The following is a 72,089-nucleotide window of genomic DNA, read 5'->3' as shown; positions in this document are numbered from 1 at the left end:
GTTTTGGGATTCGAAAACTCGTACTTGGCTGCCGGGTTTTAAGACCTTTGCTGCTGACACCTGGTCCGACAGCGAGGAAGAAATGGCTAAAGAGGAGCTTACTAAAGAAGAGTTCAAGAGGTAGCTGGCTAAGATCAATGAGAAGACCGACTGGCTGAAGACTTTTGATCGGGGGAGCTTAGAGATGCTGTTCTCCCAAGTAGGTTTGGTTGGCAAAGACGGAGAGGCTGAAGTGCTGATGCTTGGGCCTGACTCTCCCGACACTCTCGAAGATCCTACTTCTCTCATTGTGGAAGCAAAGAATAGTATTCATAACTGCATCTTCACTCCATGTCTAACATGCATTGATGACACATCTGAATCTGACACAGAGTCGGTCGAGTCTAAGTCTAGCTTAGAGTCGGAGTTTGTGCCTTTTGGCCCTCCACGTCGTAGCTTTTACTTTGAGTTTGAGTCGGCTGTACTTGGCAACCCTGAAGGGTTTTATGAAATGCATGATCTTGCTTCTAACTACTTTGCTAGCTTTTATATAAACTGTGTCGACCCTAACGATGAAGAAACAGACTTCGACGGGAATATCCCGGCTAAGTTGCGTTCTCTCATCGAAAGGAAAGACGAAAGGCATGCTCAGCCTCTAAAGGAAGAAGTAATTTTTGTAAATTTGAAAGATGAAGATGACCCCCGTATAATACAAATTGGTTCAACCCTGTCCCCGGAGGATCGCATTGCTCTGACTGACCTGCTCAAATAATACTTCGAGGTTTTTGCATGGTCTCACGCGGATATGCCCAGCATCAATCCCGAGATAGTGCAACACTGGATTCCGTTGGCGCTTGGGGCTATACCTTTCAAACAGAAACTTCGCAGAACGAGGCCAGACTGGGTTGAAAAGATCAAAGAGGAAGTCACCAACCAGATTGATGCAGGTTTCTTAATGGTCGCAGGGTATCCTAAATGTGTCACTAATATTGTGCCTGCTCCTAAGAAAGATGGGAGAATCCGAGTCTGCGTCGATTTCGGGGACTTGAACAAGGCAAGCCCCAAAGACAGTTTTCCCTTGCCACACATCATGTGCTTGTGGACAACACAGCGGGGCATGCCTTGCTCTCTTTTGTCGACGGATTCTCTGGATACAACCAGATTTTCGTGGCACCAGAGGACCAGGAGAAAACAACGTTCGTCACTGAATGAGGTACTTACTGCTATGTGATGATGCCGTTTGGACTAAAGAATGCCGACTGCACTTTTCAACGGGCCCAAACGACCTTGTTGCATGATTTCATCCACTAGACAGTTGAGGTCTACGTTGACAACATGATTGTCAAAGCAAAGGAACGTGAGGACTTTATTTCGGCACTTAGACAGTTTCTCGAGAGACTTCGCAAGTTCAAAATGCGTCTCAACCCACAGAAGTGCACATTTGGGGTCGCAGCAGGTAAAATGTTGGGGTTCCTAATCACCGCAAGAGGGACCGAGGTGGATCCGTCTAAGATCAAGGAAATTCTCAAAATGGAGCCACCGCGGTCTAAGAAAGGTGTGCAAAATTTTCTACGGAAGGTCTAGTTTATCAGCCGATTCATTGCTAAGTTGATTCTGACCTGCGAGCCACTGTTTCGTCTACTCAAAAAGGATGTCCCCTTAGAATGGACAGATAAGTGCCAAGCTGCTTTTGAACCTATTCAAAGGTACTTGTGGGACCCACCAGTATTGATGCCGCCTACACCAGGTCGACCGTTGATTCTATACTTGTTAGTCACTCCAACAGCTATGGGATGTTTGCTGGCATAAGTAGGAGATAATGGAGTCAAAAAAGCTATCTACTATCTGAGCAAGAAGATGGTAGGGTGTGAGGAACGTTATACTCCTCTGGAAAAGACGTGTTGGGCACTAGTTTGGGCTACCAAAAAGTTTAGACACTACATGCTAGCCTATTCGGTGAGACTGATTTCTCAGATGGATCCTATCAAGTGTTTGTTTGAGAAGCCTGTGCTCACCCATAAGCTAACACGTTGGTTGCTTCTGCTGGCTGAGTTCGATCTCCAATATGTCACGAGGAAATCTCTGAAGGGCCGTGCTGTGGCGGAATTCTTGGCCGATCACCCGATTGATGGTCCGAAAGATGTGGATTTCACTTTCCCTGATGAGGATGTGCTAACGGTAGTTGAGGAAGTTTGGACGCTCTACTTTGATGGGGTTGCTAACCAGAAAGGATTTGGGATCGGAGTGTTGCTGATCACGCCTGCCAGTGCTCATATTCCGCTTGCCTTCAAGTTAAACTTTGACGTCACTAACAATCAAGCTGAGTATGAGGCCTGTATCGTTGGAATGAAGGCTGCTATTGCCCTGGGAGTCGAGAAGTTGGAGGTAATTGGAGATTCGAACCTAGTAGTCTCTCAAGCCAATGGAGATCGAAAGATTCGTAAGGAAAAGCTGAAGCCTTATCACTATGAATTGGAAGAATTGATTCCTCGCTTTAATAAAGTGACTTTCACCCATATTCCACGCTTGAAGAATCAGTTCGCCGATGCTTTGGCGACTTTGGCTTCAATGATTGAACTTCCAAAAGGAGTTAAGCTACGACCGATTGTAATTGAGCAGAGGGACTTGTCCGATTATGAATACGTCTGTGGGCATGCATGCCCTTTTCCCTTCTCTGGGAAAGGATTCCTTTCCCTTCTTAAAAAGGGATTGCCGGTTCGCGGGAGCGCTTTCAGCTGGACGACAAGCGCTCGCGAAAATACAGAGTCGCCACTAGGGTTTGAAGGTCCGACACCCGAGGAACCGTATTTCGAAGCACTTGCTGCGCTGATTAATTTGAAAAAGTTAAGGAACCAGTCCGTCATAATCGTATCTGGGTTCGGGAGCCAGGTTACGAGAGGGGAAGGGTTTTATGGCACCCCTCTCGCCCAATCCGAAGATTGGTCTCTACTAAGGCTTTTGCGAAAGATGTTTGTTTGCGATTCTGTTTTATTAATCAATTTTTAGCCAATTAAGGCGGGGGAACAGTTTAATGGGAATTAAAGCTATAACACGTTTGCAGGATGTGATAGGTAGCATGTATGAACAGTTAGTATAGGATGAGAACAGACTGCTGTGGGAGTTTAAACAAACTGGAAGCCCCTATTTTGGAATGATGTGCGCAGGAAGAAATCAGCATGCACTGAACAAGTCGCTGCATGTTGTTCACTCTTGTGTGCGCAACTCCAAGACACGCGCACGCCGGTGAGCTCAAACTCACAGCTCTTATTCTCAAACCATCTGGGCTCTAGAAGGACCAGTGCACACCCAGGACAAACCATGCAGTTATAAGCAGCATAATATACAGTTCTAAGCAATTTAAAGGCTGAAAAGCCCTACAAATTAACAAAACACCCCATAAATAGTGTGGGGACAAAATAATGACCTAAAACTAAGTTACCCATGCAAGGCCACTCACTGGTCAGAAGCACTCTGTCGCGCTATGGTTTTAGACTGTTGCGCGATGGTGTCAGTCTGTTGCGCGATGGAGTCAGTCTGTTGCGCGATGGTCAACGGTCAAACTTTGACTGTTGACCACTACCTGGCAGTTTGACCGTCGCACGCGGGAGTCAGTCTGGTGCGCTATGGTCTAACCAGTGTTTGGTTTACACGTTTCTGGGTTCTGGGATAGGTGCAGAATGATCCCAGGATACTCCAAAATAGCAAATATGAATATTGAACTAAAATCAACAATTTATACTAAGGAAAGCAGTAAACTGGTTGTTAGAATGCTTTAACAGTGACCTATATGCAAAGTAAGACATAAAATAGTAGGACACCAATCCCCACGCGGTCCATCGCGCGCAGACTGGGACAGTCGCGCGCTGGAATGGGACCGTCGCGCGTTGGTTCCAACCATGACGGCTTTTGAAACCTTGCCAGCTTTAGGATCAGGACTGGTATTGATTACCAGCCTTGACCCTGCCAGCCCCCCTCAGGGATCAGAACAGAAAACAGTAGGTAGCTATACCTAAATTGAGTTTGAAAGGACTTGAGCTTTGAGATTTGAGGATTGATTGAGTGGTTGGATGTTTGATAATGGAGGAGAAAGAGCAAGAGCAAGCTATGCTCTTGAGATTTGTAACCTTTGAAATTCTTGAACCCTTTGAAAGAGAAACAAATGGGATATATATAGGGAGTGATGGAGGTGAATTTGGTTGGAAACAAAAGAGTTCAGTCAGTCCACGAGGCCTGGCTGAAGTTGCATTGGTGGCCAACTTTCCTTCTCAAGAATGGTTGGTGGTAGGTTGGACCGTCGCGCGATGGAGTCACTCTGTTGCGCGATGGTCAACGGTCAAACTTTGACTGTTGACCAACACCTGGCAGGTTGACCGTCGCTCGAAGGACTGGGAGCAGCGCGCAATAGTAGGGTTTTTGGCCTTTAGAAGTGGCTTGGGATTGGTTCAAAGGTTTTTCAAACACTCAAAGCTCAAGCACTTAACATTCCCGGGGTGTTCTTGACCCATTTCATCATCGGGGAATCAGAAACCGTAAGTAAACTAATCTGAAAGCTCAGATTGGGGTGTTTACAACGTCAAAGGCATCGATGATGTTGATGATGGCCTACCCTAGTACCACGACATTTGGAACTTTGTGGAGCGTGGGGAATTTCCTGCTGAGGCCACGAAGAAGGATCCAATCGCTCTGCAAAGATTGGCTGCCCAGTACATCATTTATGGAGGGAAACTGTATCAAAGGTCTCACTGTGGGATGCACAAGCTGTGTGTTAATGGCGCCGAGGCAACAAGGATAATGGAGGAGATTCACGAAGGAGTCTGCGGTCCTCATATGAGTGGTGTTATGCTTGCTAGGAAGATCCTTAGGCAGGGTTACTACTGGTCTACAATGGAGTCTCAATGCATTAACTACGTGTGGCGCTACTACAAGTTTCAAATTCATGCCAATCTACAGCATGTTCCTCCGTCTAAGCTGTATGGCATGACTTCGCCCTGGCTTTTCTCTGTGTGGGGCATCAATGTCATCGACATGATTCGACCTTCTGCTTCAAATGGTCACAAGTTCATACTGGTGGCAATCAATTATTTTACTAAGTGGGTTGAAGCTAAGTCCTACAAAATCCTGACAATAGTTTAAGTTGCTCAATTCATTCGAAAGAACATCATCTATCGATACGATGTCCCTCAGGCATTTGTGTCAGACAATGGAAGTCATTTTAAGGGTAGGGTTTTGGAACTTTTTGAGGAATTCAAAATTGAGATCCATTATTCCACGACCTATCGTCCACAAACGAATGGAGCAGTCGAGGCTGCAAACAAATGGAGCAGTCGAGGCTGCAAACAAGAATGTTGAGATGATCATCAAGAAAACTATTAAGTCTATAAGGGATTGGCACGAGCAATTACCTCTAGCGCTTTGGGGGTACCGAACGTCGATCCGCACTTCAACTGGTGCGACTCCGTTTTCCCTAGTCTATGGAATGGAGGCAGTACTCCTCATTGAGCTTGAGGTTTCATCTTTGAGGATCATGGCTGAAAGTGGTCTTGAAGAATTTGAGTGGCTGAGTGGGAGGTTTGTCGAACTGATGTTGTTTGATGAGAGAAGGCTTCGTGCTTTGTATCATGTTCAGGGATATTAACGTCGAATCGCTCGCGTGTTTGATAAAAAGGTGAAGTCCAAAGACTTAGTCGTAGGGGACATGGTTACGAAGGAAATTCATGCTCCGGTGTTTGACCCTCGCGGGAAGTTTCGGCCAAAGCGTTCTGGGCCCTACATCATCAAGTCCATTATATTTGGGGGTGCTGCTAAGCTCATCAATCTCGACGGCAACGAATTCAATACCTTGGTCAATTTGGATCAACTTAAGTGTTACTATCCCTGAGAGATGCTCGTTGGATCGAAAACCACAAGGGTAGGCGATTCTAAGCAAAAGTTAGAGTAGCCTGCTAGACCGAAAACCTAAAGAGGCGGGCTAGGAAAAAATAAATAGGAAAATGGTTGAAAGCTCGCTAGGCCTAAAACCTGAAAAGGCGATACTAGGCAAAAGTTAGAGCGCAAAAGGAGAGGTAAAACACACGAGTGAACCTTGGCCTGAACTACGTTTTGACCTGATTCCTTGGAAAAAGATACGTAGGCAATCTCTCCTCGAGATTCGGTCATATTCTATCAATTGGATCCATGGTTGACGTTTTGGTACACATCAATGGTCGAGAACAAGTCGAAGCTACGTTGGAGAATCTGAAGGGGGAAACCATTTGTCTTTCAACTTTATTTTGAATTACTACTTCTAATACACAAGTTGTGCATAAAAGCCTTAAAATAGTTAAAGCATTAAAAACAAAACAAAATGCTTGAGAAGCCTAACGGCTCACAGCTTATTCTAAGTATAGCAAAGTGGTTCAGAGTCAGTCAATATTCTCTATTGCGCTTACTTCTGCTTGTAACCATTGCTTGTAGCAATTCTTTAGACTTGGGGTGAACTCTATATCCTCTGCTTGAATACCTCTTAGGCCCCAGGGCCTTTGATATCCACCGAGTGTCTGTGCGTTGAAGTTGGGAAGATGAAAGTTCCCAGCGCTAACACGATTGTTTCTTTGAGGAATGCCTAGCTGGCAAAAAATGCAGCCGGGAATGTTGAAAGTGAACCTTGTCAATCCTACAATTACCATCCTATCAAACCCATCGAAGTGTGTGGCCTGTAGACACCCCAATCTGGGCTTCCAGATTAGTTTACTTAAGGTATTTGATTCCCCAATGATGAAACAGATCAAGAACACCTCGGGAATGATAAGTATTTGAGCTTTGAGTATTTGAAAAACCCTTGAACCTAATCTAGCCGAAGCCATTTCAAAAGCCAAAAGCCCTACTGGCGTGCGTTGGTTGAGAGCCTGTGCGCACAGATCAACTTGACAGGTGTTGGTCAATGGTCAAAGCTTGACCGTTAACGCGTGAGTAAGTGGTACACGCGCGTGCTGCTCCAAAACCGCGGGGGTCAAGCTGCCACATGTGGTCAACAGTCAAAGCTAGACTGTTGATCGCCAGGGTGCAACATGCGTGCGCCAGAGTGCCGGTCAAAACTTGTCCCCATCCCTTTATGGGTTGGTAAGCTTAACCACCAAGCAACTTCAGCCAGACCTCGTGGACTGGCTGAACTCCTCTCTTTGCAGCTCCATACCTACCTTATCTCTCCCTATAAATACCCCCATGGTTCTTCCATTCAAAGGGTTCCAAAAAAAATACCAAGTATCAAGTTCCAAATGATACAAAGCCCTAACCTTAATTCCAAGCAACACAAGCAACCTTGTTTTCTTGCTTCTATCACTCATACTCCCTCAAGAACATAGCTTGTTCTTCCACCTCAATCAAGCCTCAAACCTCAAAACTCAAACACCTTTCAGACTCAAAAACCAAAGGTATAATATACCTACTATTTTCCTATTCTGATCCCTGAAGGGAGTTGGTAGGGTCAAGGCTAGTAATCAATACCATGCTCTGGCCCTAAAGCTGGTAAGGTTTCAAAACCCGTCGTGGTAGGAACCAATGCGCGCAGGTCTGCGTGGGGATTGGTGTCCTACTGTTTATGCTTTATTTTGTATAGATCACTATTAAGTATGCTAATAACTAGTTTACTGCTTTCCTTTGTTAGAACTGTTAGTTGTATTTCAATATGCATATCTGTTGCTGTGGAGTACCCCTGAGATCATTCTGGATATGTTCCAGAAGCCAGAAACATGTAAATCAAACACTGGTTAAATAGGCTTAGACACACGTGCGCCGGTCTGTCTCTGACCAGTGAGTGGCCTTTCATGGGTAACTTGGCCTTAGGCCGTTGTTTTGTCCCCACACTGTTTATGGGGTATTTTGTTCATTTCTAGGGCTTTTTAGCCTTTAAATTGTATATTATAACTGCTTGATTTGTCCTGAGTGTGCACTGGTCCTTCAAGAGCCCAGAGGGTTTGAAAATAAAAGTTGTGGGCTTAGACTTACTGGCGCGCACAGGTCGTGTAGTAGCGCGCACAAGTGTGATCAACATGTAGTGACTTGATCAGTGCATGCTGGTTTCCACCTGCGCACGTCACTCCAAAACAGCAGCCTTCCAGTCTATTTAAACTCTCACAGAAGTCTGTTTTCATCCTATACTAACTGCTTTCGCATCCATGCTATCAACTACATCTTGCAAATCGTGTTATAGCTTTAATCCCTATTAAACTGTTCCCCACCTCTAATTGGCTAAAGAATTGATTAATCAAACAGAATCGCAAACATTTTTGCAAAAATGCCTAAGTAGAAACTGATCTCTGGATTGGGCGAGAGGGGGGCCTTAAAATCCTTCCCCTCCATAACCTGGCTCCCGAACCCAGATATGGTTATGACAGACTGGTTCCTTCACTTTTTCAAATCAAACAGCGCGGTAGGTGCTTCGAAATACGGTTCCTTGGGTGTCGGACCTTCAAACTCGAGTGGCGACTCTGTATTCTGAGAGCTTGCCATCCGCGCTCGCGCTCCCTCGATTATGGGCCCTGCTTTGGAAAGGAACAGAATCCTTCCTAAGGGCATGCTGCCCACAGTGGCGACTCTGCTGGGGATAATTGAACCAATATTAATCTGTACTTAGAGTTTAATACAGTTATGAACAATCTTTTAAAAGTCTGTCAAAATGGTGAGCTTCGCGCTACCGAAGATTGGATTGGTGATTTAACAGGACCTCGTGTCTGGCCAATCCGATCTAGGGCTTTTTTGATTGATCATTTGTGTAGTTTCCTATAAAGATGGACTAAATAAAGTGAGCCAAATTTGAAAAAGCATTTTGCAAATTTGCGATTCTGTTCCATTAATCAACTTTTTAGCATTCTCATTTGCATCGATGTTGGATAGCCGCGTTGGAGCATTTTGGCAAGCCGACATGGTTTACCGGAGCCCAGGGACCCCGAACGCCCAACAACCTTCGACGATGATAAGTCATTCTACCGTTCAACTGTTGCTCTGCAGTTATGAGAGCAGCGGGAGGTATATCTTGGCTTTAGTCCGATGAACCCCCTCAAACCAAAACCGGCCTTTGCATATACAAAGCATTAGAACTCTTCAAACTAAGACAGATACCCGCAGAGTAAGATCTACTTGCATCTAACCCCATGTGCTGTCTACGTGTTACTGCTTTCTTTATCGCATGCACTGTACATACATACCATTTTGCGTAGGACCATGTTTAGGGTGGCTTCTAGGTTGTCTCTCTTTCGAGTTTGTTTTATGCTTATTAGGGCGCTGCCATAGCCCGATGAAGAGTCATGCATCTTAATGGTGCATGTTATCAATTTTCAAAGTCCTTAGATCAACAAGACTTTAGGAAATCAAGACTTTCTAAGTCATTGTCTAAATACCCAATCAAGGTTTCAAACAGAAAACAAGGAACAACGGAGAGAATGTTGTGATACTTATACCACCTCGGTTATCGTGCGCAACACATACACCGTTTAGGCTATGGCGCTGTGTCGCCTATGCTGCCCCGGTTCCGGTATCACGTCATCTACACCAAGTTGTTCCAAGTTCAAAGTTGAAACTTCGAGAATGAAATAGTCAAAGGCTTAGACTGTTTTACATCTCTTTGTGTTAGTCGATTCAAACAAAGATACACCGTCAAAAGGAATTCTTAGGATTTTGGCAGCGTAGGAACATCATGAGACAGACTTGTCTTTAGTTGTAGAGTCTAGGAGGACACCGACGACGATGACATGTGCATTGCATTCTTCTTGCAATTGACTGCTGCTGCAGAAACGTCACTAAGCCTTCAATTACTTTACTGTCTAATTTGGAGCCATTGCATCGAACAAGAGAGTACTGAAAGGAAGAGCCAAACCTACTTGGGAATGTCTTCAGAATTCGGTTCAAAGACTTGTTAGGCTAGATTCCCTGTCAATCGCAACGGAAGCTTCTCTAGGTTCACTATTGGCCGCCCTATAGTCAGGTTCGCCATCGATTTTTGCAAAAAGCCACGCCGCCAGCTTCCTCATCTTTAGCTTCTTCATCAAGGTCCACTGAAAAACCTGCGATGACAGATTAGCCGCTCAGTCTTGAAACTATGCTCACGAACCTCCAGAACAGTATCACTGCTATGCAATACAGGGCCACTCAGGCTGATGCTTCCATCACCCATTTGAATGATCTCATTAACACCCGTCTTCCACCGGCGCCAATGCTTGAAGAGGACGATGAGGATGTTCATGTAGAACCTGTCTTTGTCGAGGATCCAAATCATGCAGGGCGTCTCATTGTTCAGCCCATTCCTAGAGAGGCTCATGCGCCTGCTCCAAACCTGAACCTTGCTGCTGTTAGGCCTGTTCAAAACCATGACATGACCGCTCTTATGGCCAAGATGGCTAAGCTGGAAGAAGCTGTCTCAAAATTTGAGAAGATCAGCGTAGGAGGAATTGACCTGGATTGTCTTTGCCAATACCCCAATGTAAGGCTCCCTGAGCGGTTCAAAATACCTGACTTTGTCAAATTCGATGGGAGTGGTGATCCGAAGACTCATCTACTGGGCTATCATGCTGCCATGAAGCTCCTAGGGGTGGGAAGTGAGGCCATGTCTCAGCTTCTTCCTCAAACTCTCTCTGGGCCTACCTTCCATTGGTTTTTGTCTCTTGACATCTCTAAAAGAAGAACTTGGGAAGACATAAGGGTTGCCTTTGTCTCGCAATATAGCTATAACTCGTAGCTCAAGATGACTACTCGTGAGTTGGAGTCCACCAAAATGGAGGCTAAGGAGTCCTTTGCAGACTTTGTCAAAAGATGAAGGGCCAAAGCCGCTCTAATGATTGAGCGCCCGAGCGAGAGAGATCAGCTTCGCATCATCTCCTGCAATCTCCAACCCGACTTTTCCAAGTACTTGGTAACTGTGTAAGCTTCTGCCAACTTTGAGACCTTCTTCAAATCTGGCCTGGCTATTGAAGAGGCCCTGCAAAGTGGAGTTCTACCGAGAGGAGAATCATTTTCTTCCTCTACTCAAAAAGCTAAGCCGAGGGCTTACTTTGGAAATAGTAGCGCATTGTTTGGTGGTAGCAATTACACCAATGTGGCTACAAATAGGGATAACGCTGCTGCTTCCCCCAATCATACAGCCGACATCAATCAGGTTCAAAATGCTTAAAGCTACTGGGCCCGAACCCGACCTCGAAATTTCTCTGTCTTCGAGGCACCTCTGTCTGCAGTGATGGAAAAACTCGTCAAATCCGGGCATCTCAAGCCTTTGACCCCAACATCCCCACTAAAAGTCCTACCTTTTGGTTACAAGCCTCACCTCTTTTGTACCTTCCACCAAATGCCTGGCCATCCCACTGATGCGTGCTATCGTCTTCGACATGAGATACAAGATCTCATTGATAATGGCACGATTCAAGTTCCACCAAAGCCCAATGTCATTTCCAACTCCTTGCCTCAACACCACTCCGACCCTCAGGTTGGTCAGATATCTATCACCTCCACTCAAATCAACCTTAGCTCCACCATATTCAACCCTAGCCACTATATTATCCCAGAAAGCCAACCCAAACCAATCGTATCCATCCCATTCGGACCAGAGAATAACATGATGGCTGTAGGTTGGGCAATTGAGGTCTTCACTGCCGACACCTGGATTGATAGTAAAGGGAACTTTCAAAGGAGCGGATTGACGGACTGAGGTCCATTGTTCATGGGAGCACTGAGTACGTTTGGTCGTAGAAGCTGAGGAAGCCGAAATGCTGTTGATTGGGCCTGACACCTACTGGATCCCACCTCTCTCTGAGGAAACTAAGGATATCTTTTAAAATTGCATTTTCAAAGTCGCGTCTATTTTGCATTGACACATCTGAGTCTGACAGAGTGTCTGTCAAGTCTAGCTCTAAGTCGAGGGTTGTGCCTCTTGGCCCTCCATGTCGTAGCTTCTATTCAAGTCTTTTGCTGTACTTGGCAACCCCAAGGGGCTTTCTTTTGAATGGATTATCTTGCTTCTAAGTACTTCGCTGACTTTTGAATAAACTGTGTCGATCCTAATGACGAAGGGATAGATTTCGATGGGAACATCCCCAAGGAAATGTGTTCCTTCGCCAAAAGGAAAGACGAAAGGCATGCTCAGCCTATTAATTGAAATTGTAGTTTTCAATAAACTTGAAAGATAAGGTAGACCTTCAGCCGTACACCAGTTGTAGACATTCGTGCGCCAGTTTGACCCTAATCCAATGCTTGGCTTTGCATCATCTGGGCCCTGGAACACGACCAGAAGGATCCAGAGGCCTTTTTTTGAACAGATAAAGAGTAAGCAATAACTACCACATCTAAACAGTTCTAAGTATATAGAAAGCAGTAAACTGGTTACTTAGCATGCAAGGGTGATTGACAGAAAGATAAAATGACAGAAATGGTGATCCATGATCCCCATGCCAGTAGTGCTCGTTCTGCCATGACTGGCGTACAGCATATTGTTACTGGCGTGCGCCATGTGTCACCTCATACGATTGTTGTATTTTTCCAGTCCAAGGCCAGAACTAGTATTGTTTACTAGCCTGGGCCTTGCTGGTTCCCCTCAGGAGTCGAAAACAGAAAAGAACATAAAAGTGGTATACCTTTTTGTATTGAGGTTTGAATGAGGTATTGAGCTTTAGAGGTTGAAGATGGAGGTTGTATGGTATCTGAACATCAGTGGGTGTATGGAAGTGGGCTACTTTCCTTTCTCTTTCAATGGAAGAAGAGAGAAGAAGAGCAAGAAGAGAGGAGAAAGGAACTTCTTTTCTTCTTAATGTGGCTAACCCCTTGTAAATGAATGCAAGGGGGGGTATTTATAGAGGAGAGAGGGACTGAGATCAGTTTGATCAAGGCCATGTTTGGCTGGTTGGGACAAGGTTGGAGCCTCCCATGCATTAAATGCATGGGACTTGCCTTGATGGGGGGTGTAAGAGAGAGAGGGAACGCCTCTGCCGAGAGTAATCATCAGGGAGACTGTGGCCGACGTCAGGGTGGCACAAAAGTCTCGTCCATGTGGCTGAATAAAGTTGATTTGATTGGATTTGACTGACGTGCGCCATATACGGACCGGCGTGCGCCAGTGATAGCTGAGTCAACGGTCGATGACTGACACGTGGCAACTAACTGGCGTGCGCCTCCAAGACACTGGCGTAAGCCAGTTGGGTTTTGCTGGGGCTGTTTGGCTCTGGTTTGAAGGGTTTGAAATGGGTTTGAGAGAGGTTAGGGACGCTCAAAGCTCAAACACACCATCGTCCTCAGACTGTTCTCGACTAAAATCATCATTGGGGAAATAAAAGATCGACAAATAACGTTATCTGGACAGACCAATTTTGGGGTGTCTACAGAAGCCCCCCTTTGACGGCACTTGAAGCACCATTGACTGGAGACAAGTAACGTCAAAGGTTTTCTAGACACCCTCTTCGAGACTATCCAGGATGAATGAAGTGTTTAGAGAACCTGTTTGATTTGAAGCTGGGACAGATAGACCGCCGCTTTGTTGTCTTTGGCGGGCAGATCATGCAATGTGGATTCTCCTGGGGAATGACCCACCTTGCAAAAGCATCGACTCTGTTGGGGAAAGAAAGACTGTCGGACCGGTGGACCGTTGTTGTTTTGAACTTGGACGGGTGGACCGTCGTTGATTTGAAGTTGGACGGGTGGACCGTCGTTGATTTGATTTTGGACAAGTGGATCGTCGTTGACTTGAAATTGGACGGATAGATCGTCGTTGATTTGAAATTGGACGAATAGATCGTCGTTGAATTGAACTGGTTGACGGGACAAGCCGCCACGTTGTTGATTGAATGGACGGGACATGCCGCCATTTAGGGAATAATTAGCTGCAGACGAATCATCACTGCTTTGGGACCAAACCATTTTCGGCACACAGAGAACTCCAACATTCACGGGTAAGTCACGTCAGGGAGGTTAAATTCCGTATGTTGGGAATCAGAGCCAATCTCCTTATCAAGGACCATTCGAGACAGAGCAATAAGACTGTTGGGAGATATGTTAATGGTTGGATCACTGTAGACCAGGACAGAGTGACTTTGCAAATGGATTGGACAGGACAGGCTGTCGTTTACTTTGGATAAGACTGGCTGTCACTGAATTGGAACTTGGACGGGCAAATCGTAGTTGCTTAGAAATTGGGCGGGCGAACCTTCGTTGCTTGGAAATTGGACGGACGAACCGTCATTGATTTGAAAGTGGATGGGCGAACCATCGTTGATTTGAAATTGGACGGGCGAACCGTCGTTGATTTGAAGTTGGACGGGCAAACCGTTGTTGATTTGAAATTGGACGGGTGAACCGTCGTTGATTTGAAGTTGGACGGGCAAACCGTTGTTGATTTGAAATTAGACGGGCGAACCGTCGTTGAGTTGAAATTGGACGGGCGAACCGTCGTTGATTTGAAATTGGACGGGCAAACCGTCGTTGATTTGATAAGGGACGGGCAAACCGTCGTTGATTTTGAAAATGGACGAGGGAACTGTCGTTGATTTGAAATTGGACGGGCAAACCGTCATTGATTTGAAATCGGACGGGCGAACCGTTGTTGATTTGAAGTTGGACGGTCAAACCGTCGTTGATTTGAAGTTGGACTGGCAAACCATCGCTCGTTTGATTTGAAAGTGGACGGGCGAACCGTCGTTGAGTTGAAATTGGACGGGCGAACCGTCGTTGATTTGAAATTGGACGGGCAAACCGTCGTTGATTTGATAAGGGACGGGCAAACCGTCGTTGATTTTGAAAATGGACGAGGGAACCGTCATTGATATGAAATTGGACAGGCGAACCGTCGTTGATTTGAAATCGGACGGGCGAACCGTTGTTGATTTGAAGTTGGACGGGCAAACCGTCGCTCGTTTGATTTGAAAGTGGACGGGCGAACCGTCGTTAAGGGGATCAAGCTATCCTTGGCACACATAATTTCCAACAAACACGGGTAGGTCATGTCAGGTAGGTTAAATTTCATCTGTTGGGAATCAGAGCCAATCTCCTTATCAAAGACCATCCGAGATAGAGCAATAAGGCTGCTGGAAGATGTGTTTGAAGCTAGACTGAAGTAGAGGTATTCGTTCGGGGTAGGTCGAGGCGGACTCTCGTGGGGAACAATTAGTTGCAGACGGATAGACCGTGGGACAATATTCGGATCACCGTTGATTGATTTGAGCCGGACGAATGTTCTGATTGTCGTTGACTTGGAGAGAACCGGAGGATCATTCTTTAGGATGAACGTGTCGTTTGTGGATTGGACTGGATCGGTGGACGAACCATTGTTGCCTTGAGTCGGTGGGTCATCACTGAAGGATGACTCGTTGAACCATCGTTGATTTGAGATGGTGGGTCATCATTGAAGACGACTCGTTGAACCATCGTTGAAGGATTGAGAAGGATGACATGGCTGATCGTCGTTGATTGAATTGATTTGAAGGATGACATGGCTGGCCATCGTTGATTTGATTTGAAGGACGACATGGTTGATCGTCGTTGATTTGATTTGATTTGATTTGATTTGAAGGACGACATGGCTGATCGTCGTTGATTTGATTGATTTGAAGGACGGGTAGACCGTCGTTGATTGAATTGATTTGAAGGGGACGACATGGCTGATCGTCGTTGATTGAATTGATTTGAAGGACGACATGGCTGGTCGTCGTTGATTTGATTTGATTTGAAGGACGGGTAGACCATCGTTGATGATTGAAACGGACGACATGGCTGATCGTCGTTGATTGAATTGATTTGAAGGACGGGTAGACCGTCGTTGATTGATTGAAAGGACGACATGGCTGATCGTCGTTGATTGAATTGATTTGAAGGACGACATGGCTAGGCGTCGTTGATTTGATTTAAAGGACGACATGGCTGATCGTCGTTGATTTGATTGATTTGAAGGACGGGTAGACCGTCGTTGATTGATTGAAAGGACGACATGGCTGATCGTCGTTGATTGAATTGATTTGAAGGGGACGACATGGCTGATCGTCATTGATTGAATTGATTTGAAGGAGACGACATGGCTGATCGTCGTTGATTGAATTGATTTGAAGGACGGGTAGACCGTCGTTGATGGATTGAAACGGACAACATGGCTGATCGTCGTTGATTGAATTGATTTGAAGGACGGGTAGACCGTCGTTGATTGATTGAAAGGACGACATGGCTGATCGTCGTTGATTGATTGAAACGGGTAGCACAAGCCATTGCTGCTTTGAATTGTATTCGGATTGCCAAAATGTGCTCCAGGTGCTAGTGGAGTAGGACAGTGAGGCTGTGTGCTTGACATTTGCCAGGGAAAATGGATAGGGAGAACATGTGGCACCCCCCTTTACAATTGCACTTTCCCAGATCAGCGGCTCCGGCTCCAGTTCCAGTAGTGACTAGATCCCAGGTATGAACCCTCAAAATCCAAACTAGTTGCCATTTTCGATACTGGATAAGCATGTTTTGGCACTTGATTGGCTTTTCCTGTTTTCAACAGTTGATATACAGTATGCAATGATATGTACTAAATTGAATGCATAAATTGAAAATGCAAGGGCAGACTAGGGCGGCTTCTAGAGGATGATGGCCTAGGATGGCCACATAAACAAGAGTTTCACAAAGCGATACTGTCACCTTAGCCACAGCTCAGAGATACGAGAGCAATAGATAACTAGCGACTGGAGGTGTACAGTTGAAAGAAAGGCCCATAGAAAGGGTGGCTTGCGCCAAAGAGTTTTCAGAGGTTCAGAGAGAGTAGTCCGAGAGATTAAAAGAGAGTGAGAGAAAAAGAGAGCGCGCCAGCGAAAGCCTCCTCAGAAGAGGCGGATGGGAGAAGAGCCCCAAGTACTTCAAAGAGATCAAGAGTGACGACAACGATGAGAACGAGGCTGAGCTCTACCTCTGAGGACTACCATTGAGCCTTTTTACTTTACTGTCCTTTGCTTCTTAGATGCACTCCCAGATAGATAGACATTGAGCGGGCTGGCCTGCCCCAGTTGATATTTAGGAGTGGCATTGGGTCGACGTGCCCTTTTCCTTTTATGCTTGGACGGATGAGCCCCATAGATAAGCTTTGCTTGGCCCTGAGCCGACATGCCCTCGCTGCTCACAAGATTCCACTACTTGCGGATTACAGATGGTAGGGTAGCAATGTAAATTGCATTTTTCAGTTTATTTGACTCTCTTTTGAGAATGTCTAAAAGAATGCATAAACCAATCACTAATATCTAATTTGCATTGACAAGCGAACTGAATCGACAAACATACACATATATGTACAGACTCGCCTAGCTCAAATGAGAAAGGAATAAGAGCCCCGGATATGTCACGGACTCCTAAACATATGGAAAACAATGAAATTTTGGGCATTAATGTGCCAAAATTCACAGTATCCCTTAGACAGGTGAAACTGACACTTGCATAAGGTCCAATAAATGTACATTGACCTGTACAAATCGGTAAAATTAGGAAAAGCACCCCGACTGAAACCGACACCCCTGTGCAGCCACATTAGGACCATATGACTTGCACAGCATGACAAGACTTGGTAAAAGCCCTTGAACGAGATTCGAGGTGCTTTGAATTTGAAATGTACCCCCGAGGGTCTAAAAATCTTTGTTAGGCATGGTGGCTGCCTACTGCTGTCTGATGCAGGGATTGAAGAAGCGCGCGCAGGCTTGAGACCAACGCGCATCACTTTTGTACGAGTGCGTGTGAGCCTCAAACTAGTGCGCGAGATTTGCAAAGCTGCTGCAGCCGCTTAAAATAAACGTTTGCTGAACTTAGAATAAATTGTGAGCCGTTAGGCCTCATAAGCATTTCGTTCTGTTTTTGATGCTTCAAAATATTTTAAGGCTTTTGCTCAGCTTTAAAATTGAAATAGCAGTTTGCATTAAACTTGAAAGACGAATGGCTTCCCCCTTCTGATTCTCCAATGAATCAATGGACTTCAGCCTACCAGTCAGCACCTCGGCTTGTCTTGTTCTCGACCTTTCTTGACCCTTGATGTGCACCAAAACGTCAACCTTGGATCCAACTGATAAAGTATGACCGAGCCTCGAAGAGAGACTGCCTACGTATCCCTTTCTGGGAATCAGGTCAAAACGTAGTTTAGGCAAAGGTTCACTCGTGTGTTCTACCTCTCCTTTTATGCTCTAACTTTTGCCTAGTACCGCCCTTTCAGGTTTTCGGTCTAGCGAGCTTTCGACTTTTTGCCAACTTTTGCCTAGAACGCCTTCATAGGTTTTCGGTCTGGCAGGCTGCTCTAACTTTTGCTTGGAACTTTCCACCCTTGGGGTTTTCAGTCCAACGAGCCTCTCTCAGGAAAAAGCAACACTTGTGTTGATCCATGTTGACCGAGGTATTGATGTGCTGCCGTCGAGGTCGATGATCTTTGATTGTAGCCCCAGATAGAACGGCTTTGATAGTGAAAGGGTCCTGACTGCTATAATTGGAAATGCCTCACTCCAAGCCACTTTTGCACCCTTGTAATGTGCGCTTGCTGGAACGCTGCTGTTACTGTTTTGCGTATGGTACGAGGCCTGGAGCCTTCTGAGCTGCTGCTTTCTAGCTTGGCATCCGGTAGCAGGGAATTTGATATTTCTTTATCCCATGATCAACGCCAGGCGTGTCTTTGTGAGACCATGCCAAGGTATTGTTGAATTCTTTGAACAAGTTTGAACGGGCGCAATACTCTTATGGGGATAGCGCTGAACCAATTTGAACCATCCGGGGGTCTGCCCCATCTTTCAAGTTTATTTGAAATTACTTCTTCTTTTAGAGGCTGAGCATGCCTTTCGTCTTCCCTTTCGGCGAGGGGACACATTTCCTTGGGGATGATCCCATTGAAATCTATCCTTTCGTCGTCGGGGTCGACACGGTTTATTCAAAAGCCAGCAAAGTACTTAAAAGCAGGATAATGCATATCATAAGAACCCTCGGGGTTGCCAAGTATAGCAAAAAGATTCAAATTGGGAATAAAAGCTACGACATGGAGGGCCAAGAGGCACAAACTCCGACTCAGAGCTAGACTTAGACTACTTGACAGACACTGCTTTAGACTCAGACTCGAAAGTGTCAATGCAAAAGAGACGCGATTTGAAAATGCAACTTTTATAGTTACCCTTGACTTCTTCGCAGAGAGGTGGGAGCTAGAGGACAACAGGCTCAAGCAACAGCACTTCGGCTTCGTCAGCTTCTTCGTCCAAACCCACTTGAGAGAACTCCTTGAACAACAGCCCCAAATTCTCATGATTGAAAGATCTCAGCCAGTCCGTTTTCTTTTTTGATTGATTAAACTTCCTCTTGAATTCTTCCTTTGTAGGCTTCCAGGTATCGGCGGTAAGGACCTCGACTGCACCTATGGCCATCAGGTTAACCTCGGGTTCGGATGGGAGAGGCAAAATTGGCTTGGTTTGATTTTCTGGGATAATGAAAAGGGTTGGGTTGAATGTGGTGGAGCTAGGTTTGATTTGAGTGAAGCTTGAGTTGATTTGAGTAGAGTTGATGGATATCTGGCTAACACATGGGTTGGAACTGTGTTGGAGCATGAAATTGGATATGACGTTGGGCTTTGATGGGAGTGGAGCTTGAATGGTGCCACTATCAATGAGATTTTGAATTTCATGTCGAAGGCGGAAGCAAGCATCGGTGAGATGGCCTGGCATTTGATGGAAAGCACAATAGGCGTTTGGATTGTAAGATGCCGGGAATGTTCGAGGCGAAAGAGTTGGAAGGAGTGGCTTGAGGAAGCCAGCTTCGAGGAGCTTCTCATAAACCGAGGACAAAGGCGTGGAGAAACGGGAGAAGGTCCTTGGTGGGTTTCGGCGATTGGATTGGGGGTTCAAGGTGGAGCCTTTGCTTGCTTTGTAGTTGCACAACATTGCACCATCAACAGGGTGCACTCTTTTGCCTTTGGGATTGATTTCTTTGTCGCACATATCCTCCCTTTCGGCGTTGGCTTTGAACAAGGATTCAACATTCTCCTCCGGGTGAGTCCTGGCTTCATGAAACTCAACCAGGTCTTCGAACACGTCTTTCGAGCACAGCTTGGTTCCGACAACAGTAGTGTGGCGGGCCTGAGGAGGTTCTTTGACTAGCCCCAGATCCGGCTTTGACATGACAGAGGTAAAAAGGTCAACCAGTCCCTGGACCATAGTCATTTGTTTGTCCATTTTCTGGTTCATTTCTTGAACAGCCCTTTTCAGCTTAGCCAGCTCTGTTTGTGCTGCCATTTTGGATTGATGAATGAGGAGGGTGATATGGCTTTGGAAGTGACAGTGAAATAGCCCTGGCAGACACTCCCAAGTAGGTTTGGTTCTTTCCTTCGGTGAAATAGCCTAGAGCTTTGACAGCAAAGTAAATGAGAACTCAGTGGCATTCCTGCAGCAAGCTTTTGAAAGAATTTGAAGAAATGCAATACGCATGTCATCGTCGTCGGTGTCCTCCTAGACTCTAAAACTAGAGAGAGACCGTCTTACGACATTCGGACGCTTGCCAGAATCCTCGGATTTTCTTTTCAACGGTGTATCCTTGATTGAATCGACTGTTACTAAAAGATGCCAAAACAGCCTAAGCCTTTGACTTTTCCCTTCTCGAAGTTTCAACTTCGGAGCTTTCTGTTTGAAACCTCGATCGGGCGTTAGACAAGGACTTAGAAAGTCTTGATTTCCCAAAGTCTCGTTGATCCAAGGACTTGAAAATTTTGGTAACGTGCAACATCGAGATGCACGACTCGTCATCGGTCCAAGGCAACGTCGAATGGGCGCAAGGCAGACTCGCCAGAAGACATCCTAAAAGCCACCCTAGCATGCTCCTACGCAAAACGGTCATGAATGTATGTACAAGCATACGATATGGAAAGCAGTAACACATAGACAGAATATGGGGGTTAGATGCAAATAATCCTACCCTGCGGGCTCCTGTCCTAGTGCTGAAAGGTTCTAGTGCTCTGTAAGCGCTGTAGAGGCCGGTTTTGGCTTTAAAGGGTTCCTCTGACTAGAGCCGCGATATACCTCCCACTGCAACGCGTAGAGCAAAGCAATGGTCGAACGGTAGTACGACTCATCATCGTCCAAGGTTGTTGGGCGTTTGAGGACCCCGGGCTCCAATAAATTGTGCCGGTTACCTAAAACACCTCAACGGGGCTGACCAACCATCGATGCGAAAGGTGAATGCCGAAGAATGATTCAACGAGAGAGAAATGCAACGCTTTTGAACAGAATGCCCTTTGAAGCTTGGCTCACTTTTGTTAACTAATATTTGGAGAAAACTACACAAGAGAACAATAGAAAAAGCCCCAGTTCAGATTGGTCGGATGCTGAGATCCTGTTACGTTACCATTCTGTTCTTCAGCAGCGCGGAGCGTACTGTTTTGACAGGCTTTTGAAATTTGTTCAATCATGTATTAATTGCCAAATACCAATCAACGCAACGAGTCCCCAGCGGAGTCGCCACTGTGGGCACGCGCCCCAAAAATTCTCCGTTTTTAGTCTTAAAGAAAATCGGTGTGCGGCCCTCTTTGGAAAAAGGGCGGCGAAACGCTTCGATTCAGAGTCGCCACTCGGGTTTTAGCGGTGAGAGCACCCAAGGAACCGAACTCGAAAACGTTTGCCACGTTTGTTTGATTTCGAAAAAGGCTAGTAAACTGGTCCGTCGTCACCTTCGATATCTGAGGTTCAGGAGCCAGGTTACGAGAGGGGAAGGGTTTTATGGCACCCCTCTCGCCCAATCCGGAGATCGGTCTCTACTCAGGCATTTTGTAAAAAAACGTTTGCATTTTTCTCTCATTTGATCATTTTTTAGCCAGTTAGGGCGGGGGAACAGTTAACGGGGGTTAAAATTGTAACAAGTTGCAATTAGGTGACAAAATGTTTATGGATGATTTTGCTTGCAATGCTAAATATAGATTGAGAACAAGCACTGAGCAGCTTGAATAAACTGAAGTACGCTGCCCTGAAGGAACGTAAGCAGGTTCCGTCAGCATGCACTGGCCGAGCCACTGCATGCTGATTGGACATGCGCACGCCACCTCATAACTGGCGTACTCCACTTGTTTGGTTGCTCGGTCTTTGTTTGCAATCCTCTGGGCTCTGAAAAGGGACCAGCGCACACCCAGGACAAACCACGCAGTTTAATAGAACATAATATATACAGTTACAGACAAGAGAGATGGCTTCAAGCCAAGAAAAGCAGCATAATACCCCAAAAATAGTGTGGGGATATAAAAGAGGCCAGGATTAAGCTAAGATGCAAGGGCCAGCCACTGGATCTGGGGAAAACGGCCGTACGCCAGTTGTAGACATTCGTGCGCCAGTTTGACCCTAATCCAATGCTTGGCTTTGCATCATCTGGGCCCTGGAACACGACCAGAAGGATCCCAGAGGCCTTTTTTTGAACAAATAAAGAGTAAGCAATAACTACCACATCTAAACAGTTCTAAGTATACAGAAAGCAGTAAACTGGTTACTTAGCATGCAAGGGTGATTGACAGAAAGATAAAATGACAGAAATGGTGATCCATGATCCCCATGCCAGTAGTGCTCGTTCTGCCATGACTGGCGTACGGCATATTGTTACTGGCGTGCGCCATGTGTCACCTCATACGATTGTTGTATTTTTCCAGTCCAAGGTCAGAACTAGTATTGTTTACTAGCCTGGGCCTTGCTGGTTTCCCTCAGGAGTCGAAAACAGAAAAGAACGTAAGGTGGTATACCTTTTTGTATTGAGGTTTGAATGAGGTATTGAGCTTTAGAGGTTGAAGATGGAGGTTGTATGGTATCTGAACATCAGTGGGTGTATGGAAGTGGGCTACTTTCCTTTCTCTTTCAATGGAAGAAGAGAGAAGAAGAGCAAGAAGAGAGGAGAAAGGAACTCCTTTTCTTCTTAATGTGGCTAACCCCTTGCAAATGAATGCAATGGGAGGTATTTATAGAGGAGAGAGGGACTGAGATCAGTTTGATCAAGGCCATGTTTGGCTGGTTGGGACAAGGTTGGAGCCTCCCATGCATTAAATGCATGGGACTTGCCTTGATGGGGGGTGTAGGAGAGAGAGAGGGAACGCCTCTGCCGAGAGTAATCATTAGGGAGACTGTGGCCGACGTCAGGGTGGCACAAAAGTCTCGTCCATGTGGCTGAATAAAGTTGATTTGACTGGATTTGATTGGCGTGCGCCATATACGGACCAGCGTGCGCCAGTGATAGCTGAGTCAACGGTCGATGACTGACACGTGGCAGCTAACTGGCGTGCGCCTCCAAGACACTGGCGTAAGCCAGTTGGGTTTTGCTGGGGCTGTTTGGCTCTGGTTTGAAATGGGTTTGAGAGAGGTTAGGGACGCTCAAAGCTCAAACACACCATCGTCCTCAGACTGTTCTCGACTAAAATCATCATTGGGGAAATAAAAGATCGACAAATAACGTTATTTGGACAGACCAGTTTTGGGGTGTCTACAGCCCCCTTAGGGATCAGAACAGGAAAACAATACAAAGGTGTATACCTTTGGTTTTGAGGCTTGAGAGATGTTTGAGCTTTGAACTTGAGGATTGGATGATAGAGGGTGAGTGTGGGTGGATATGAATAAGTGGTGTTTTACTTACTAGTATCTTCCTTTGGCAAGGAAAAGATGAACAAGGGTTAGGGCTTGTTTGGAGGCTTCTTTTGAACTTGGCAATTTGTAACTAGGAACTTAGAACCCCTTCAAATGGAAGCATATGGGCGTATATATAGGGGGAGAGGGAGTGAAAGAGGGAAAAGGTCAGTCAAAATGACTGGTGCCTTAGCCCTTAAGCCTTTACTCCCATTGGATGAGAGGAAAAAGGTGATGGGATGGGTGTAAGAGATATTCCCCAGCGACGACTACTTTTTCGATAGATTGGAAGGTTCCCATGTGTTGTAGACCCCTACCCATGGCTTTTGCATGCTGAAAAACACAAGTTTGACCAGAGGTTTGACTGGCGTACACCAGTAGGTGACTGGCATACGCAAGTCCAAGCCTGGTCAACGGTCAAAGTTGACCGATGATTGACACGTGGCAGAGGACCAGTGCATGCCAGTTGAGTACCAGAGTATGCAAGTTGGGTTTTGCTGAGGCCTTTTGGTTCTGGTTTAGAGAGTTTGAAAGGGATCTGAAAGGGTTTTGGAATGCTCAATGCTCAAAGCTCAAACATACTAACATTTTCGGGGTGCTCTTGATTCATTTCATTATCGGGGAATCAAATGCTATAAGTAAACTAATTTGGAAAGTCCAAATTAGGGTGTCTACAATAGCCCCCCTTTAATGGCACTTGGAGCACCATTGTCTTGGTACAAGTAACGTCAAGGGTTTCAAGACACCCTTTCGGGCCATCCAGAACAGAAGATACGAGTCAAAGTAAACACGAATTCTTAAAGAACCTGATTGGTTGAAAGGGAAAGGGAGGACCGCCGCTTGTTGGTTTGAAAGGACAGGAAGACCGTCGCTTGTTGATTTTAAAAGCGGACGTGCAAACCGTCGTTGATTTGAAATTGGACGAGCGAACCGTCGTTGAGTTGAAATTGGACAGGCGGACCGTCGTTGATTTGAAATTAGACAGGCGAACCGTCGTTGGTTTGAAAGTGGACGGGCGAACCATCGTTGGTTTGAAATTGGACATGGGGACCGTCGTTGAATTGAAATTGGACGGGCGGACCATCGTTGAATTGAAATTGGATGGATAGACCATCGTTGATTTGAAATTGGACGGGCTGACCGTCGTTGATGTGAAATTAGACGGATAGACTGTCATTGACTTGAAATTGGACGGTTAAACCATCGTTGATTTGAAATTGGATGGATAGACTGTCATTGATGGGGATCAAGCTATCCTTAGCACACATAATTTCCAACAAACACGGTAGGTTGTGTCAGGTAGGTTAAATTCCATCTGTTGGGAATTAGAGCCAATCTCCTTATCAAAGACCATCCGAGACAGAGCAATAAGGCTGCTGGAAGATGTGCTTGAAGCTAGACTAAAGTAGAGGTATTCGTTCGGGGCAGGCCGAGGCGAACTCTCCTGGGGAACAATTAGCTGCAGAAGGATAGACCGTGGGACAATATTCTGATCGTCGTTGATGGATTGAAAAGGGCAACATGATTGATCGTCGTTGATGGATTGAAATGGACGACATGGCTGATCGCCATTGATTTGATTTGAAAGGGACGATATGGCTGATCGTCATTGATTGAATTGATTTGAAGGACGGGTAGACCGACGTCAATTTGAAGGATGACATGGCTGATCGTCATTGATTGATTGAAAGGACGACATGGCTGATCGCCATTGATGGATTGAAACGGACAACATGGCTGGTCGTCGTTGATTGATTAAAAGGGACGACATGGTTGATCGTCATTGATTGAGTTGATTTGAAGGACGGGTAAACTGTCGTCGATTGAATTGAAGGACGACATGGCTGATCGTCATTGATTGATTGAAAGGACAACATGACTAATCGTCATTGATTGATTGAAAAGGGCGACATTGCTGATTGTCGTTGATTTCATTTGAAAGGGATGACATGGTTGATCGTTGTTAATTGATTGAAAGGTCGACATGGCTGATCGTCATTGATTGATTGAAGCGGGACGATATTCTGATTGTCGTTAAATGATTGAAAAGGACGACATGACTGATCGTCATTGATTGAATTGATTTGAAGAACGGGTAGACCGTCGTCGATTGAATTGAAGGACAACATGGTTGATTGTCATTGATTTTGATTGAGAAGGACGATATGGCTGATCGCCGTTGATGGATTGAAATGGACGATATGGCTGATCGTCGTTGATTTGATTTGAAAGGGACGACATGGCTGATCGTCGTTGATTGATTGAAAGGACAACGTGGCTGATCGTCATTAATTGATTGAAGCGGACGATATTCTGATCGTCGTTGAATGATTGAGAAGGACGACATGACTGATCGTCATTGATTTTGATTGAGAACGACGATATGGCTGATCGTCGTTGAACGATTGAGAATGACGACATGGCTGATCATCATTGATTTTGATTGAGAAGGACGATATGGCTGATCGTCGTTGAACGATTGAAAAGGATGACATGGCTGATCGTCGTTGAATCTGACATGACGGGTGACTCATTCTTCAGGATGAACATGATATCGGTGAACTTGGATTTGGGTAGCACAAGCCATTACTGCTTTGAATTGTATTTTGATCGCCAAAGTGTGCTCCAGGTGCTAGCGGAGTAGGACAGTGAGGCTGTGTGCTTGACATTTGCCATAGAGAAATGGATAGGGAAAATGGCATGTGGCACCCCCCCTTACAATTGCACTATCCCAGAGCAGTTGCTTCGGCTCCAATTCCAATAGTGACTAGATCCCAGGTATGAACTCCCAAAATCCAAACTATTTGCCGCTTTCGATACTGGATAAGCATGCTTTGGCACTTGCTAGACTTTTCCTGTTTTCAACAGTTGATATACAATATGCAATGATATGTACTAAATTGAATGCATAAATTAAAAATGCAAGGGTAGACTAGGGCGGCTTCTAGAGGATGATGACGTAGGATGACCATAGAAATAAAAGTTACCCAAAGCAGTACTGGCACCTTCGCCCCAGCGCGGAGGTACGAGAGCAATAGATAACTAGTGGCTGGAGGTGTGCAGTTGAAAGAAAGGCCCATAGAAAGGGTGGCTCGCGCCAAAGGGTTTTCAGAGGTTCAGAGAGAGAAGTCTAAAAGATTGAGACAAAGAGAGCCCGTCAGCGAAAGCCTCCTCAGAAGAGGAGGATGGGAGAGGAGCCCTATGTACTTCAAGGAGATCAAAAGTGACGACAACGACGAGAACGAGGCCGAGCTCTACCACTTAGGACTACCATTGAGCCTTTTTACTTTAGTGTCCTTTGCTTCTGAGATGCACTCCCAAATAGATAGACGTTGAGCGGGCCGGCGTGCCTCTATTGACATTTAGGAGTGGCATTGGGTCGGCGTGCCCCTTTTCTTCTTGATGCTTGGGCGGATGAGCCCCATAAAAAAGCTTTGCTTGGCTTTGAGCCGACATGCCCTCGCTGCTCACAAGATTCCACTGCTTGCGGACTATAGATGGTAGGGTAGCAATGTAAATTGCATTTTCCAGTTTATTTGACTCTCTTTTGAGAATGTCTAACAGAATGCATAAACCAATCGCTAATATCTAATTTGCATTGACAAGTGAACTGAATCAACAAACAGACACATATATGTATAGACTTGCCTAGCTCAAATGAGAAAGGAAGAAGAGCCCCAGATATGTCACGGACTCGTAGACATATAGAAAATAATGAAATTTCAGGCATTCATGTGCCAAAATTCACAATATCCCTTAGACAGGTGAAACTGACACTTGTATAAGGTCCAATAAATGTACAATGACCTGTACGAATTGGTAAAACAAGGAAAAGCATCCTGATATGACAATAGATTGAAAAACTTGAAAAGTGTCGCAAAGATGGACAAAAGACACAAATGATGACTCATATAGGCCTGGACTGAAACCGACACCCCCGTGCAGTCACATTAGGACCATATGACCTGCACAGCATGACAAAACTTGGCAAAAGCCCCTTGAACGAGATTCGAGGTGCTTTGAAATGTGCCCCTGAGGGTCTAAAAATCTTTGTTAGGCGTGATGGCTGCCTACTGCTGTCTGACGCTGGAATTGAAGAAGCGCGCGCAGGCTTGAAACCAACGCGCATCACTTTTGTATGAGTGCGTGTGAGCCTCAAACTAGCGTGTGAGATTGCAAAGCTGCTGCAGCCGCTTAAACTAAACGTCGCTGAACCTAGAGTAAACTGTGAGATTGCAAAGCTGCTGCAGCCGCTTAAACTAAATGTCGCTGAACCTAGAATAAACTGTGAGCCGTTAGTCCTCATAAGCATTTCGTTCTGTTTTTTATGCTTCAAAATATTTTAAGGCTTTTGCTCAGCTTTAAAATTGAAATAGCAGTTTGCATTAAACTTGAAAAATGAATGGTTTCCCCCTTCTGATTCTTCAATGAATCAATGGACTTCAGCCTACCAGTCAGCATTTTGGCTTGTCTTGTTCTCGACCTTTCTTGACCCTTGATGTACACCAAAACGTCAACCATGGATCCAATTGATAAAGGATGACCGAGTCTTGAAGAGAGACTGCCTACATATCCCATCCTAGGAATCAGGTCAAAATGTAGTTCAGGCAATGGTTCACTCGTGTGTTTTACCTCTCCTTTTATGCTCTAACTTTTGCCTAGTACCACATTTTCAGGTTTTCGGTCTAGTGAGCTTTTGACTTTTTGCCAATTCATTTTTGCCTAGGCTGCCTTCATAGGTTTTCGGTCTCACAGGCTGCTCTAACTTTTGCTTGGAACTGCCCATCCTTGGGGTTTTCAACCCAACGAGCTTCTCTCAGGAAAAAGCAACACTTGCATTGATCCATATTGACCGAGGTATTGATTTGCTGCCATCGAGGTCAATGGTTTTTGACTGCAGCCCCAGATGAAATGACTTTGATAGTGAAGGGTTCTGACTACTCCAGGCCACTTTTGTACCTCTTTAATGTGCGCTTGATGGAACGCTGCTGTTATTGTTTTGAACATGGTACAAGGCCTGAAGCCTTTTAAGCTTCTGCTTTCTGGCTTGACATCCAGTAGCAGGGGATTTGATACTTCTTTATCCCATGGTCAACGCTAGGCGTGTCTTTGTGAGACCATGCAAAGATGTTGTTGAATTCTTTGAACAAGTCTGATTGAGCGCAATGCTCTTCTGGGGATAGTGTTGAACCAATTTGAACCATCCGCGGGTCTGCCCCATCTTTCAAGTTTGTTTGAAATTACTTCTTCTTTTAGAGGCTGAACATGCCTTTCGTCTTCCCTTTCGGCGAGGGAACACATTTCCTTGGGGATGATCCCATCGAAATCTATCCCTTCGTCGTCAGGGCCGACACAGTTTATTCAAATGCCATCAAAGTTCTTAGAAGCAGTATAATGCATATCATAAAATCCCTCGGGATTGCCAAGTACAACAAAAAAAACTCGAATTGAGAATAGAAGCTACGACATAAAGGGCCGAGAGGCACAAACTCCGACTCAGAGGTCGACTTAGACGACTTGACAGACACTGTGTTAAACTCATACTCGAAAATGTCAATGTAAAATAGACGCGATTTAAAAATACAACTTTTATAGTTACCCTTGACTTTCTCGCAGAGAGGTGGGAGCTAGAGGACAACAGGCCCAAACAATAGCACTTCGGCTTCTTCGGCCAGACCCACTTGAGTGAACTCCTTGAACACCAGCCCCAAACTCTCATGATTGAAGGATCTTAACCAGTCCGTTTTCTCCTTTGATTGATAAAGCTTCCTCTTAAATTCCTCTTTGTAGGTTCTTCATCACTGTCAACCCTGGTGTCGACAGTGAGGACTTCGACTGCACCTATGGCCATCAGGTTAACCTCGGGTTCGGATAGGAGAGACAAATTGGCTTGGTTTGATTTTCTGGGATAATGAAAAGGGTTGGGTTGAATATGGTGGAGCTAGGTTTGATTTGAGTGGAGCTAGGTTTGATTTGAGTGGAGCTTGGGTTGATTTGAGTGGAACTTGAGTTGATTTGAGTGGAGTTGATGGATATCTGCCTAACACATGGGTTGGAACCGTGTTGAGGCATGAAGTTGGATATGAGATTGCACTTTGATGGGAGTGGAGCTTGAATGGTGACATTATCGATAAGATTTTGAATTTCATGTCGAAGGCGGAAGCAGGCATCGGTGAAATGGCCATGCATTTGATGGAAAGCACAATAGGCGTTTGGACTGTAGGAAGCCGGGATGTTCGAGATGAAGGAGTTGGAAGGAGTGGCTTGAGGAAGCCAGCTTCGAGGAGCTTCTCATAAACCAAGGACAAAGGCATGAAGAAGCAGGAGAAGGTCCTTGGTGGGTTCCGACGACCGGATTGAGGATTCAAAGTGGAACCTTTGCTTACTTTGTAGCTGCACAACATTGCACCATCAACATGATGCACTCTTTTGCCTTTGGGGTTGATTTATTTGTCGCGCATATCCTCCCTTTCGGCATTGGCTTTGAAAAAGGATCCAGCATCCTCCTTTGGGTGAATCCTGGCTTCATGAAACTTAACCAGGTCTTTGAACATGTCTCTCGAGCACAGCTTGGTTTTGACAGCAAGAGTGTGGTGGGCTTGAGGAGGTTCTTTGACTAGCCCCAGATTTAGCTTTGACATGACAGAAGTAAAAAGGTCAACCAGCCCCTGAACCATAACCATTTGTTTGTCCATTTTTTGGTTCATTTCTTGTACAGTTCTCTTCAGCTGAGCCAGCTCTGTTTGTGCTACCATTTTGGATTGATGATTGAGGAGGGTGATATGGCTTTGGAAGTGACAATGAAATAGCTCTTGTAGACGCTCCCAAGTAGGTTTGGTTCTTTCCTTCGGTGAAATGGCCTAGAGCTTTGGACAGCAAAGTAAATGAGAACTCAGTGGCATTCCTGCAGCAAGCTTTTGAAAGAATTTGAAGGAATGCAATACGTATGTCATCGTCGTCGGTGTCCTCCTAAACTCTAGATCTAAAGACGAGTCTGTATCATGATGTCTGAACGCTACCAAAATCCTCGAAATTCTTTTCGAGGGTGCATCATTGTTTGAATCGACTAACACTAAGAGATGTCAAAATAGTCTAAGCCTTTGACTACTCCATTCTCGAAGTTTCAACTTTGGAGGCGGAACAACTCGGTGTAAATGTCATGATCCCGGAACTGGGGCGGCATAGGTGGCAACACTCCACTTTAGCTTGATTGGTGTAAGCTTAACTAGGGTGGTGTAAGTATCATGGCATTCTCTCCATTGTTACTAGTTTTCTACTTGAAACCTCGATCGGGCATTAGACAAGGACTTAGAAAGTCTTGATTTCCCAAAGTTTCATTGATCTAAGGACTTTGAAAATTGATAACGTGCATCATTAAGATGCACGACTCTTCATCGGGCCAAGGCAATGTCCTAATAGGCATAAGACAAACTCGACAAGAGACAACCTAAAAGTCGCCTTAGCATGCTCCTATGCAAAACGGTATGTATGTATGTACAAGCATGCGATAGGAAAAGCAGTAACACATAGACAGTTTATGGGGTTAGATGCAAGAAATCCTACCCTGCGGGTTCATGTCCTAGGTTAGAAGGTTCTAGTGCTTTGCACACATGTAGAGGCTGGTTTTAGTTTAGAGGGTTCCTCTGACTAGAGCCGCGATATACCTCCTGTTGCAACATGTAGAGCAAGGCAACGGTCGAACGGTAGCATGACTTATCATCGTCCAAGATTGTTGGGCGTTCGAGGACCATGAGCTCCAATAAATTGTGCCGGTTAACCAAAATACCTCAACGGGGCTAGCCAACATCGATGCAAATGAAAAATGCCAAAGAACGATTGAATGAGAGAGAAACGCAATGTTTTGAAAAATGTCTTTTGTAGCTTGGTTTACTTTTATTAATCAACATTTGGAGAAAACTACATAAGTGAACAATAGTGAAAGTCCCAGTTCGGATTAGTCGGACATGAGATCCTGTTACGTTACCATTATGTTCTACAGCAGCGCGAAGCGTCGGATTCCAAATGTCGCGCTTAACAAAGATTTTGGGCCTTCGACGGCTCATTTTAAGATCAAATCAAGGTTTCGGAAGGTCAAAATCTATTCCGGGGGCTTTTGCCAAGTTTTGTCATGTTGTACACGTCATGTGGACCTAATGTGACTATACGGAGGTGTCGGTTTCAGTCCGGGACTATATCGAGTCATCTTTGGCGTCTTATGTCCGTTTTTGTGACATTTTTAGCATTTTTCGGTTTATTTCTTGTCTCGGGATGCTTTTACCGGTTTCATCGATTCGTACAGGTCATTATACATTTATATGATCTTACAAGAGTGTCAGTTTCTCCTGTGTAAGAGAATTTCGAATTTTGGCTCATTGATGCCCAAAATTTCATTATTTTCCGTGTGTCTTAAGGATACGTGTCATATCCTAGGACTTTTCTTCCCTTTTCTTTCAAGCTAGGCCAATTTTGTACGTGTGTAAGTGTCTATTTGTCGATTCAGATCATTCACCAATGCATGTTAGATATTAGTGGATGGTTTATTCTTACCTTTATCAATTTTCATCCAAAGGAGATTAATAAACAGAAAATGCAGCTGTTATATACTAGCAAGTCAATATCCGTAAGCAAAAGGTGAGAATGTATGGAAGCGGCACAACGGCCCAAGCAAAACTATCATGTACTAGGCACATTTGCCCAAAAGTCAAAAGGCACACAGGCCCTGTCCAATAATCGAAACGTCAAATGTATCCAAGTCAAAAGGCAGTAAAGTAGCTGAGGCTCAATGAAAGCCCTCAATCGTCAAAAAGATCCTCGTCATCGTCAGCATCGTCTTTCTCTCTCTTGGGTCTCTCTTGTACCCAGGGTCGTCGGCGGAGTCATCAAAGCAGCTGTTGAAAGGCGAGCGCTCCTCTTCCTCTTCTCCCTCCTTGTCCTCCTCACTCTCTGTAGTCCGAAAGGTCGTGGCTCCCTTTCTTTTCTTATGTGCTGGCCCCTGAGCTGGCTTCTTCTGCGCTGGCCTCTTCCTTAGTTCTCAACGGAACTGTGGCTCATCGCTAGTAGAGATGATCTCTACTCCTCTCTGCACGCTCGCCGTTGGTCGTGAAGCGCTCACTTGTCTTTGTGCTGAGGCAGAGTACTAGAGGCGCTTGGTGCTGTCTTCTTTTGAGGAGGGGGCTACACACTCTTTCTTCTAAACCGCCCTAGCTTGTCCCTGCATTGCATTGTCAATTCATTCAATCATTGAAATGCTGAAAGCAGGAAATATCAAGAGCGGTTCTATCAAGCATACATTGTGTCGAAAGTGAGCCTATCTTTCTGGGGTTATACCTGAGGCTGTATTGTAGGAGCCGGAGCCACCGGTGGGTAGTGCAACTGCAGAGGAGTGTCGCTCGCTATCTTGTGGAATTCCTTCTCCATGGCCAGCATCAAGCGAGCAGCCTCCCGCGCCCATTCAATTGGTACCTGTATTACATTTGGAAACAAAATCAAGATACGGTTCAGATACAGTTCAAATATGGTACAAAGGAATGAATGAAGCTGAAAGTACGTCATACCGGTCCTGTGATCTCTGCCGGCTCTGACCTAGTAAGCTCAAACCTAACTGTGGCAGCTTCTCCCTGCGCATTACGCATTGCCAGTGGCCACGAAAGCCGAGGAAGTCCCGTCGCTGCTGCGTAGTCACTCCTTTCCCTAGAGCGAGCTGACCTACCTCCTAACCCTGTCTCTCCTCGCCAGCCTCTAGAGCCTCGCTCTCCACAGCTATGTGTTCCATCACTCCAAGCGACCTCGCCAGGTATTGCCTCCGGTAGATGGCATAGTCACGCTCTGGCCTCACAAATGCTGAAAGGTTCGCCGGCATAGTGAACAGCTGCAGCGTAGCCAGCGTGTACTTGCTTGTGTGAGAAGTATGAGGCGGAAGTGGCCCAGGGACCTGGAACTCAAGCAAGCTAAGTGACTGTCTCGTCACCCGGTCGCCCAAGTACCACTGCCACCCGAAAGCCAACTCCAACAGCACTCGGCTCGCTGTCACTGCTCTACTCCTAGCCACGTACTCTGGCTCAGGTATCACACCGCCCCACGAATCCCATTCCACCTGCAAAATAGTCAAAAGCCAAAACCAAACAGGCATCAGCGACAGCATTAAAGCAATTCAAGGGCAAAGGTAACTAATGAATGTTTTGTTTACCTGAGTACTTGACAGCTCGTCGAGGTATGCTCTGAAGGCTAGGAGGCTCCCTCTCGATTTCTTATTGCCTTTATGCAAAGGCCCCCAGATCATGGCACGTGGGAGCATTCTCGGGTTCGGGCACTTGTTCTTCGGAGGGTACATCTTCAGCACCTTGTAGGCCCACAATTGCAGGGTTTTCAAATAACCAAAAGTATCAGAACTACAGCATATATGATTCAAGGAAAAGTGCAAGTACGAAATGAAATCGAGCTACACGTTTTGTTTCTTACCTCACACACTGTCCAATAGCCGACAGTCGCCTTCTTTCCTCGTGAGGACTCTCCCATGAACCCGAAGCATGTCCCCAGAGCTGCTCCTCCCTAGTTGTACCGCAAAGCTGTGCGTAAGGTCGCGGAGGGCTAGCAAGTAAGACAAGTGAACTGTGGCGCGTTTGTTCAGGTACAGTGTAGCCCCGAACAAATACAGCAGGTAGGCTCTCGCCATTTGCTCCTCCTCCTGCTTCGTGGCTGGTACCCTCCCTTGCATGTACCTCCTAAACTGGTCATGATGGACTGTCTCCACACTGCCTTTAAGCACTTGTCCCAAGAACCACTCTAGTGCCGCCGTGTCCCTATGAATCCCTGAGTCAAATGGGATGGGCTCACCTCCTACTCTCAGGCCAGTAAGGGCTGCAAAGTCCAGCGGAGTCACTGTCATATCTCCGATCGGGAAGTGAAAGGTATTGGATGTGTCCCACTATCTCTCGACCAGTGCAGTCAGTAGGGCATGATCACTTTTCACCGCTGTCAATGTGGGGATAAACAGACCGAACCCTGCAGCATCTACTAAAGCCCTGACCCGCTCAGGCAGTCCCCTATACAACTCAAGCGAGCTCGCAGGACCACCGTGTCCTCGCATGCTAGTCGCTCCTCTTTGCACACCACAACAACCACAACAGAAAGAATCTTATCAATATAGGCATGTTTAAATCCAACAAGTAGTCGAATCGAGAATTTTAAAAGCAATCCTACAGTCGAAACAGGCATACTATCAGTCGAATTTCCAAACTACCAGGTGTTCTATTAGTCGAATCAAGCTACATCGCCAGTCGAGGTATCTTATCGGTTGATTCAAGTATCCAAGGCATTCTACTTATCAATCAGTTATTTACGGGCATTCTTCAGTCGATCAAGCTACTAGGTATTTGTTTAAGTAACTATCATGTCAGGTTTTACCATCAGTCAAGTCAAGTTACAGGTGTTCTACAGTCAAGTTCAAACACACAACAGCATCTCATGGTCGATTCAAGTTCTTAAGTTACATTATCAGTCGATTATCACTGCAAGGCATTCTATTAGTCGAGTTCAAGCTCAAAAGTTGCTGGCATTCTAAGGTCGGTTCAAGTTCACTATCAGTAATTGCTATCAAGCTCTGAGCATTGTACAGTCAAGTTCAGTTATACCAAGTGTTCTATCAGTCGAATCAAGTTGTCAGATGTTCTACCAGTCAAGTTCAGTCCCAAGCTACGTTAAAGATCGAAGCGTGCTATTAAATCCTAGTCGATCGATGAGTCAAGTTCAAGTTCAAATCACATGCATTGCAAACTCTACAGTACAATTTCAAACACATTTTGATACGACAGAATAAAGTGGAAGTGGAAGCGAGTTCAAAGGTATACCTGCGCCCAAGTCACGGACAAGTGTCTCTCAGGGTCCCTCAATACGAGCTCTGCGTCATGGTTATCCTGTCGGGGCACATAGCTCTCAACCCCGGACGATACGAACAAGTGTGGCTCTGGTGGGGTGTACGTCTCGACCACAAACTGAGCGCGGGGTGCTTGCCATATGGACTGAGCTAGTGTCACTGCAGCCTCATGCGCCCATGCTCCCTCCTCCTGGGCTTTATGAGCCGACTCAGTCTCCCTTGCCAACGCCTCTTCCTCTTGCCTCAGTCTTTCCTCCTCATTGGCCCGGGCTATCTGTTGCAACCTCTCCTTACGGGCTGCTAACACCGCCGCAACCACTGCAGGACTCTCTTCCATGAGTCGGGCAAGCACGTCTTCACCCACAAACTCCGCAAGGTCACTTCTTGAAATGGGCTCGTGCCTCGAGGACCCTACGGGTGGTACAAACTCAGCTGGCTCCACCGGTACCTCTCTCCGAGTCTCCTCAACAGCCACGGGATCCTTTCCTATTGCCAGATCCCTTGGCGACAACCCCAATCGGTCGTCCCCTCCACCACCACCACTACTGCTTCCGCCTGCCCCAGCCGAGCCCATTCCAATAACCACCAAACCTTCCACTCCACTTTGGAAGTCCAATCTGCTCACCCATGGGCCCCCTTTTACAACGCCTACCGGTATACGCCCCTGAGGTACCAGCGTACGCCGCTCTCTGCTGCCATCAACTTCTGCTGCATGGCTGCCATTGCCACCACCGATGGTCGTGATCACTGCACCAGTGCTCGACGACGCTCCTATGGTCGGTTGATCGTCGATTTGAGACCTCGAGGCCTCGATTTCGCTCCTTGGCCGAGCCCTATCATCGCCGACCCCGTTGTTGCCGTCGCCTTCGTTACCACCGCCACCCCTACTGATTTCGGCCATGGAGGTGTTTGGATTGTGGGCTTTGGAGTTCGAGAAGGAAATAAGAAGGGAAAGAAGAGTTGGAGAAGTTCGAAACTGCTGAATGGCGGTTCCCTTCGTGTTCTGGAAGTTTTTAAGGCATGGAGAAGTGTTGGGCTAGATCTGGGCTCAGGCCTATCAAGTTTTCTGGCATATGCCAGTAGTGTGGCGCCGTACGCTAGTAATATCTGGGCCTCAGGCCCAAATCACGCGTTGCATTGAAATCCATTCTCAACAGCAGCCCATATTGCCCTGGTTCATGTTGGTACCCATGGTTAATTATTTCCCAAGTAGAGTTCATCTAGTTTTTAAATCAATAACGGTTCACCCATCCAATTTCAAATCAACGACGGTCCACCCGTTCATTTTCAAATCAACGACGGTCTACCAGTCCATTTTCAATTCAACGACAGTCCCCCTGTCCATTTTCAAATCAATGACGGTTCCGAATGTCCATTTTCAAATCAACGACGGTTAGCTCGTCCAATTTCAAATCAACGATGGTCCGCCCGTCCATTTTCAAATCAACGACAGTTCGCCCGTCCAATTTCAATTCAAGCAAGTGACTCTGAGTTGCTTTCAATGGATTATTCCCCAGGAGAGTCCACCTTCTGCGTCAACCCGTTCTGTCCATCAAATCAATCAAGCGACGATTTATCCATCCATATTATCCCCAACAGTGGCGATCTATCCGATGATCCGCTCGTCCAAATTCAACCAATCAGGTTCTTTAAGTATTCGTGTTTACTTTGATTCATATGTTCTGTTCTGGATATCTTAGAAGGGTGTTTAGAAAACCTTTGACATTACTTGTACTGAGTCAATGGTGCTCCAAGTGCTGTCAAAGGGGGACTACTGTAGACACCTTATTTTGGACTATCCAAATTAGTTTACTTATGGTCTTTGATTCCCCAATGATGATTAAGGTCAGGAACATCCTGAGAGTATTAGTGTGTTTGAGCTTTGATCGTTCCGAACCTCATTCAAATCCTTTCGAACTCCATTTCAAATCCTTCAAGCCAGAACCAAATGGCCCCAGCAAAACCCTACGTGCATACGCTGGTACTGTGCTGGCGTACACTGGTAAACTGCCACGTGTCAGTCATCGATCATTGACCCAGTTTCCACTGGCGCATGCAGGAACAAGATGGGCGTACGCCAGTCAAAGCCAGTAAAATCACCATTGTTCAACCACGTGCACGAGACTTTTGGGCCACCCCAGTACGCTGAATAGTCCTCTGATGATTGCAACCGTGCAAGGCTGTTCCCTTCCCTCTCCTTCATCTTCCATCAACTAGTCTCATGCATATTATGCATGGGAGACTCCTTCAATAACCCAACCAGCCATAAACCCAGCTAGTTACACTCCCCCTCCTTTATTCCTCCCTCTATAAACACCCCTTTGCATTTATATGCAAGGGTTTACCACCATAAAAGCTCTCAAGCTCTCTCCCTCTCTCTTTCTTCTTGCTTTGCTTGCTCTTTTCTCTCACCATTTGAAAGAGTAGTCAAACACCTCTCTCCATATATCATCCATACCCACATACTCACCATCCAACTTCCAAACCTCAAGTTCAAGCTCAAACATTCCATCAAACTCAAAACCAAAGGTATACCGCATTGTAAAGCTTTCTGTTCTGACTCCTGAGGGGGACTGGCAGGGTCAAGGTTGGTAATCAATACCAGTACTAGCCCTAAAGTTGGCAAAGATTCAAGGATCAAGCGTGGCTATCACTAGCACACGCCAGTAATATAAAGGCGTACGCCAGTTATGGCAGTACGTGCAATACTGGCATGGGGATCACTGATCAGCTGTTTCCTGCTTTCTCTCTATTTTGATCACCTTATTGCATGATAAGAACCAGTCTACTATTTTCTGTATTTTAGAATTGTGTAGTTGTAGTGTTCAATACCTTTTTTTATTTGCTTTGGAATGCCTTTGGGATATCCTTCTGGTCATGTTCCAGAGCCTAGAAAGTGCAAAGCCAAACACTGGACAAAAGATGTAACTGGCGTACGGTATACCTATACCAGCGTACGGCAGTTAGATCTAGCCCAGTGGCTGGCCGTTGCATGGCAACTAGGCCATGGCCTCTATTTGTTCCCCCACACTGTTTATGGGGTGCTCTGTTTATTTTATGGTTCTAAAGCAACTGTCTATAACCGTCTAATATCTGTTTCATAAACTGTGTGATTTGTCCTGGGTATGCACTGGTCTTTTCCAGAGCCCAGAGGGTTGAGAATAAGAGCTGTGAGTTTAGACTTACTAGAGTAAGCCAGTTTTTGTGTGGCGTGCGCAGGTCAAGTCTGCATGTAGTGGTTTGACCAGTGCATGCAGGTTTCTTCCTGTGCACGTCACTCTAGACCAGTGTGCTCCAGTGTGTTTAAAGCACTCACAGAAGTCTGTTTTCAATCTATAACACTCCCTCCGTCCCAATTTGTTTCACCCTTATTCCTTTTTGGGATGTCCCAAAATGATACGCTTGTTTCAAAACTTTTCATTTTTAGATGTTCAAATTACCATTTTACCCCTCATTTAATGAGAGAGATTTAAGGAGAAATTTTCGCCCTCCCAAATTCAAATTTTAAACATGGTTAAAAGAAAATGCAGCAAATGGCCGGCAAAACATTGAATTTGGCTCCATTCTCTTCATAACATGACAAGAGAGTACTTTTGAATTTGGTGGGTTCAATTATTTTTTTTTACAAAATTTTAGTAATATTTTCTCAAAAGGGTAAAATGGTAAAATTGATCAAAAGTCAATGTAAATACAATGTTTCCTTAAATTTCGTGAAAGTCAAAGTAGGCGGAGCAAATTGGGACGGGGAGTAGTTGTTTCAATAAAGCATTCATATCATTTTGTCACATAATTCAACTTGTTACAATTTAAAACCCCTTAACTGTTCCCCCGCCCTAACTGGCTAAAAATGATTAATGAGAGAAAAACACAAACGTTTTACAAAAAATGCCTAAGTAGAGACCGATCTCCGGATTGGGCGAGAGGGGTGCCATAAAATCCTTCTCCTCTTGTAACCTGGGTCCTGAACCTCAGTTATCGAAGGTGACGATGGACCAGTCTACGCCTTTTTCAAAGTCAAACAACGTAGCAAACGTTTCAAGTTCAATTCCTTGGGTGTTGCACCGCTAAAATCCGAGTGGCGACACTGAATCCAAACGTTTCGCCGCGCTTTCCAAAAAGGGCCCGCACCCAATTTTCCATAAAATTTCAGGTGCGTGTGCCCACACATTAGTAGATGCGTGCAGTGTTTCAGGCTCTTTTCACCTCTGGTACTTTGTGATTTTAATAATCCTCTTCACAGAGAAATTTCTTCTTAACTCCGTGCTAAAACTAAATCATGGAATTCTAAATGTAATTCTGCAATCTAACGTCACTCCGGTCTACTGCAATTGGCCAATTTATTGGGTCCACTATTCATAGTGAGTTCAATAAAATCAAAGGAGTAGTGGCCTCCAGTGAGGTGATCGATTAAAGTGGTAAGTAATGTTCACCCTTTACACGTCGAGAGTGCAAATTGAATTCATCTCTGTTTGAAAACAATACATTGATCCACTGCGATACAACTGAGACAACATTTCTCTCTTCTCGTTCTTGTTGCTTCTACATAGCCCTCACTCCAACTCTTACTCCTATCCACTCCAACCCTAATTGGTTTTGTTCTTTATCCAATGGCCTGTGCGACTCTCGTTCTCTTTGTAGTTTCCATCACTCCCATTATCCATTCCCAACAACCCGGCCCAGTAATATGAGAGAATCAAATTGCTTTGGTTCGCAACACAGCTAATTTACTGAACTCCAGTTTCAGTACAGCTGAAACATGCCCCTAGTACGTTCATATTTTAACCAAAAGCTGTTCATCAAAAGAAAAAGCACAAACAATCAACTGACGAACAAATAGAACTCAAAGGAATACATTGACTTCATTTTAAAATAAGAAGTAACAAGCACTTGAAATATGTTATTAGGGTGTAAAGCTTACACTGTTACTACCCACTAGCTGACTGAATTTTTTAAGCTCACCATCTTCGGTCATCGATCAATTGACGGCCTGGCAAATGCAAACCTCGAGTCGGGATTTAAAGACATCAACAACTCTAATACAGCAACATTACTTGGACAGCTTATCTTAACACTAGGTTCAATAAAACCTGCTTCAAACAAGTCCACAAGGAAAATCAGCGAGTTCATTTGGTATTTTCTAACAAAAAGCAAGAGAAAAGGAATGCAGTCCATTTTTACCAGCGGAGAGTTTTCTCCCACCATAGAGCTCTTTGGCTAAGGGATTGGATGCCCAATTATTAACGGCGACCCGACTTGTAGGTTGAAACCCAATGATCTTTCCTTCAGCCGATAAAACTACCTGAAGTGGGACCGCAAGACAACTAAACAAGTCAATAATAGATGATAGGTTATGGAATATAGAGAACTAGAGTTCATGCAATGTTCTCCCAAGTATTTCACAAACATACGAGTCCACTCGCGATTGCGAGAGAGGCAGGCTAAGACAAAAATGTAAGTTTTGATACAGACTAGGAACACAAAGAATTAGAAGACTGAAACGGGAGTCAATACATCTTAATTGATTGGAAATTATGCAATATAAGGGTGTGTATTGATGCCGCAAAATATGAAAAGCAAATCATAGACTAATAAATGGACTAAGATGCCAATACATTTAGCATAGCTTCAAACAATTAACTTGCATGCCTAAACAGTTGTCTCCTCTTCAACTTTCATTCTTTTTTTAAGGCAGTCCTCTAGGTTTGCTAATTTACATGACCTACTCAGTTGGAAGTCAATAGATACCATGCCATTGACTTATGGAAATTTAATAATGTCCAATGAAAAAAGGGAGGAAGAACTTCGTACAAGAGCCTAGAAGCAAAGCAACTCATAAAGTATGCAAAGTCAGCCATGAACTGATGCATAGACCAAGGAACATTTGTACCCATTAGTAAAGCTTCAAACAATATACTAGAAGTTCATAACAGTTCCGTAAGGTTTGGTTTATCTCCAAATAGTCGGTTCCTCTACATGTCTCTGTCAGCAAGGTTCATTCTTTTCCTAAAACTGTTCACTAATTTCGTTTAAGTGCATGAGCTATTAAATTGGCAGGCAGCTATCATGCTTTTGATATACTGAAGACAATTATAAAGCCAAAAGGAAAGGGAGGGGGCAATCTTTCCGGAAGAGGGCCAAGCATAGTTGTTAAGAGCGAGAGGCGCACCAAGACGCAAAGTCCTGTTGGGGCCTAGGTGAGAGGCGCAAGGCAAGGCGCACCTATGCGGAAAAAATAGGAAAACGGTTTTACTAACCTCTGCCTAATATATGAACATAATTCCAAACAAGTTCGGATATCAATGCATATCTCACGGATATTAATACACTTTCAGAAAATATCAAAACATCTTTCTCGGATATTAATGCACCTTTGACCTATTATCCTACACCCTTTGGGCAGAGGTTAGAATAATCCATAGGAAAAATAGCATACACCAATACTTTAAATAATAAACACTAAGCCAATGAGTTATAGAAAGTATACCATCCAAAAGATACATGAAAAAAAAAGGTCCACCAAATATCAAATAGTCAACGATTCTTGCATGACTAGACTCTAGAGAAGAACTACAACGTCAAAACCAACAAAAGACAAGCATCCAAAAGAGAGAAAGGGTCAACTAAATGGTTATATGTTTAACCTAGTCTCTGATCCAAAAGCTGTGATCAAATTTGAAAGAAGCGCGCCAGTCTACGCCTTTCGCAAAGGCGCACACCTTCTCTACACTTCTTTCAATGTGCCTTTGACAACTATGGGGACAAGAAGCACATCCGTAACAACGTCATCACCCAAGTCAAACACAACCTAAGAGAGGACATAAAAAGCATTGCCAGACAATCAATGTTTAGCAAGTCATCAAGACAAGAAATAAGAAAGTCTTTCGAAGTTGGAGCTGAGGGTAGCGATAAGATAACAGAATAAAATCAATTGTGTTGTAAATGGAAACAGATAGCGGAAAATGGGTAGAGTGGCATCCTCCAGAAGATGACCCCCTCTCCCCTTTCATCATTAAACGAGTAAAACAGAAAACGCAAATGAGGGAGGAACAAAAAAGAGATAATGACAATGGAAAGAGATACATTGGGCTTTAGAAACAACCATTTTAACCACGCTACAAAGGAGAGGGGAAAAGTAGGTGGTATCATCATATTTGTATTGACACTGCTTACAAGTGCGTCATGTGTGTGCTTATGCCAGTAAAGTTTTCTTTAAGAATCAAAAAGTAAAGGCAAAGGTCGTCATTAGGGCTGCAAACGAGCCGAGCCAAGCTTTACCATGATCGAGCTCGGCTAGCCTTAATTTACCTCGGCTCGAGCTCGAATTGAGCTCAGATAAGTTGGCTCAAGCTCGGCTGCTGTGGCTAGCCAAATATGGGGAAGCTTTTGCGAAGCACGTGAAAAAGAAAGAGAGCTGGACTCTTTGTTTATGCTAGTACAGTGGGTGTGAGCTCTCAAGAACTTCCGATGTGGGACTCATTTTTTTCCCCTGACAATGTAAAGCCTACCTCAAGACTTGTCCCACATTCGGTAAAAGATGTGCAAGGGTATGCACTCCTCCCTTGTAAAACCATGCAGTAGACATAGGTATAAAACATGGAAAGTAAAACGTGTGGCTGCATATGCCACGTGCTAACAAGTGGAAAGAAAAACCCAAAGTTGTATATAGTCAATATATACAAATATATATATATATATATATATATGTATATGTATGTATACTATGTATACCAGCTTGCGAGCTCACCCGAGCCGAGCATCAAGTTGCTCAAGCTCGGCTCGTTTGCAAAACGAGCCAAGAATGATGGCTCGAGCTCGTTCATTTATTTGACGAACCGAGTTCGAACATGCCGTTAGCAAGCTGAGCCTCGAGCCGCTCGCGAGTGGCTCTATTCGTTTGCAACCCTAGTCATCATACCCACTAACAACGGTACCAAGAAACAGACACATTGTAACGACCTACCCTAGCTGGCTTGCTAACCATTCGCCTAACCACGTGGCTCAAAAGGTTAACCTCAAGTTATACAGTAACTGGTGGACGTCGTCATATATAGTTATATACCATTTCATCTTCTTAGAAATTCCCAATGTGGTACTCTTTTTCCTTAGGTGGGTTTTCACAATCTCCCTCACTTAAGATTTAACATCCCCGTTGCATTGGCCTAGCAACCTTCCCCTAGTGGTAGTGTGGCACTTAGCTCTGTACAGCACAATCAGTGTGCTTGTACCATATTCTAGAGGTGGTCCCTACCATGTAGACCAAGGTTGTGCTCTGATACCAACTGTAACAACCCGCCCCAGCTGGCCTGCTAACCATTTGCCTAACCAATTGGCTCAAAAGGTTAACCTCAAGTTATACAGTAGCTGGTGGACGTCGTCATATATACCATTTCATCTTCCTAGAAATTCTCAATGTGGGACTCTTTTTCCTTAGGTGGGTTCTCACACACATACTAAGAGCTTGTTCGGTTTGGGATTTGGGATTTTGGATTCTCTCTTTGTGCACGGTTCCCAATAAATTCTCTCTCTCTCTCTCTCTCCCCCACCCCCCCAAAATCCAAATACCAAAACAATCAAGCCCTAAAAGACTCCATGTAACTTGTGAGGACCTCTTTCAAGGACTGCAAAAGAATACGTTTCTATCTGAAATAAGAATCAACCAAATAACAGAGAGGCCCTTACTAATACCAACATTCTTGCTAGTCCTCAATGTGTGATGCCGCATGGGGTGTATTAGAAGCTATATAAACAACCATGTCGCAAATAGAAGGGAGCCAAAAGGAACTATGGTCTTATTGGGCATCATAGTACATGTAATTGTCGCTGGAAGGGGACAAGCAAAAAATGTACAGGATATCTAAATAGGTCACGTTATGGAATGCAGAAGTTCCAAACAGAATCAATTTTTCTGCAATTCAGACTAAGATACTGGAAATTGTTAAGTTTTACAGTACTTATTCAGGTAAGCCTATCACGATAACGTATCAGAAACTATAGCATTAAGTACAAAGGTCAACACCAATCAATCTAGTGATGACAGTAGAACCAATAAGTTTATCCAAAATATGCTTATTTTTATTGTGCTTCTGCATTGCAAAGAAGACAGTTATCTTCACTCTTATGAAAACTCTGCTATAGATTAACAAAGCAAGCACATAGGTTCCAAAAGAACAATACGGTGATAAACTCACAAGTTTGTTTCCGAAGTTCACCAAACTTTTACTGATCCTGAACAATCTCTCATCGATCTTAGCAAGCAATCAAAGCTGATCTGCCCACTATCAATTCTTGGTTACTACTGTTTGTTTTCTGATGTGCAATTCGTGGCGACAAAGTGAGGCAATAAGTATGACTACGAGACCCAGACTACATGTGCATAGCCAAGAGACTGACAAACATAGGGATGTCATGTTTGTAAGAGTGCTGTTGTACACAGAACGCAGACTCAAACCAGCAAAAACACGTAAAAGTGCACTTTGATTTTATATTCCTTTGCTGTCATTGTTCTTATTTGTGGAGTATCTATCATATCATATTTCTGTAACTTGGAAAACCCAAAACAAAATGTTTTTAGCAATGACAAATGGATTTAGCATACCTGATAGCTAGCAATATCCTGGGCAGAACTTTTCAATTCCTCACCATTTTCCTTTATTGGAATAGAGCAAGAGGGAGTCTTTCCAGAATTGGAATCAGCGTCACTTCTCAAGAATACTGGGAGTTCTCCAATCCAGGCACCTACACTCTTCTCTGTCATTATATCCCCAGCCCAACCAAAGGCGTCCTTGATTCTTTCGACAATTGAAAAGCAAAAGTCGTCCAACTACAAATACAAATGGGCCATTATGTAAAAGAAAGCCAACAGAGAATCATGAAAACAATGAGCAACACATTTAAAGTCAAAAATATGTGAACATCATCGAGTAGACTAGTAGTCCAACACACTAGCCACACATGGCTACCAGCATCAGTCTTTCATATACACAATGTGAACCCTATGCTAACGAGGATGCATCAGCAGGGACAAACTTACAGCAGTTTCTATTGATTTCCTCTGGTAGTATTTTTTTTAGGTAATTGTTCATTATCCGTCTACAAATAAACTAGTAATTGTATCGGACATAGATTGCATATATGTGGGCATTTCATTACATAGAGTGCTTAAATGGAAGCCAAACCCAAGTTTAGGTTAGGATCAGATGAGGATCAGATGAGAAGGAACCTGCCCCATGTCACCCCACAATATAGTTACAAGAAAAACTGTTCTTACAGATTTTACAATTCCTCTAACAAACTTACTGTATGGGTATTAGCAATAATTGGTGAGGCGCTACTTATCAACAAGTGACTGATATCGATAATTGGTGAGTCAAGTACTCAAAAAGTTCAGTTAAATCAGCATTGATAGTTACTTCTTTATTGACAAGGAAGCAGCATCGGGCAACATTGATACAACACAAATGTTCTTTTATGACTAATGAACAGGTTATACATGGATGACAAATTCAAACCATCACATCATGACTGCACCTCATGTGAACTAGCAAGCAACTTCTATTCTAATTCTCTAGTATGTAGAGCAGCTTCTTGAACACATTTAAAATTTCAGTGTGCATCAAGAACACAGTGAACAACTCTAACAAAGGGGAGGCGTAATTGTCTCAGAGAGTGCATACCTCAGTAGAGTCAATAGCTTGATGCTGCATAAAGTCAATCTCAGATGATTGAACCGAATGATTTCCTCCGAGGTATTTTCTTCCACCATGCAGATAAGGCATACAAAGTTGACCAAAAATACCGATGGCAACAAGAAAAAATCCACTTGCAAGAGCAATGGAGAACACTTTCAGCAGCGAAGAGGTTCTCTGTGAGATTTGAAGGAATTCAATCAGCTAGCACTTCGTATGCATCAAAACATTCAACTGAACGAAGCCCTGTTATAATGTAATTCAATCCAACTAGCATTGAGTCAAGTTTGTTACTCCTTTTGTTCCAATTTTTTTGTCCCTGGTTCAATTCTAACCGAAAAGATAATATCTTTTGATTGACAATACTTTTTGTATGCAATGGATCTTGTTTGATAGATCTCAATTAATTCTATCAAACAAAGTTTTCGAAATCACTTAAAACATATAAGCAATTTTAAAACGGCAAGAACTCCCAAAAAGGACTAACAAATCGGAGTGCAGGGAGTATTACAGAAAGCCCTCACACAATTACCACCCAGCCAGAAAACATAAAAGTCACATCAATAAAGAAAATATGAGAAGAAATAATTTACTATTTCCAAACATAATAATTAAGACTGAAGATTCCAATTCATGTTAATGGCAACCACATTCACAATAAACACTCAACCATAACAATTCATGAAATCTTGTTTCATTACCAATTGCTGATAGTGGGTATTCAGTGATTTTCAGTGATATTTTGTTTAGTTTGTCGTCAATTTTTTTGTGGTTAATCATTCACCTCAACGAGAGGAATCAGAAAAATATAAGATTATCAACCCAAGTAGAAAAAAGTTAAGATAAAACGACACTAAAGACAATAAAAGAAAGTTGTTTCGAACTTTTTTGTCCATATGTGATTTTTTTTTGCTTTAGGTCGTAATTTCTAATTTTTATATTTATCTCGTAAAGACTAATAATAAATTCAAAAAACTTTACACAAAGTCACAAATTGAATAAAAAATAGAACAGAATTACTGAAATGAAACTTTAGGCCACAGGGGACCATACTCATTTAAGCCCCATTTAGTTACTTGGTGAGTTTTAATATGTTTCAGATGCTTGCAAGTTCAGTGGACTGTTGGATGTGAAACGAAGCTTCCGAGAGACTGTTTGAGGGTTGCCGAGGAGATTGGAGGCATGAATAGTTATCAAAAGAGGAGAAACATCGAAATTTGCTTTCTGCGTCTGGAGACGGCCCTTAATGAATTTGATCGTGAACCTTCACGAATTCCCATCCAGACGATGGCTAGGCTTGTCTGAACGGTCGACAAGTGTTTTGTTATAACTTTAAGTTCCAGACATATCTTGAGGCCCAATAATTATGCTCCCTCCATCCAAATTTAAGTGTCCACTACGATTTTGTGTCATTTTCTATAACTTATATCTCTCAACATATATTATGTTTTATGTTTTTAAAATCACTGTCTTATAGAAATAATTGAGATCTATCAAACAAGATCCATATTGTAAATTTTTAGCAATATACATTGAAAGATATAAATGATTGAAAATGGCACACAGAACTGTAATGGACACTTAAATTGGGACAGAGGGAATAAATAGGAAACCCTAAGTCTTGTCTAGGGGTTTGGACTTTTCTAAGAAGGCTAGAGAGAGGGGCAAGATGTAACAACCTATTAACTTTAGGTGCTTAAGTGTTCTTTTTATAACATAAGGAGGTGGAGTGCAATTATTTAAAATGCATGCGTGTGATAGCCTCTCTTTATAACACCTGTAATATACATAGAGTTAAAAAAAAAATGAAACCTAGAGGTGGAGTTTTCTCTTCTACATTAGAAGAGAGAGAGAGAGAGAGAGAGAGAGAGAGAGAAATAGTGTGAGCGATAGAGAGGGAGAGAGCTGCCGAGGGAGAGAAAGAGAGAGTTAGCGTGGGAGAGAGGTACAAGGAGAGGAAGTTGCAGCATGAGGGGAGAGGGTGATTGAAAACCCTAACTTGGTAAGCAGCTCTTACTTGTATTCTTGTGGGTGTTGATCCAATAATCTATTATGTTCATGAATTGAGTTATTAGGGTTTATGAAATCAATTGGATTCAACTAATTAGGGCTATTCTTTGTTACTTTTCTCTAAGAAACTGTTAATCTTTACTAGAAGCTAAAGAATTGGAAGTTAGGACTTGAATTTGGTGACTAGGTTACTGTTATTTGAGTTTCTGCAGGAACTTTACTATGGAAACTGTGAATGAAGGGTGCTTAAAGTGCTTAAAAATTAGTGGTAGATGCTGGAAATTGCTTGTATGTGCTGAAATAATAGTCTGTAAGTGCTGAAACTGGGTTTAATTTGCTAAAACTGAAGATAGGTGCAGGAAACATGAATTAGAGGTGCTGAATCTGTTAATAGGTTGCTGAAAAACTGCTGTTTGGATGCTGAAAGCGCTTAAATAACTGCTGGAAATCACTAGAAAGCACAGGGAATATGTTTTATGTGCAGGGAATTGATAGTGAATGCTGAAAATAAGAATTATAGGTGCTGTAACTGTGCAATAGTTGCTGGAAATTATTGTATTTCCTGAGAACATGCCTCAAAGTGCTGTGATATGTGTTTATAGTTGCTGAAAATATGAGTTAGATGCCAAATTTGACTAAACTGGATGATGTGTTGTTGAGAATTAGTATAAAAGGGAAGTTGAAGCTTGTAGTGGCTTTGGTGCGGTTATTCAATACTTTGTTATGAGAATTTAGACTTTGTGCTCATATGTGTGGATTATATGCTAGGTTTGGAGGCGACAACGAGCACCGCGACTCCACGTAGGGAGTGAGCTTGTGTTGGTTTTTCTTTTTGTTGGAGACCGAGGTGAGTGTTCGACTCATAGATGTTCTTCAATTGAATTGAACTCGTGATATTGAACTGTAACTTCGTGTCGATGGGCAACAACAGCCAAAGGCCGGACTTCGTATCGTGCCTCTGACTTCATGTCGAATTCTTTGGCTTATGCCAAGTTTATGACTTCGTGTCGAGTGAGTGACTTCGTGTCGGATTAATGACTTCTTGTCGATTATTTGCTTTATGCCTGATTAGTGGTGAACTTGGATTTATTGTTTCTATTGAACAACATCCATATATCATTTACACTCCTGGAACTCGTTTTGGGTTCCAGTTTTGCAGGTATAGGTCGGTGTCCACCACAGGTCGCGTTTTGCGTTTGTGACTCGCTCAAGGAGTGCGTGGTTGAGGCCTGTGGGAGTCTTTGTCTCCCGGCCGTTAGTTGATATTTGCTTAGTTTAGTTTTGGACAATAGTTGGTTATGTAAAGTTTATTTCTTGACAGACTTCCGCTGTAGTTTGTAAATGAAAGTTATTTTGAGATGTAAATAAAATGTGGCTGTTGAACTTCAGTTTTTAGTTATTCTCTGGAATTGCTAGTAGCTGTCGTTGGGTGGTTGTCGCGTATCATATCGGGATAGGCTGATCATGTGCTAATCCGGAACGGGGCGTGACAGTTTTGGTATCAGAGCTAGAGTTATCTAGATTCTGAGTGTCATTGAGCGAGTTGTGGTCTAGTAGTGGACAATAGGAAGTTGTTCCTTTCTGTTGAGTCAAGCTTAGTGTTAGTTCATCTAACATGATAAATGTTGCATTATTATATTGTTGTTAAAGTGAATTACAACAGGTAAAGGGAAATAGAAAATCCGAAAGGGGAAGCATCTTCTCGTGTGATGCGGCTAGTGGGGCTGCACCGATAGAAGTTCAGGCTGGGCCAGAGACATAGATAGACTTTTGGCAGCTATAGCACAATATGTTGAATGACAAGCTACAACTCCAGTTAATCAGGATGTTGGATTACTAGAGAAATTCAAGAAGCTTTATCCAGCGGAGTTTGAGGGTACTTTTAAACCTCAAGAGGCAGAGGATTGGCTGAAAATGGTTGAGAGGGTTCTAACAGCTATGGGAGTTACTGACCTTAGCAACTTTTACCTTAAAAGGGCAAGCTTTAATATGGTGCGAGGCAAGTCAGAGGTTACTCTCAGCCCCATTACCCGATGTTCAACCCAACGTTCTAAAACTCAGTATTCCTCGCCAAGTACTCAGCGAGTACTCGCTCCAAGGTGCCTGGCCGAGAGGACTAATCCCCTACTCGGTGGGCATTACTCGCCGACTAACGCCGAGTACTCGCTCCAAGGTGCCTGGCCGAGCAAGTACCGAGTAACGAGTTTTAGAACACTGGTTCAGCCACCTGCGCCACAAGTAATTACATGGGTGAGATTTGTGAAGGCCTTTAATGATAAATATTGTCCTGAGATGTATCGTTTTGCGCAAGAAGCAAAATTTATCAATCTTAAATAGGGGAGTATGTCGGTGGCCGAATATGATGCCAAGTTTAATGCTCTTTCAGCTTATACTACGGATATGGTGGATACTGAAGAAAAGAAGGGTAGACGGTTCAGAAGTGGACTGGGGGATAATGTTCGAACCAGAATAACGGCTTATAAAGAAAAAGATTATGCGAATTTGGTTGAAACAGCAAACAAGGTTGGCAAGGATGTTGAAGAAATGTTTGAAAAGCGGGAACAGACTAAGAGAAGCAAAACTGCAGCCAATCAAGTTAGGCAAGCAAGCAAATCTGGTGGTGACTACAAATGTGGAAGCAGATTTCAACATTTGAAGGGGCAAAGTGATTTCAAACAACAAAGTGGACAAGGGCAAGAGGTGAGTAAGCAAAGCGTGAGTAGGGAAGGTGGGTCAAGTGGTCGAGGGACTTTCTTTCGGTGCTTCCGTTGTGGTTCTCCTTATCATCGTGTTAGAGATTGTCCGGAAGCAGGCAAGGGAATTAAATGTTACAATTGTGGTGAAATGGGGCATATGTCAACACAGTGTACAAAACCTCGTGCGCCGGCAGCATCTTCAGTTGGCAGCGTTCCTGTTGGAAGCGAAGCTTCGAGTAGTTCTGTTGGTCGTGGTTGTGGAGTGAATGGTTCTACTGCACCGGGTAGGGTGTTTGCTATGACATGACAGAATGTTCAAGCTACTCCAAAAGTGGTGACAAGTACCCCAGTAGTTTCTGGAATTTATGCACAAGTTTTAATTGATCAGATTCTACGCATTCTTTTGTGTCAACGTGTTTAGCATGCGTTTAAATAAACCTTGTGTGCTATTAGTTATTGCTTTGGCGATATCTACCCCCATTGGACAGGTAGTGATAGTTGGGGTGTCATACCCAAATTGTGTAGTGTGTGTTAATGATAGGAAACTAGAGGCGAATTTAATTCATTTGGTTATGTCTGATTTTGACATTACTCTTGACATGGATTTCCTATCACCGCATCATGCATCTCTAGATTGTTTTAATAAAAAAGTTGTATTTAGAATACCAGGTGAGGCGGAAATTAAATTCTATTGTGATAATAGGGTTCTTTGAATGGTATAAATTCTGCATTTAAAGACAGCAAACTTGTTGAGGAAGGGATGTTAGGGTTATCTTGCTTTTGTGATTGACACTGAAAAGAAACCACTGGAGTTGGCCGATATTCCTATTGTGAAAGAATTTCCGGATATGTTTCCAGATGAGTTACCGGGAATTGTGCCTGATAGGGAAGTGGAGTTTACTGTCGAATTGCTACCGTGGATGAATCCTATTTCCATTCCACATTACAGAATGGCACCAGCCGAGTTGTTAGAGCTGAAAATTCAATTGAAGGATTTGCTAGATAAAGAGTTTGTACAATCGAGTATTTCACCGTGGGGAGCACCGGTACTTTTTGTGAAAAAGAAGGATGGTACCATGCGTATGTGCATTGATTACAGGCAACTGAATAAGGTTACAGTTCGGAACAAGTATCCTTTGCCCAGAATTGATGATTTGTTCAATTAGTTGCAAGGGGCAGCCGTCTTTTCAAAGATAGATTTGAGATCGGGGTATCATCAGATAAAAGTGAAGGACAGTGATGTGTCCAAAATGGCTTTTCGAACGAGGTATGGTCATTTTGAGTTTTTAGTTATGCCTTTTGGGTTAACTAATGCTCCTGTAGTGTTTATGGATTTGAGCCATATCTGGATTCATTTGTGATTGTGTTCATTGATGATATTTTGATTTACTCCCGGACTAAGGAGGATCATGATTCATGAACGGCATTTGAGAATCATATTGCAGACTTCGCGGGGAAGCAATTGTACGGTAAATTAAGCAAATGTGAATTTTGGTGTGATAGTGTTGTGTTTCTGGGTCATGTAATTTCCAGGGACGGTATTTGCGTGGATCCAAAGAAGATAGGGGCAGTGGTGAATTGGGAAAGGCCAACTAATGTTTCTGAGATCCGTAGTTTCCTTGGCTTGGCAAGATACTACCGGAGGTTCATTCAGGGCTTTTCTGCTATTGCGTTACTCATGACAAAATTGACAAGGAAAGATGTACGATTTACTTGGTCCGAAGAATGTGAAAACAATTTCTAAGAGTTGAAGACTCGATTGGTGGCGGCGCCAATATTGACTATACCTATGGGTAATGAGGATTTGGTGATATATAGTGATGGATCTCATCAGGGGGCTTGGCTGTGTTCTGATGCAACGGGGTAAAGTTATTACGTTTGTGTCGAGACAACTGAAAAATCACGAGCGCAACTATCCTACTCATGACTTAGAGTTGGGGCGGTGGTTTTTGCTTTAAAATTGTGGAGGCACTACCTGTACGGGGTGACTTGTGAAATTTACACGAACCACCAAAGTTTGAGATATTTGTTTACACAAAAGGATTTGAATTTGAGGCAAAGGCAGTGGATGGAGTTAATCAAAGATTATGATTGTTCTATACACTATCATCCGGGGAAAGCCAATGTGGTTGCCAATGCTCTGATTCGGAAGACAGCTGGGAGGTTGGCTTGTGTTCAATGTACACGAGTTGATATCTTTATTGAATTGGCGGTGATGCGAGTAGAGCTGGTTTTGACAAGAACTAATGCTTTGATAGCTCAGATTAGAGTGAGGCATGTGTTGATTGATCACATTCGGGAGACTCAGTATGAGGATCGAAGGTTGAGGGGATTCAGAGATCAGGTGAGAAAGGGGAAACGGAAGGACTTCACAATTCGGGATGATGGAGTGTTGATGTATGGGAATCGGTTGTGTGTTCCTAGGAATTTAAACTTAAAGAGGGAAATTCTGAAGGAGGCTCGTAATTCACCGTATGCAATGCACCCGGGAAGCACGAAAAATGTATCGGGATCTTAGAGAACATTACTGGTGGTATGGGATGAAGAAGGAGATAGCTTGGTATGTGGCTCGTTGTTTGGTGTGTCAACAAGTAAAGGCGGAACATCAACGACTGGCAGGTTTGTTGCAAAATTTTCCTATACCGGAGTGGAAACATGCCATGGGTACTTCTTTGAAATTCCGTACCGCTTTTCACCCTCAAACAGACGGGCAATCCGAACGAACTATTCAGACTTTGGAGGACATGTTGAGGGCATGTGTCCTTGATTTTAAAGGCAGTTGGGATAAATATTTGTTGACGATGGAGTTTGCTTATAATAATAGCTACCATAGCAGTATTGGCATGCCACTGTTCAAAGCTATGTTTGGCAGAAAATGTCGGACTCCTATTTATTGAGACGATGTAGGAGAAAGGCAAATACTGGGTCCGGAATTGATACAACGAACTACTGATGGTGTTAAACTCATAAAAGAACGGTTGAAAATTGCGCAAGATCGACAAAAGAGCTATGCAGATAAAAGGAGGCGGGATTTGGAGTTTCAAGTTGGTGATCGAATGTTTATTTGTTTGTCTCCTTGGAAAGGTGGTGTACGTTTCAAGGGTAAGAAGAAGTTGGCTCTGAGGTACATTGGGCCATATGAGATCACCGGACGAGTTGGAGCAATGGCGTATCGTTTGGCTTTACCAGCGGAGTTGGCACGATTACACGACGTCTTCCATGTTTCAATGTTAAGGAAGTACATACCATATCCATCTCATGTCTTGGGTACGGTACCGATAGAGATGAAAGAAAACTTGACATATGTTGTGGAACCGATTGAGATTCTATAACGGGGAGAACATGTTCTTCGCTACAAGGTAATACCGTTGGTGAAAGTGCTCTGGCGTAACCATACAAAGGAGGAAGCCACGTGGGAAAGGGAAGAGCTGATGCGAAAGAACTATCCTCAGTTGTTTGTCTGAGGTAACTAATTTCGCGGACAAAATTCCTAAGAGGGGAAGAGTGTAACATCCTATTAACTTTAGGTGCTTAAGTGTTATTTTTATAACATAAGGAGGTGGAGTGCAATTATTTAAAATGCATGTGTGCGATAGCCTCTCTTTATAACACCTCTCTTTATAACACCTGTTATATACATAGAGTTAAAAAAAATGAAACCCAGGGGTGGGGTTTTCTCTTCTACGTTAGGGGAGAGAGATGGAGAGAACTGCCGAAAGAGAGAGAGGGAGAGAAAGAGAGAGTTAGCGTGCGAGAGAGGTAGAAGGAGAGGAAGTTGCAGCAGGAGGGGAGAGAGTGATTGAAAACCCTAATTTGGTAAGCAACTCTTGCTTGTATTCTTGTGGGTGTTGATCCAATAATCCATTATGTTCATGAATTGAGTTACTAGGGTTTCTGAAATCAATTGGGTTCAACTAATTAGGGCTATTCTTTGTTGCTTTTCTCTAAGAAACTGTTAATCTTTACTAGAAGCTAAAGAATTGGAAGTTAGGACTTGAATTTGGTGACTAGGTTACTGTTATTTGAGTTTCTGCAGGAATTTTACTATGGAAACTGTGAATGAAGGGTGCTCAAAAGTGCTTAAAAATTAGTGGTAGATGCTGGAAATTGCTTGTATGTGCTGAAATAATAGTCTACAAGTGCTGAAACTGGGTATAAGTTGCTAAAACTGAAGATAGGTGCAGGAAACATGAATTAGAGGTGCTGAATCTGTTAATAGGTTGCTGAAAAACTGCTGTTTGGATGCTGAAATCACTTAAATTACTGCTGGAAATCACTAGAAAGGGCAGGTAATATGTTTCATGTGCAGGGAATTGATAGTGAATGCTGAAAATAAGAATTATAGGTGCTGTAACTGTGCAATAGTTGCTGGAAATTATTGTATTTCCTAAGAACATGCCTCAAAGTGCTGTGATATGTGTTTATAGTTGCTGAAAATATGAGTTAGATGCCAAATTTGACAAAACTAGATGATGTGTTGCTGAGAATTAGTATAAAAGGGAAGTTGGAGCTTGTAGTGGCTTTGGTGCGGTTATTCAATACTTTGTTATGAGAATTTAGACTTTGTGCTCAAATGTGTGGATTATATGCTAGGTTCAGAGGCAACAACGAGCACCGCAACTCCACGTAGGGAGTGAGCTTGTGTTGGTTTCTCTTTTTGTTGGAGACCGAGGTGAGCGTTCGAGTCATATAGATGTTCTTCAATTGAAATTGACATCGTGATATTGAACTGTGACTTCGTGTCGATGGGCAACAACGGCCAAAGGCCGGACTTCGTGTCGTGCCTCTGACTTCGTGTTGAATTCTTTGGCTTATGCCAAGTTTATGACTTCATGTCGAGTTAGTGACTTTGTGTCGGATTAATGACAACGACATTGTGTCAATTATTTGCTTTATGCTTAGTTAATGGTGAACTTGGATTTATTGTTTCTATTGAACAACATCCATGTCTCATTTACACTCCTGGAACTCGTTTAGTTTTGCAAGTATAGGTCGGTGTCCACTACAGATCGCATTTTGCGTTTGTGACTCGCTCGAGGAATGCGTGGTTGAGGCCTGTGGGAGTCTTTGTCTCCCGGCCCGTAGTTGATATTTGCTGAGTTTAGTTTTGGACAATAGTTGGTTACGTAAAGTTTATTTCTTGACAGACTTCCGCGGTAGTTTGTAAATGACAGTTAGTTTGAGATGTAAATAAAATGTGGCTGTTGAACTTCAGTTTTTAGTTATTCTCTGGTGGGTGGTTGTCGCGTGTTGTATCGGGATAGGCTGATGAGGTGCTATTCCGGAACGGGGCGTGACACAAGAGCAACAGGAAAAAGAGATCTCCATGGCTCCACCAACAGGAGCTTGAAGATTGCCTCCATGAGGGGTTAAACATCCTCTCTAGGGTAGAGAAGAAGCTTCCACCCAAGAAAATTTGTTTATATACTCCCTCCGTCCCAATTTGTTTGTCAATTTCAACATACATGCCCTTCAAAAAATTGGCTATATCTCACAATCCATAATGTTTTAGATAATTTCGAAAACATCGTATTATCGACCTAATCAAGAACAAGATCCATATTGCATATACAAAACATTATATACCGAAACATATAGACAATTTTGTAGGAGATAACAGGGAGTAGTTTCTAGGTTTTTCATTCACTTTCCATTGTATACTAGAACCCTTTTTAATTAGCGATAACTCAATTCAATGTTTTCTATTATTTTGTAATTGTATTTTAGATTTCAAGTTTCTTGTGTTTGCAATTTGGGTGATTGAGATAGTTTATGCCCACAAGCGGCAAGACAAATCATGCTATTAGAAGATTTGTGCATCGACATGGGTCATGCCAATAAGACAATGTGTGCTATTTTATAGTCTATGCCTATTGGAAAACCATCAATATTTTCTCGGCATCTATTGAAGGGATTGATTGCAAGCCCTAGGAATAATCATATTAAGCTAAATAATGAACCCAAACTATACACTTTGTTATGCGATGGAAGTGGATTCAAGACCCTAGATTTCTCTCTCATCTTTCCACAACTTTATTTTTGTTGATCCTAGTTCACATAAGTCATAAACCAAACACAAATTCTTTTGAATTAAATTAGAAACTGATTGAAACTAGCACAACTTGGTCTCATTATAGTACACATGGATCGACACCCGCACTTATACACCATTCTCACGACTAGAGGTTAAAACAAGGTTTTACTTATTAATTTTTTTGGGTCACACAAAATCTCTACCAAGTACAGGTTTGAAATAGAAGCGTATTTCAACAATATGAGTCTACAAATTACTAACTTTTTCAACATAGAAAAAAAAATACAAGAGTTCCAAATTTACTGAAACGAGAACTCCAATTGGTGGCAGATAATATGAAATCAAGGCTCAACGTCAATTTAACCAAGGAAAAGTAAGACAAAAAGTTTTATCATACCTTATTAGTGAACAAGTTGATTGGTTTTGCAACTGCACCACAAGATAGCTGTTTTCTAGGAAGTGTGTATGAGTCCTCATAGTACATATCCAGAATGTTAGCCAATGCAACCTGGAAAACGGCTTGCATGAGATACACGATAAAAAAGTGAGCATCAATCTAACATGACACTAACAAGTAACAAAGCTAAAAAGTAACTTCTTCAATCAATTAATAAAATTACACCAATCAAACCATATGTATCAATTAGTCGTCCTAAACACTAACCTAAAATGAATACACACCATATTTTTGCAAGGAGTAATTCATTGTCATTTGAAAACACATTTAAAAGGGGCTTCACATCTTGTCTGGAACAACTTCCAGCTGAAGGTTAGAGTTTAAAAGGGGCTTCACATCTTGTCTGGAACAACTTCCAGCTGAAGATTCTAACTGTTCCTATTTCTCCAATAACTGTCTACTAATATGCAGAAGGGTAAAAGCACACCAACAAAAGGCCCCTAGAAATTTCAAAGCTTGAAACGAGTTTCAAGTAAAGGCTTAACCGTAGTCACAAGTAATACCACATACAGTTCTTATTGACAACAACATTGCATAACTTTGCAACTAATATCTTTCCAGCGACTTGCTGGAACTATAACTGTGTTGTAATAGACAGAAAAGTTCATGTTAAAGCATCCAACTCAAATCCAATCAGCAATTAGTGGAGGGCTTATACTAGTTTGCGAGATAAACATTAATCAATCGGGGACAAGTTCTAAAAGTCTCCCGCTGCCCGCACCTTGACTTGCACGTGCAGACATAAATGAAAGATCCATAACATGGGAACCACAAGGAGGCACGTCAAAGTCGGGCAATCAATCAAGGGAGTGCTGTTCAAAAGCGTCCAAAAGCCTTGCTCTGATACCTTCTTAAAGCATCCAACTCAAAACCAAATGGGCCAAATGGCAATGAATGGAGGGTCCAATACTCATATACTAGCTTGGGAGGTAATAATTAACCAATGTGGGACAAGCTCTTGCATTGATATCCAAGCAAGACCCATTTCTTCCAACATTATGAAAACAAAAATAAAGCGACACGATGACAGATCCAACAAAAAAGATTGCACGATGACAGACCCATAAAGGATACTACATGTCACAACCTCAAAAGTAGTTGCACGCTATGTAGCATTGACAAGGACACAACACATTGGGGACACGTTTTAAAAAATATGTAGATATATTATTTAATGATCTAAGAATTTAAAAAAATGGCTCTAATAGTAAACATGTAACACCATTTCTATCTTAATTTATAATCATTGTAAATCATTAACAAAAACATTTCAACAAAAGTGTTTCATCATTATAGGTCACTATAATTTTCTTTTATTTTTTTGCTATTCATCTTTACTATAAAAAATGGCTCTAATCGTAAATATGCAACACCATCTCTACCTTAAATAGTAATCATTGTAAATCATTAATGAAAACATTTCAACAAAAAGTGTTTGTCCTTATAGGTCTCTATAATCTTTTTTCTTTTGCTTTTCGTCTCAATAATCAATAAATTATCATTCGCCATACTAGAAATAAGACTTCCCTAAGATTTATTTAGAGCCTCCAAATACAGTTAACACCCCAACATGTTTTGGGAATGTCCCAAGAGTGTTCAAAGCATTTTATAACAAATCCGGAGTGGCCAACAAAAACATTCTACTTTTGAGTGTCGGAAACGAGTCTGGAGAGCGTCCGGAGATGTTTTAATAAGACTAATAAACGGGGGGACACCTTAATTATTTTAACTTTAAATTTTAATATAGATGTTTTAATAAGACTAATAAAAAAACACCCCAAAAAAACTCAAAAAAGATACATTAATTATATCAAGACCAACAAAATTTACATTTTCACCATTATTCCACATTTCATATTTCTACCCTTCACACATAACTATTCTACAATTATACGTATATTCTCGCTGAAATAAGAGAACAGAAGAGACAGCAAGAGAGGAAAGAGAAACAGACAGAGAGAGGAGGAGAGAAACAGAGAGGGGAGAGAGATAAGGAGAGACAGTAGGAGACACAGACCCACCTTTTTCTTTTATTGGTATTGTATTAATTATAATGTCAACAGACTAAAACCTTCTGATTTTATATTTGCAACCCACTTATAATGTTTTTATAATAACTGAATTCTTGCCCCGGAGTGTCTAGATAGGGTCCTGAGCATACCTTGGGGTGTTCGAGCGTACAATCCAGACTAAGTGTCGGACACGTGTCTGAAACGTGTCCAGAGAGTGTCTTGAGCATGTCAGCGTGTCAGGACAATGTCCAACTAAAAATAATGAAAAAAATTTGAACACTTTGAAATTGAGAGTCCGGCATACATCTTGAGAGTGTCCGATGCCAGTACGTTGCCTTGGTGTCTGTGCTACATAGGTAATCAATGATGAATGATCACTAAGTACAATCTTGGGACCTCTCCACCTAATTACTTAATATTTTGGGAACCAACAGAGACGAACAAACTCAAGTACAAAATTAACTTGCTCCAATTCTACTCCCTTCGGGGTGTGGGTTTCCCTTTCTTTTTCTAGTTCTAGTTTTATTGGCTTTTTTCCATCTTTCCCTCGTGATTATTGGTTTTCCGGTATATGTTAAGAACGAGTACAAAACTAAAGAAACAACTGCTACAAGATGCGATCCACGATTGACAAATGACAATTATATATGATTACAAGTAATTAAGAACCCACAAGAAAGAAATAGAAAACAAGGTATCGGTAAAACAAACAAAACATAGAAAAGGAAAAGAAAAAAAAGGTCCACTCAAACTGCGATATTATCAAAAACTGCCACAAGGTATCCAGCCACTAGGGAAATGAATAAGTACGATACATCGTAACTGTATTTTGTTTTCAAAACGTGCATTGTCAAATACAAATATCCATATACTCGAATCGCTCCTGAAAAAGATGCATACGCAAGATTAAGAAGATATTCTAACAAGTGGGCTCAGCACAACATAGTACAGTCTATCCACTAATTAAGAGCAACATACCACACATGGCACAGTACAAAATTAAAGCCTCCCTATAGTCTAATTCTCACCGTACTAACCAAGGGTTTCACCTCAGAGAAACAACTCATTGAGGTGCAAAGATGAAAGAATGAAGTACCATTTGGTTGTGTGTCAAAAGGACTTCCCACCTATTCTCAGCAGATCTTTTCCATCCTTCAAGCTTTAGATCGGGGAGTCTATCAGAATCAATTTGAAACAGATAAGCAGGAACGTACTCGCTAACCCATGTACCAAACTCAGGACCACCAATCTTTTCCAATTTAGAACCCATCGATAATGTCCACCAAGAGTACTCTGACTTTGTTTGAGAAGGCTTATAACTGGCCTTTCCTGAGTTTATATTTTCAAGCAAACTTTTGGCAACTGAAATAATCTCATCTTCAAGTAACCTAAAAATTGTAACCGACGAATCCATTGACGAAACCCTTTCAGACTTTCGAAACCAGCGGAACAAGTTAGTTGGTGCTCTGCTCATTGACTTAGAAAGAAAATGCCTTTCAGTACTTTCAAGAGCAGCAAGGCAAACAACTTCCCCGAGCAGAGAAATTATCCGCTTATCCGATGACCTGACGGTGAATGATGCAGGGACCTGCTGATAGAAAATGAATAAGAGAACTCAACTTATCAGTATCACACGGCACCTGCAAAAAGACATATTAACCATGATATTACAAAAAAGAAAAGCATACAACAAAGAAAAGCATATATCTGGTACTTTATAATGCAACCATCAAGGTGATAGATAGAAAAGAGAGAGAACCTAAAATGGGATACAAATACCAAAGCTTCAAATATGATTTCCTAGAATGATAAAAACTACCTAGTGAGGATTCTAGCTACCTACTTTAAGCGGCAGAGGGAACATAGGACTAGTGGGGGCATAGGCCCCCACTGATTTTTTTTTCTTTTAAAATTTGGAGTTGCCTTATAAATTGTCTTCCACAAGTTATTCTTTTTTAATCCCTCTACTAAAGGTTGTATATCAATTCATTCTCAACTTTTTTGTTTCAAGTCATAGAACAATTCCATTACACTGGTGAAATGTGCCGTCTACTGTGAACAAAAGCCACCACTTGTTATTTGAAACTATCTGATGCAAAATCTCCAGGATTAAAAAGTGCCTAAACTATGCAGTATGTGCATGACATTTTGGCAACTTTTTACAATTTTGTCAATAGAACTGTTCTTTATCCCTGTTGAAAGACCCCACAACACCATTCGAAGTTGAAGATTTAGGAATAAAATTTGAAAAAAAAAAATTTTCTTTTGAGTTGCAGCAAAATTGCTAAACATTGGCATTTTTAATTATTATGCATTGAACATGTTAGCTTTTTTTATTACTTTTAGCAAAACCTTTTTTATCATTCTAGCATTGCTCATTATGTTTTTTTTTAAGTGTGTTTAAAAGGTGCCCCCACTAGCACTAATTCCCGGCTCCAGCACTGCCTATTTATAGACCCACAAACTCTACGGACACAAAATGACATAAATACCCCATATACTACTTCATCACTTTAATGGATACATACAAAGATGAAGTGTAATAACTCACCTCTCTAGGATTTTCAAGCTCTTCCATATTTCGCTCTGTTCCAGGAGTAAACAATAACAGTTCAAAATTCCAAAGCTGTTCCAGAACCACTTGTCTAAAGGTCATGGCGAGTATATTGCTAGATTCAGTGCTGGAAGGGATATCCTTAGGGAGTGAACTTTTCAGCCTTTTGGATTTCTCTTTCACTTTTCTAGCTGGCAAAAACTGCAAACAAGAGAAGCTTCAGAAAAGAGCTTCAGGAAACAAGTAACATACAGATTGTTGAATTACAGGGCTAAATCACATTACCTTCATCACTCATTAAGTCAAATACAAACATATTTGAAGTCTAGGGCACTGACGGAGCGGGGTGCTCGTTACGGACAGATGTTCTGATCGGCTAGGTAACGTCAAATGTGGAGCGATTTCATTTCAATAATTGAGTCCGTCGAAACTGAGTTTTCATTTGATTTTGTTACGGATACGATGTTCTCTATTTGCTTTGGTTTACTGTGATTCATTTGATTTTTGTTTCCGATAAGATGTTCTCAATTTGCTTCGATTTACAGAGATGATATATTTTGTTTGATTTTGGCTCCGATTAGGTTTTCGCGCACTTGTAATGAAAGTTGTCCTGATGCATGATCATTGCATATCTTTAGGCGAGTTTAGAGCTTTTCATATTCGTCTCCTTAGAGCTTTGCACATCATCCCATATTTGTCTCCTTATGTTTCACCCAGAAATTCAAAAATTGATAGTTTTTTTCCTTATCAAACCATTAACAACAGAAACTAAAATAGGATAACGGTCACAGATACCTGTGGACAAAACACATCCATCCATTTAGGGATTTGGTAAATGAGCAATAGGCTTAGACCTCTGCTGGATTCCCTAATTTCAGAGTTTCAAAATGCATGAATTCCTGAGAGGTTAATATCTGATAATACTCTTTTAGGTCATCAAACCATCAAGTATAACAGACACAAGAAAGGTGGGAGGAAGTCTTGTTTTGCTCTTTAGTTAGATATATCAATAAGGCCTATGATAATGATACAGTCGTCATTTTTTGGTGATGTTCTCCGGGCCATGGGCTTTCGCCCCAAATGGGTGAATCTTGTTTGGAGTGTATTTCCTTGGTGCCATTTTCGGTCTTAATCAATGGTCAGTTGGAGTTGTTTCAACCACAATGTGGGTTACGACAAGGGTAATTTTGGTTAGCCAGGTTGGTTGGGTAGTTCCAATTTGCTCTAGATCTCCTAGAAATTCACACTTGTTGAGTCTGCTTATATGTGGTGCTTAAAGTGCTTGATCGAAGCTCATTGTTCATTGGCGGGACAGAAAATTAACATGGATGCTTATTCGTATGAAAACAATCCAATTAAGCGCAAAAGACCCCAAAAAAAAATATACGCACCAGTCTAGTCGAGACGGTGCTGCGCTCGTCTGGTGGGCTGGGAATCACGGTCTCCACAACCATCGCGGGCGTGCCGGACTTCACATACTCGTCGGCGACCTGGCCGCCGTCGGCGGCTGCCGCGGTGAGCGCCTGCTTGAAGTTAACGGCTCCGACCACCGTGAGCCGAGCCAGATCGTTCTCGTACGTCCTCACGGCTGGGAGTGACCTGCCGTTGGAGTCCAAGACGGCTCGGAGTATGTCCTGCTCGGTCGACGGGGCCGACTTTGGAGTCGAGTATACGAGGGTAGGAAAGGCGTATTTGGTGATTCTGAGGGGTAGTTTGGAGAGGAATTTGAGGTTTCTGGAGGAGAGAGGAAAAGAAGTAGACGGAGAGAGAGGGTGCAGGATAGCAATGGATGAAGTCATGGAGGTTTTTCGAGCTCTGGAAATGGAGTTACGGCTTTATGCTCTGTTTGACATTAGAGAAAGTAAAAAGAAAAGAAAGGAAAGTTAAAAATGAAAAGGAAAGAGAAGAAAAAATAACACAATTACACAAATCCTAGAGTTGTGCATACTGAAATTTCCCTCTCATTTTCTTTTTTTTCTTTTTCTTTCACTTTTCTTAAGTTTCAAACAGAGTATTAGGCTGTGTTTGAACCTATGAAAAAAATGGAAAATGAGAGGAAAATTAACAAATCTTGCCTCTTGTTTGGTTTAGAAATGAAATAGGAGAAAAATAAGAAAATAATTTTGGGCACAGCACATTTTTTTTAAAAAAATTCCTCATACTTTTCTTCTTAACAATTTTCCTTTTTTCTTCTTTCCTTCCCACAAGTTTAAAATTGAAGTTTGGGAAAATTTTAAAATACCTCCCAAACTTTGATCTCAATATGTAATAGACACTCAAAATTTGTTAAACTTCAATTAAACACCTAAACCGTGGAACCGTTATTCAATTAACCCCGTCGTCCAAATTAGTCTAATAAATAACATATTTTTTTGACTTAGATTAACAGCTCCGTTAAATAGCTGAGTAGGGTCAATTGAGGCTCTCTCTCTCTCTCAAACCCTAACTAAATATCACAAATCAAAAGACCCAACCAATTCCCATAATCAGCACATTTTAAAAATTGAAACATTTCTTTCTAACTTCGGTATTAAATCAAAAGTAGAGTCATGCATCAAAAATACCCTCTTCAAATTGCTCATCTTTTTCTTCTTCTTTTTCTTAGTCAAATCCCCATACTTCTCTCTCTTTTCCTAAAACCCATCAGTCCGATTATTCATGTAGTGGCTTCGGTTGAGGGGTTCGGTCACTTCACCAAGCCATGGTGAACCGAGGTCCCACAAGTGCACCAGCTCATGACTTGGCGAAGGCTTGAGAAGGATCTGGTGCTTTGCTCGGTTAAAAGGTTGAAAAGGAGATCCCGGTAGAAGCTTCGGCGAGGTCTAGGAGCACGGAGCATACTCGGTCCAGAGCTCTCGAAGCCGCCTGAAGGAAAGCAGTTACGCCAAGAGGGACCCATTAGGATTGTGCAGTAAGCATAATCATTAGGGGTCTGACTTGGCCATGTGCTCCGTAAACGCCTCATCCCTTACGTCTCCGTAAACGCCTCATCCCTTACGTCATATATGACATCACCCGAAGCAGTTACCCGAGTGTCCCCTCCATGCGCTAGTTTGGAGGCCAAGCAAACCAAAGTCTATAAATACAAAGGGATACTAACCTAGAGAGGTATACCATTCTACTCTAACCCTAGATCTAAACACTTCTCCCTACATCTAACTTGATCGTCGGAGGGTCACTGGGCAACCATTGCCTTAGTAACTTGTTGCAAGTTCGGCAGAAAGAGCACAAAGCTACGAAGGAAGGATCCTAACCGAACCACTGTCAAGATCTAGTCAAATTGAACCCCCACAATTGGTGACTTGGCCATGTGCTCCGTAAACGCCTCATCCCTTACGTCTCCGTAAACGCCTCATCCCTTACGTCATATATGACATCACCCGAAGCAGTTACCCGAGTGTCCCCTCCATGCGCTAGTTTGGAGGCCAAGCAAACCAAAGTCTATAAATACAAAGGGATACTAACCTAGAGAGGTATACCATTCTACTCTAACCCTAGATCTAAACACTTCTCCCTACATCTAACTTGATCGTCGGAGGGTCACTGGGCAACCATTGCCTTAGTAACTTGTTGCAAGTTCGGCAGAAAGAGCACAAAGCTACGAAGGAAGGATCCTAACCGAACCACTGTCAAGATCTAGTCAAATTGAACCCCCCACAATTGGCGACTCTGCTGGGGACCTAGCCGCCTTCTCAACGTTCATTTCTTTCTTTCCCAAGAGCTCTGTTCAACATTCCTAGACCAATATGGTGGAGGTTGAAGATCCACACCCCAGTGATACCACCCTCAGGCTCGGCCCCCTCGGAGACCAGAACCTAGGCTCCGGCAGAGCCAACGCCCTGGGGAAAACCCACATGTCCGTCGAAGCCGGAGCCTCGATGCAAGACGCGGGTCCATTCTCCTCTAGATCTCCCCATCCCATTCCTCCGGGAGCCGTGGCGGAAGAAGAAGCCATTACAGCCCCCCTCGCAATCGCGGAGGAGGCCACCTATCTCGGCCCTCAGCCAAAGACTGTCTCGAGCCACCAAAAGAGGTTGGTCGTACTGACAAAGATTCGTGGCGTAGGGAGCGTTCCCGCTCCCCTAACCCCAACCCCAAAGGACTTCGAGGAAAGCCGTCTGCCTTCGAGAGGCTCAGAGCCGGAAGCGTCTTCGCCTCTTCCACCCACTCTGTCTGAATTGGGAAGGGGCAACTCGATCCCACCCTTAGTTTTACCAAGGTTGCAAAGGAGGATGATGGCCTCCTGGAGTTCCAAACCAAGGGGTATCATGAGCTCCTAAAAAACTCATGAGCGAAAGACCCGATCATCTCACACCTTAAAGATGGTCGCGATGAAAGCCTAGTCACCGAGCGCCTTGAGCCTTATCCTTGAGATAGCTACAAGAAGGACTGGTGCGAACGCTCCCCCCAAAAGTTGGGAAGAACCTGACCGAAGAGAAAATAGTACGAAAGGTTGGACCAGCTTATCCCGAAGAAGCATACCATGACCGAGTGTCCAGACGATCCAGACCGTTCAATCCGACCTCATCGCGACACCCGACTCAAAAGACTCACGACCTCTCCATTCACAAGAGAGATTGACTTGGTCAACCCCATAAAAGGATTCACCCAGCCCAAGTTTGCCAAGTTCGATGGCAAGACCGAGGCATACATCCATTTGGTACAATCGAAGCTCGTCATGTCTCTGTTCCTCCGAAACTGAGGGAATTTTTTGTGTTGTAGTTTGATGAATTTGAGGCCTGAAAAAGGGTTTTAAAGGGGTTTCAAGTGAGAAATTTAGGGTTTGAGTGGAAAACAGGAAATGGGTTCATGGTTTTTGTATGGAAAAGAGATGGTTTGGGTTGAATCGAGTGAGAGAGGTGCAGAGCCTTCGAAAGAGCATCAAATATGACTTTTTGGTAGAGGTCCTGGTTAATTGTAGGAGTAGGATTTTTCGTATTCTGGGTATAGGAAGGGGAGCTAGTTCTTGATGTTTCTGCTACGGTGTTTTGCGTCAAGATAGATATATTACACTTTGCACTTGGACAAGCTTGCTAAACAAGGTGGAACTCGTAAATGAACATCGATAACATGGCATGAATGTTCTCAAATACGACAAAATTCGTCCAGTCTGGACCGGCATTGAAGATGAAAACTGTATTTAATAATGATCTGCCTAGAATCTCTTTTGTGTCATTTTTTCGAGTTTTTTCAGCTACGTATTTTGGTATATGTTTGGTAGCTTGAGAAAGCATTTCTCCCCGCTCTCTAGGCTTAGTTACATTTATCCTTGCACTTTGATTTAATGTTGTATCATACACCAAGGCACATACTAACACAGTTTTGGCTGGACCTTCATTCTAATTTACTTTCCCTTGAAGCCACCTCTGTCATTGTTGATCGGCACTGCAAATTAACGAACAACAAGGTAGGCAAATTCCTATGCTATCAAAAGAGAAATGGCAATATACTGGGTCAACCTTTGAGTGGTTTGAGTTTGGCAGCGAGCTATATTTGCTTATTATCTCCTACCTATGTCATGTAGGATATTCCTGTAGTTCTCTTGGTATAGGAGCTGATTAAAGCTTCTGTGTCTTTTTATGTGGAAAGGATGATGATTTGCTGTTTTGTTCAAGATGCACTTTAAACCAAATATTGGGGTTTGAATTGAAAAAAAGTCCATCTTGAGCATGGAGTGTGATAAATAGTATTTGTTGAAGCTGTATTTTTAAGCAAACATTGTTGTATTCATATAGTCTTGCTGATAGGATGGTGATTTGCCGCATTTGAAATATTAGAATTTTGGTTATGTGAAGAATTTTGCGTACAAGGAATAGTTGGGAATTGAAAAAATTTGGTATTAGGTGGGTACATAGTACAAGGAATGTGTGACTATCCATATTTGGTTCTTGGATTTTTGTCCATTATGAGTAGCTAGACGTGTGTCAAACCCATTCATTGGTAGACGTGTGGGTAGACATGTGTCAAACTCATTCATATTTGAGTTATGAATAAATAATTGTAGTTATGTATAAATAGTTAAAAAGTTAAAATTTGGATTTATGAATAAATAGTTGTAGTTCGTATTGGTAGCATTTTTTAGGATGCCAAGATTAAACAGAAAACAAATCAGGAGAAGAAAAGAGCAAAAGGCAGTCATGGCATTCCATGCCTTTATTACTAATGCAATGGCTATGTTTCGCCTCTACCTCTTCATCATGTCGACATCATGCCAGCAACCTCCTCGTCCGAGTTGTCTCCGAATCCAAACTTTTACGAGACACACATAAATAATATCAACAGACTTGTAAGGGTTAATGACATTGACTGCCACGACCAGTTGAGGGTGAATAGGCATACTTTTTTAAGATTGTGCTGTTGAGTCCGAGGTGTTAGGTTAGGGAACTCACGCAATGTATGTCTGGAGGAGAGGGTAGCAATATTCTTGTGGAGCCTTGGTCACCATACAAAGCAGAGGCGTACAAAATATGACTTTTGGAGATCTATTCAGACTGTAAGCAGGCATTTCAATGATGTACTCCTAACTGTCTTGCGCCTTTACAACATGCTCCTGGTAAGGCCTGAGCCTGTACCTCCTAACTACGAAGACAGTAGATGGAGTTGGTTTCAAGTACACTTGTGCTTTTACATTCTTTAACTTCTTCCATTTTAAATATTCCCTTTACTTAGCCATATTTACTTTTTTAATACTCTTCCTAACATTTCTTAGAATTGTCTTAGGGCATTGGATGGAACCTACATGCCAGTTAATCCCCCAGCTGCTGATTGGCCATGATATAGGTCAAAGAATGGTGAGATTGCTACAAAAGTTTTAGGTGTTTGTATGGGAGACCTTAAATTTGTCTATGTCTTGTCTAGTTGGGAAAGGTCAGCCACTGACTCTAGAATCCTTCAAAACGCCATTGAAAGACCCGAGGGTCTTATAGTCCCACATGGTATGTTCCATATCCCAAGTTAATGTTTCTCTTCGCTCCATTACCATTAGCTATCCATTTCCTAAGTTATTCTCTTAACTCTCATTGCTAACAGGACATTATTACCTTGTCGATGTTGGTTACACAAATGGAAACGATTTTCTAGCACCATACCGTGGCCAACGGTATCACATTAACATCTGGAGGCAAGGTCATATGCTAGTGAGCAAAAAGGAATACTTCAACATGAAGCACTCCGCTGCTAGGAATGTTATTGAGGAGCTTTGGGGTTCTTAAGATGCGGTTTGCAATTTTGAGATCAGCCTCTTATTACCCCATAAAGACTCCAAACCCGTATTGTGACAGCATGTTGTCTTCTCCATAACCTAATTAAGAGAGAAATGTCCAACGATCCCATTGAACAAGAATACTCCACGTGGGAACGAGATCACGCGAACGATGTCCCTGATGATAATCACATTGGTAATGTAGATTCTTCCAATGAGTGGACTGCGGGGAGGGATGCGCTGGCTGAGGCCATGTATAACCATTGGTTAGCCAATGGTGGGGGACAAGACCCAAATCTCTTGTATAACCATTAGTTTATCGAATTTGTGATGGCATTGTAATTGTAATGTTTGGAACATGTTTAGAACATTTGTGTTTGAAGAACTTGTAACGTAGCATTTCCTTTGTAACATTTGTGTTTCAAGAACTTGTAATGTACCATTTCCTTTGTAACATTGGAGTTTGAAAAACATTTAACATGTCAATCTATTTCCCAATGTACTCTTTAATGTGCGAGGTCGTACTTGTACATTCATATATTCAACTTAAACAATGCATTTGCAGCAATGGACAATGAAGTCAAAGTAGTGGATGCACCTACAAAGCAAAAACGTAGGAATTGGAGGACTAAATAGGAGGATGCACTAATGAAGTGCATTGAGAATGAGTTGGTGGGGGACAAGTGGAGAGCCGAAAATGGCTTCAAATGTGATTTCTTCAACCACTTGGAGAAAGAGTTGGAGAAGTTCCTACCAGGGACCGACCTTAAGGCTAACCTCCACATTGACTCGGAGGTGAAGTATTGGAAAGTAACGTGGGCGAGAATTGTTGACATTATTGGCCTTAGTGGCTTCGGGTGGGATGATGTCAACAAATGCATCGTAGTGGAGAAAGACATATGGGACACATATAAAAAGGTAACTTCCAAAGTTACAATCTTTATTTTTAATGCTTTAAGTCAATATTAAGGCATGGGGATTTGTACTAACGGCCAACTTCTATGTAGGCCCATCCTAAAATGACAAATGGTATGTACGGGAAGACTTTCCCGTACTTTGATGATTGGCAATTCATATTCGGAAAGGATAGAGCTACGGGGGCAGGAGCCGAGACTCTAGGGCGAATGGGGTGCGCAACTAATGTCACCCTAACTCCCCCACTTTCAATGATTGCTATATTCCTTAATTTAGTGAAGACTATGGTGCATTCCCAAATGAAACGTCGTTGTCTCCCGCAACTCTTACCACTCTCATACCTCCAATATTCACACCTCATAGCTCACTCTCCACATCCACTCCTCAAACCTCAATGCCGCAGCCCAATGCCGGAGGCACAAAGAGGAAGAGGACAAGAATGGGTGATGAGGAGTTGTCCATGCTTGCAAGCATGCAAAATTGAATGAACTTAAGCTCGAGGCATATGGAAAAGATGGTCAATTCCTTTGGCTATGACAAAGAGCTATCCGCCCGACGCACTCAAGTGCCAGATGAGCTGTCAAAGCTCAATATTACCTGACGGAGAAGTTCAAGTTAAGTGTTGTAATTTGCCAAGAGGAGCAAAAAGTAGACAACTTCTACGACATCAAGCCCGAGGAGAGACAAGCATATGTGGAGGCCATCCTTAGTGGCATCGTCTATGGTCCTATTTAGTAGTGTGTACGTGTGCCTTTTTGAAGTGGTTTAAGTACCATTATAAGCAGGATTGGTACTTAACCCACTTTTTGAAGTGGCTGACAAACTCCTCGTATAATATAGGCCATTCGTCTAATGTGTGATGAAATTTTAAGTCATGCTAAACTTGTAGGAGGTAAACTATGAAGAATGGTGAATGATCATATGTGTAGGTCTTGTATGTCTTATATTGGTACATTTGATACAGTTATTTGGTAATTATAGATATGTAATATTATAAATCTTTGCATGACAGGTTTTAGAAAGTAATGTGTGACTAACAAAGGCAATGATGAGTCAATTCATTTGTTAATTGAGGTACGTACCTTGGCAGGGTAACATTTGTTGCAGCCAATGAGTGCCCTTATGATTAACTTCCAATGTCTGAGCCCAAATGCTTCTTTTCTGCAACTTTAAGCCATGAGTACCATGTGTGTGTGTATGTGTGCCTGTGTTCCAACTTTAGATGGCCAATGAGTGGCCAATGATTTATACCTGCTGCTTTAAAAATCCTTTGGCTTTGGTGGCTGTGTTCTGGGTTTTGGGTGTGTGTTTCTGTAGGTGTGGGTTTCTACTTGTTGTTTCTGGGTTGTGCAGGTGTGGGAGGGATGTGTAGGTGTGGGGGTGTGGCCACTGGACAATATGTGTGTGTGTGTGCAGCTGGCAGTTTTCTGCACTTACCTTGCCTATTTTATTGCAGTTATTTAGGCTGGTTTTGTATGGGCTATAATGATAGTTTTCTGAGCCAAATGGCATAAGTGGTTTTTGTGGGCTATGATGATATGCTGACTGATCCTCTGTCCAGTTTGTGGCTGCTTTATGTCTAGGCTGTTTTTTTTGTTCTGTTATGCAGTTTCCTATTCTCTACATTTTTGAACCCACTGTGTGTGTGTGCGCGCGCGCAAACTGTAGAAAAATGTTAATCTACAGGTACTCATGCTGTTTTGAACCATCTGTCCAGTGGTTGCCTGCTTTCAGTCTTGAGCATGTTGTTTATAAGGTTTACAATGCATTTTACTACAGATTATGAGGTTTAAACACACATGTTCTGTAGTTTCTAAGGTTTACAAGGCTGTTTTCTACTGTTACCATGCTTTTATGGAAATACAAAACAAATTTGATGGTTATGATGTGTTATAAGTTGAGCCAAGTGTGTGTGTGTGTGTGTGTGATAAGCTGAGCCAGTCCAAATAAAATCCAAGTTTCATAGGTTAAACCCAAATACAGCATGCTGAACTCAGAAACTGCAACATGTGTGTGTTCTATTTATTTATGGGCAATGATGAATCAATTGAATTCATAATTTTAAGGTGGATATCTTGGCAGGGTAACTTTTTTTGTTGCAGCCATG

At 43.0% G+C, this 72,089-nt stretch overlaps 2 protein-coding genes and 1 long non-coding RNA gene across 12 annotated transcripts; 2 read left to right on the top strand and 1 right to left on the bottom strand.

Annotated features, from left to right (window-relative positions):
- Nucleotides 1-39,777: 39,777 nt before the first annotated feature.
- On the bottom strand, nucleotides 39,778-63,745 carry LOC131315980 (uncharacterized). Of its 9 annotated transcripts, none has more exons than XR_009196948.1 (9): nucleotides 63,258-63,744; nucleotides 61,864-62,067; nucleotides 60,409-60,903; nucleotides 57,241-57,351; nucleotides 46,092-46,280; nucleotides 45,014-45,238; nucleotides 40,597-40,717; nucleotides 40,337-40,508; nucleotides 39,778-40,207 (listed from the first exon to the last, which is right to left on the bottom strand). XR_009196948.1 is itself a non-coding variant. In XM_058345244.1 (9 exons), the coding sequence occupies exons 1-8, from the start codon at nucleotides 63,663-63,665 to the stop codon at nucleotides 40,387-40,389; spliced, it is 1,875 nt and encodes a 624-aa protein (XP_058201227.1). In that variant the 5' UTR covers nucleotides 63,666-63,744; the 3' UTR covers nucleotides 39,778-40,207; nucleotides 40,378-40,386. The 9 variants fall into 9 exon arrangements, 3 of the variants coding, with proteins under 3 accessions (XP_058201227.1, XP_058201228.1, XP_058201229.1); XR_009196950.1 differs by having other exon boundaries at nucleotides 60,409-60,900; XR_009196949.1 differs by having other exon boundaries at nucleotides 40,337-40,505; nucleotides 63,258-63,742.
- Nucleotides 48,083-49,506, top strand: LOC131315982 (uncharacterized). 2 transcript variants are annotated; one of them, XR_009196955.1, is made up of 3 exons: nucleotides 48,083-48,105; nucleotides 48,882-48,960; nucleotides 49,265-49,506. It is a non-coding gene; the product is annotated as an uncharacterized LOC131315982 (long non-coding RNA). The 2 variants fall into 2 exon arrangements; XR_009196954.1 differs by lacking the exon at nucleotides 48,083-48,105 and having other exon boundaries at nucleotides 48,220-48,960.
- Nucleotides 50,337-55,495, top strand: LOC131315981 (uncharacterized). Its single transcript, XM_058345248.1, has 2 exons — nucleotides 50,337-51,150; nucleotides 55,403-55,495. Exon 1 carries the CDS (start codon nucleotides 50,457-50,459, stop codon nucleotides 51,114-51,116), a length of 660 nt encoding a protein of 219 aa, XP_058201231.1. The 5' UTR covers nucleotides 50,337-50,456; the 3' UTR covers nucleotides 51,117-51,150; nucleotides 55,403-55,495.
- Nucleotides 63,746-72,089: the final 8,344 nt, after the last annotated feature.

The sequence above is a fragment of the Rhododendron vialii genome, chromosome 2a (genome assembly GCF_030253575.1).
Source record: "Rhododendron vialii isolate Sample 1 chromosome 2a, ASM3025357v1".
NCBI lineage: Eukaryota > Viridiplantae > Streptophyta > Magnoliopsida > Ericales > Ericaceae > Rhododendron > Rhododendron vialii.
This window is presented reverse-complemented; position numbering and strand designations above follow the sequence as displayed.

What these genes read in the sequence shown, in the direction of transcription:
- LOC131315980 (XM_058345244.1), bottom strand. Translation starts at nt 63,665, where the DNA reads ATGACTTCATCCATTGCTATCCTGCACCCTCTCTCTCCGTCTACTTCT. An exon ending in AGCTTGAAAATCCTAGAGAG is followed by an intron (nt 60,904 to 61,863) that starts GTGAGTTATTAC and finishes ATTTTCTATCAG; the next exon opens with CAGGTCCCTGCATCATTCAC. An exon ending in AAGCTATTGACTCTACTGAG is followed by an intron (nt 45,239 to 46,091) that starts GTATGCACTCTC and finishes TTGTATTTGTAG; the next exon opens with TTGGACGACTTTTGCTTTTC.
- LOC131315981 (XM_058345248.1), top strand. Translation starts at nt 50,457, where the DNA reads ATGTCGGTGGCCGAATATGATGCCAAGTTTAATGCTCTTTCAGCTTAT.